The sequence below is a fragment of the Myotis daubentonii genome, chromosome 2 (assembly GCF_963259705.1).
Source record: "Myotis daubentonii chromosome 2, mMyoDau2.1, whole genome shotgun sequence".
Lineage (NCBI taxonomy): Eukaryota > Metazoa > Chordata > Mammalia > Chiroptera > Vespertilionidae > Myotis > Myotis daubentonii.
In genome coordinates, this window is record NC_081841.1 from 35,817,041 (window position 1) to 35,889,129 (window position 72,089).

Consider the following 72,089-nt stretch of genomic DNA (forward strand, 5'->3'; position numbering starts at 1 on the left):
CTGAGAGAGGTGAAGGAACTTGTCCACACCGCACAGCTGGTAAGAATTAGGAGGTTGGAAGTCAGGCAGTCTGAGTCTAGCACTTGCACTTGTATTGAGTAAAAATGAGAGCGAATTCATAGAAGAATGGTTGGAGAAAAGAACCAGGCCTACAAGATTTTGTCTGACGGTCAAAGCTGTCTTTTAATGTGGTAATGACTGTGTATGGAAACAAGTGCAGGGGCTTTTAATTCTATGGAAACTTACATTACAATAAAAATGGTAAAAGATATCAATCTGCTGAGAGTCAGACAATGACTCAGCTATTCAAACTAAGGAGGAAGATTTGTGGTCAAAGTGAAAATCATATAGTTTGCTTACAACACATAGGATTTGAAAAATAACTTTGATGTGTTCTTTAATGTTATTATTTTAAAAACCTGATTATAATTTATCTAAAGTATCCCAGTCGTGTTGTTCCTCAAGATCAGTGGTTCTCAACCTTGGCTGCACATGAGAATCACCTGGGAATCTTTTTAAAATCCTGATTTCTGGGCCTCATCCTCCAGAAATTCTGTTTCTTTGTTACTAATGTTGTGGCCCCACCCCGTAACAAAGAAACAGAATTTCTGGAGGATGAGGCCCAGAAATCAGGATTTTTAAAAAGATTCCCAGGTGATTCTAATGTGCAGCCAAGGCTGAGAACCACTGCTCAAGATGATTCTTAAAACAAAAATTTAAATGTACAGAGAAAATATGAGATTCTAGGATTTTAAAGAAATATTTATATCAGAGAGATCTGAATCCTCATGAATCTTGTATGTAAACTGTTATCAATATTAACACCACACAATGTTATTTGTACTGTGTGTTGGACCAATCATGACTAAGAAAGCCTAGTGTCTACCCTGATGGTGCTTTTATTTTATTTATTTTTTTAAATATATTTTATTGATTTTTTTTACAGAGAGGAAGGGAAAGGGATAGAGAGTCAGAAACATCGATGAGAGAGAAACATTGATCAGCTGCCTCCTGCACACTCTCTACTGGGGATGTGCCCCAACCAAGTACATGCCCTTGACTGGAATCGAACCTGGGACCCTTGAGTCTGCAGGCCAACGCTCTATCCACTGAGCCAAACTGGTTAGGGCTGATGGTGCTTTTAATCTCATGGCGCATTTAAACTAATTACTAAAATTCTGCGGCACACCAAAACATATATTTATTGCTGATCTGACAAAAAGTAGGTATGACTTTGATTCATTCACACCAGATGGCTATTGTGTTGACTGTTGCCATTTTTTTTTTATTTGACAGTCTAGGCCAGTGATGGCGAACCTTTTGAGCTCGGCATGTCAGCATTTTAAAAAAACCTAACTTAACTCTGGTGCCGTGTCACATATAGAATTTTTTTTTTGATATTTGCAACCATAGTAAAACAAAGACATATTTTTGATATTTATTTTATATATTTAAATGCCATTTAACAAAGAAAAATCAGCCAAAAAAATGAGCTCGTGTGTCACCTCTGACACGCGTGTCATAGGTTTGCCATCACTGGTCTAGGGAAAAGACGTCAGTGCTTCTGACTAACTAGTCAGGTACTGCATGTTTTAAACATTCTTGCGGTGCGCCGGTTTCAAATTGCTGCTCTAGACCCTAATCAGCTTCTGTTCTTGCTACCCCGGGCCTTGGCGGGAATATCTGGACTCGGAGCGAGAAGAAAAAATGTCGCCTTGGGCAAGTCACTTAACCACTCTGGAGAAATTTCAACTTCATTTTGGTTAGACTTAAAGATATAATATGTAAGAGTATTTTGTAACTTATAAATATGTGTATTATATATACATATATACATATATCCATATATATATTCTAGACATTATTCTTATTGTAATTCATAGAAAATTGTTTTTGTTCTTTTAGAGAAAATTTTCAGGAAATAAGGTATTTTCATTAAAATTTATCTATACTTATGAGATTTAGCAATAACGTGCTGTGGGATAGGATGTAGAGTTAGAATGGCTCTATATCTAAAATCTGCCTCATTTAGAATAAAAATATTGATTATACACATAGCCTAGAAGATATGAGTTCTCTCAAATGTTTTCCTCCCACTCCTGCAAACTCAACTGCACTTTATCTAGTCTTTTCATTCTTTCCTCCCATCTCAGTCTACACGGGGACTTTCCTTCTGACTAATTCTCCCACCTCAAGGAACTTATCTGATCAACTGTCCAAAAAAGGATATTATCCCTCTAGCTATAGGCTTTTCTCTTTCTTTCCTCTCATAGCTAAGATTTTCCACAGATTTCTTTATACCTCTTTCCCCCCTCTGTCCTCTTAAACTCACTGGAATCTTGAAACTGCTATGTGGGATTGCTCTTGGCAAAGGCAACCAAGGACCATCTTGCCACTAAAGTCTGTGGACACTTTATGTTTATCTTATTTGTTTTCTCTGTTCAAGGACAGAGTGAATTTGAGGTACATTTGGGACATTCAGATGGAAATGTGGGTAGGTAGTTACATTTGCAGATCTAGAGCTAAGGAAAGAAGTCTGGGCTCTTTGGATAGATTTGGGAGTTTTCATTGAAATCATGGAGCGTATCGTGTTAGAAGGAAGAGGACCAAGAAAGGAACCAACCTTCAGGAGATCAGCCAAGGAAGCACAGTTCATGAAGTTATTGAGGGGGAGGTATGGTGGTTTTAAAATATGGTTTTGATTGTTTGATACTCTTTCTTAATTTTCCTCCTCTTGAATGTGGGCTGGACCTAGTGACTCCATTCTACATAACAGAATGAGGGTCAGGTGTTGCTAAGTGACTTCTGAGGCCATGTCATAAAAAGGATGGCTTCACCATGTTTTCTCAATCTCTGAATCTCTCGTTCTGATTGAAGCCAGATACCGTGTTGTGAGGACACACAACAGCCCCGTAGGGAGGCCAATGCCTGGAGAGGCCACACGGAAAGGCACCAACTTGCCGATCAGATTAGTGAGCCTCCTTGAAAGCAGATCTTCCTGCCTCAGTCAAAACTTCAGATGATTCCGAGTCTTTCAGCTGAGACTCCAGAAAATGTGATGAAATAAACCATTCTTGCTTTGCCCTGTTTGACTATTTGACTCATAGAAATCATGGAGAAATAATTATTGTTGTTCCAAACTACTATTTCGGGGTGATTTATTAGACAGGAATAGATAATTAATTCTGAGGAGCCAGAAAGGCAGGAAAGAAAATAATTTGGTAAGGTAATTTAAATTCAAAACAAAACAAAATGCACAAACTTTATTTTTTAAATTGTTAATTCGTTATGGATACACAGTGACTCCTTGTATTTCTCTTGTTATTACGTTTAAAAAATTGAGACATCGTTACATACAATAAACATGCACAGACCTTAAATGCTGTTCAGTGAGTTCTCACAGTTGTTTGCACCCATGTAACCACCACCCAACGCAAGATACAGAAGACTTCCGTCACCCTTGCAAGCCCCCTTCGGCTCCTTTCTAGTCAGCTCTCTCAACCCAAGACCAAATCACTTTTTAAATTCAATGATCACAAGTTAGTTTTGCATTTTTATTTTTATATAAATGGAATTATGCAATGCTATTTTCTGTCTGATTCGTTTCGCTCAGCAAACTATTGGTGAGATTCATTCATGTCATTGCCTATATCAGTAGTTCACTCCTACTTATTAGCAAGTAGTATTCCACTGTATGAATATACCACAATTTACTTTTACATTCTTCTCTTCTTATTTCTTTTGGAAAAAAAAAGTTTGTCTTTTTAAGTTGATTTTAGAGAGAGAGGGAGGGAGAGGGAGAGAGAAACCTCTATTGGCTGCCTCCTGCATTCCCCCGGGATTGAGTCCACAACCAGGGCATGTACCCTGACCAGGAAATTGAAACAGCAACCTTTTGGTGCACAGAACAATGCCCAACCAATGGATTCACCAGCCACAGCTCTCTTTATTTCTTAAATAAAATAAGTATATTTCTTCTTCATTATTCCGGACATGTCAAAATTACACGGACAAAACTTACATGTACAAAGTTATGCGGAAAAAATTGATATCATTATAAATATCATATAAATAGGTAGAATGCATTAGGGAATGATTGATAGTAACCATCTCTACGGACTCTTTATAGAATGAGAGTTATAAACGCTCTGTTGACCATAGTGAGTACACTGCCCCTAAGACATTTAACTTGAAAATACGAACTGTTATGCAAAAAATCATAAATAGGTCAATTATTCTGAGATGAAACTTGAGCCAAAAGACACAGTTAGAATTAATGACACAGAAATAAAAAAAATGGAAAAGAATAGAGAGTTATTTGTTGTACACACACACACACACACACACACACACACACAGATCAGCAATATTGCTAGACTCATGTATGGAGACCAGTGAGACATATGAGCCAATGGTGAGTTCAGTTGTTCTCTGTGGAGTGTCTGATGCTTCTTTAAATCAAATCTGAATGAGCATTTTTGATATATTTAACTACACATTAAAGAGATTTGATATAGACTTTGGAACTGTAATAATTTTTCCATGAAATCTTTATTTTGTTCTTGGTGAGTCAAAGATCATGTGTTCAGAAATATGTGGGTTTGGAGATTATTTTCAGGTGGATTTCCCAAGGCCATTTTGTTAATGACACTAGTTTTATAAAGAGTTACCATCATCCCAGTTCTGAACTTCTAAAGCAGAAACACTTCGAAATAATGTTGAAATTGAGATACAGCAAAGAGAGATACTAAGCTTGATTTTGTTATTTTCCCCAGAGGATCAAAATAATCTCAAATCCTTTATGTTGACTATTCTCCTGCACTTTCTAATTTATAATCTCTGTCATTTTTGAGTTATAGGAGCAGCCAAGAGAGTATCTGAAAAACACTTTGTTTCTACTTTGCCTTTCTTCCCGGTAATATAAATATCTGAAGAGGTTATTGCTTACCCTATCAAAGAGAGACATTAGAATTTATGAATACTAAAGAAGCCATGTTCATTTCTGTTAAACTATGTGAAAAGCTGGAAACGGTGGTTTTTCTCATAGAAAAAGATATATTAAAGGGAGCGCTCTCCCTTCTGTACCCGTAAGGACTTTTTGATCCCATTTTAGCCCTGATTACTCTCTATCAGTAACCTTTGGACAACTTTCCTCACCCTGTTCTTCGTTTTTACTTTCCTGTATGAATTAAGTGGAAATACTGTCCTCTTCAATATCATCTCATGGTATCGCCAAAGATCAAGCCCTCAGGCCCAGATTCCAGCATGCAGCCGGAAATCTGAGCAGGTGGGAAACCCCTATACCGCTGCCTGCTTCCCCGGAAGCTGAACACTGGAGTCAGGATTACAATTTATCTGGGCTGTTGTTCACTGCTACTGGTTTCATTTGTAACTTGTCGCAGCTAGGCAATTAAAAGGAAGGCTTTAGAAAAGAAAGTATGTACAACTGTTGTATAATTGTGAGCCTCACTAGTTCTGAAACTTAAAAGACAAACCTACAGGAGCATCCTATTATTTTGTTTTATTCTAATTTATACCTAACTTAAGGTTTTGAGGAATAGGGATATTTTATTCTTAACTAAATGACAGCCCAGCAGTATGGTTAGCCAATAGAGCCTGTATCTAGTTATATATTTGTAATAGGAATAATGGTCTCCATCAACGATTGTCTATAGGGCTGGGCAACAGTAGGTTTACAGTTGTAATATAAACAAGTAATGCAATAATCAATAAATAATAATACAAGAATAAACTGTTTTTGCGTACACACAAATGTAAGCCTACTGTTGCCCACCCTGTATATTATGGGGGTGAATCAAGATATTTTTGTACAGTTCTCAGGTAGCTATAGGTTCAAGGCCAATAGCTAATTCTATGATAAATGAAATACTACCCATGATCATTAAATTGTTTTAAATCACGAACAATTTAAACAGCCTAACACCCATTTGTTTGCCTATAGGTAATTCACAAGAGTTCACATTTGGTTACCTTCACCTCCATCCCCAAATAGGGTGTGACTTATTAATCTTGTTACTTAATAATTCTGATATTCATTTTGCATCTTTAAAAGTGGAAACTGTAATTATAAGGTGTTTCTAAGGAGTAACAGTAAGGTATGTAAAGCACCTAGCATGTGTTTGTTACAGAATAGAATAGATACTCAGTATTTGGAAGATATATTATTCATACTAACAAATAATTCCAGGTGGTCAGTTAGCTTCCTAAAAATGTTTAGTATATTTAGATAGAAAAAAGTAAGTATTGTTCTGTTTCGTCGTTTGTTTTGTTCTCAGTCATGCCCAAATCAGGTGGGTAGCTTATGCAACACCAGCTTTTGTCTGTTCTCCCTAGAAACCCTAATGGCGTAATGGCCCCAAAGCAGCTGACAGTGACCCTATGTCAGTGCAACTCCTCAGGTTGAGGGCTGCTTCTGCTGCTCTAGGGGGAACAGGGTGGCGCACGGTTTGGATTCTGCTTCCCAATCTACTGCAATGTGTTCCACGGACCTTATTTTTTCTCACTGATCCAGAAGGAAGGTGGAAGGAAAACAATGACATTCATAACATAAGGAATAATATATTTTATGTCTTCAAAGGTACCTTTGTGTGGACTAACTAGGCTGTTTCAAGGAGAGCTGATGACAATTAGGGTATAATTCTGAGGAAACAGAGCAGAGTTAGACTTTAAATGTGCTGAGATAGAACAATCTAGGAGTATCTATTCTAGTATCTTGGCAACATCATTTATTTTTTTAATACAGCTTTCTGATTGTTCACATGACCATACCAATGTGATATATAAATACTCCAAAGTGAAGGGATCATTTCTTAGTGGTTTCACTGAAATTCTAAGTGCTACTGAGAAGTATGTGGGAATAAGAAGAATCAGTTTTATTGATTAGTTCTATGACTTTGGGCAGGGGCCACATTCTGTCTTGAACATCCTTAATATTGTCGCACACTGTAGGTGCTTTTAGAATTTCCTAAATGTAGACTGAGACAAATGCGGGAGTCCTAGGTGCATAATAACCCCCCCTAGGCACGGTTGTGGAAATTAGTGAAGTCTGGCTGGGGACGCCACATAAACAGTTAAGAGAGCTTTTAAAAAGAAGTACATGTGAGAGAGTTCACAATGAGCCCAGCATCTCTATAAACAGTTATTTCAAAAGCAAATACCTCAATGGGAGAAACGCCTTTGTCAGTTGGATTGCAGAACTTAAAAAAGAAAAGGAGCCCGTGCCTTTGTTGGGAAAGAAACAGTTTAGCTCCTGGAAACGATTTCACAGCTTGGAGCCCAGCGATGCCTATTTTAGATTAAATTGTCTATTAATTAAACTGAAATGATTTAAACATTCGTCACCTTGCATTGCACCTCTCAGAAAACAAAAAAAACAAAAACAAAAACCTTGGGGTTTGGAATGATGACAACAGACATTCTCCCCCATCCCCCGCCTGTTTAAAGGATTGAAGAGCCGAGGCACCCGCGCCGGCTCCCACGGGCTTTGGGCAAACCCTGCCCGCGGGCCCAGCCGGCGCTGCGTCCCAGCGCGTTGGCAGTTGGCGACCCCCCTCGACTCCCCCCTGTGCTGCGGGCTCCCTGTGGCCTTTGGAGGCCCGGCCAGTCGGCTCCAAATGTTTTCCATATTTGTTCAGCCTCCGTAATCCGAATACCAGGGCAGGCTCAGCCCGCCCAGCGCCGCTCGGGGCCCAGTGCGCGCCGCACACGCACGGTCCCACCCACGCCGCCGCCATGGGCAAGGACCGGCAGCCCCGCGGCCAGCGGAGGCAGGGGGGGCCGCCGGCCGGGGACGCCGCCGGGCCCGACGACATGGGGCCGAAGAAGGGCACGGGGGCCCCCAAGGAGTGCGGGGAGGAGGAGGCCCGGACGTGCTGCGGCTGCCGGTTCCCGCTGCTGCTCGCCCTGCTGCAGCTGGCCCTGGGCATCGCCGTGACCGTGGTGGGCTTCCTCATGGCGAGCATCAGCCCCTCCCTGCTAGTCAGAGACACTCCATTTTGGGCTGGGATCCTTGTAAGCATCAAGTCTGTTTTGCCTAAGCGCGTTTGCCGAGCAGGAATGCCGAGCCGCATGGTCGAGTCACCACTAACCCAGCTGCATGCGCCCCTCCCCAGCTCCACGCCGCTAACTCGCCCTCCGCGCGGTGCCGGCTGCCTGCCGCGCTGGGTGTGCCGGGGCCAGGCTGGGCGCCCGAGGACTTGCGCCCGCTGTCCTGCTGGTTGCTCCAAACGCCTCCAACCGGCCTGATTCTAGACGCGCTCTGGACCTGGGGAGGCCAAAGGCTGTTTATTTGGATCCAGTTGACCAGTTCTCCCCCGTAACAACAGCAGATTCACTTTGGCTTTTTCCTTATCCTCGTCCCTGGGCCCCACCCCTATCCCTAAATAAGTAACGAACAGAGAAGTAGTTCATCTTAGTAAAAAAAAAAAAAAAGTAGGTTTGGAAAAATTCTGCCCTTGGAGTTGCCCTATTGGTTCGCATTAATTTTATTCTTCCCAGTTGAGGTTCCATTAGTACATCTTTACAAAATAGTGGTCTAAAGCAGGAAACGCGAACGCAGGAGCACAGCCTTAATCTGCTGGAGTCTCCAGTGGGATAAACCCAGGGCTCTGGCCCTGGCCGAGGTTTATTTGGGACTCTGCTAATGGATGTACTGTTCTGAGCAGAACACTGCTCAGCTGTTGTGAGTGTGGAGACGCACGGCATACTTGGCTTAATTAAATGGCTTCTTTGATGTGAAATGGGTGCCATGTATTGAGCACCTACTGTGTGCCTGTCCTGCTAGAGGCCTTACATATATATTTTTTTCTAATTCCCACATCATTCATAATCGGAGACTTCTTATTTCATTTCTCAAATGAGAGAACCGAGGGTCATGAGTTGGCAAAGTTGCCACATCAGCCAAGTAGATTCCCTTTTGCACCAGACTACACGTGCACTTTTCTCATTGAGCCACACTGCCACCACATTTGGTTTGTAATTTTAATATATATATATATATATATAAAGATATAAATGTGTGTGTGTGTGTGTATATATATATATATACATATGTATGTATGTATGTGTATGTGTGTATATATATATATATATATATATATATATATATATATATATATATATTTGCCTGTAGAGTCTGATTTATTTTTTAAAACCTCTTGCAGAATAAGGGACCGGAATTAAGAGAAATGTCCTACGGTGATTAACATGGCATTTTTGTACAGAACACGGTTTTAATACTATGCTATATTATGGTGCCTTGTGGTTTACCGAAATCCCATTGATCCATGAAACAACAGTTTGAGGTGGGAACTGTGTTTCCTCTTTGGACAGGAGGAAACAGATTGAGAGAAGTTAAGTGTCATTCTCAGGATCCAGAGATGAAGAGTGGCAGAGTCAGGCAAGACTGGAATCACACTTCTGGCTCCTCATCTCATATTGCATCATTACTGCTATTACTGACCACGGGAGCTATAACTCATAGAGCAATCCTCAAAATAATTTTGTATCAGGGCAGATGTTAAAAACAACTGATAAATATGCATCAAGGTAGGGCTTTCCTAATTAAGATTATTTGAACTCACAAATTCTTGCAGAGCAATTTAAAACTTTTAATTTGTGTACTAAGAATCCCCATGAAATTACCATGATTGGAGTTTTCTAAATCAAGTGATTTTAAAAATAGCTTTTCACTAAGATATACTGGGTATTTTAGTCACCCCACTGTCAAGTTACGAGAGGACTTTAATGCGAGGCAAATTAAAAGAAAAAAAGGAATGAAACTCCTTCATCAGTGGTTTTGAATATCATCTGTGAATGTGTTTTCTATCTTTTCTTTATTTCAACTTTGAAAAGCCCAGTACCAAAAAAGCAAATTAGATGGGAAGAAATTTTGTTTTGATGTCTAAGGCATGACCATACAAATCATGCAACTCTGAAATTTCAGGAGCTCCTGTTTGGAGTATCCCATGGATACTCCCTGGGTGTGATACAAAGAGTATTATCTATAGCCAGGTCTCTCTTCTTTCCAGTTTTCTAGTTTATAATGTGGGATCTACTTGAAGTTGTGTTTTTTTTGTTTTTTGGTTTTTTTTTTGTAGTGATATCTGTCCCGGTCTTTATAACCTTAAGCTTTCTTTGGAAAACCTAGAGTGTATTTGTAGAGCAGAGCAGTTTGTGGAGATGCCTGAGACAGATGAGGAGTGCCTCTAAGGAGCCAGGCAAGGACAAACTCACCCCAGCCGGGCCAGCGCTGCAGGCAACATGACACTGCCTCCCGCAAACACCGGGCTTGTCGTCCTCATCTCACTGTCTGTGCTTGTGCATGGGGCACTCTTCCAAGCTTTCAGGGGTGGGACAAGGCAGGATGGGGACGGGCAGACGCATAAACACTGCACCTGGTGTTGGCCCTCCCTCGGCCATTATTCACTGAGTAACTTGCAGTGAGTTAGTTAACCTCTCTGGGTTTCCATTTTGTCATTGATGAAATCTATGGTAATAATAATTCCTACCTCTTAGGGTTGTCCTGAGGATTAAATAAATTAAGACATGTTCTAATACTTAGGACAGTGCTGGCTAATGGTGAGTATTCACTGAGTCAGCTCTTTTTTATTAGCAACGAGTGAAACCATCATTGGTAGTGGCACTCTTCAAATTACAAGTGGCTCCATTCTATCTCTGGTCTTGCAGAACAGTCATTTTGGACTTGCTACATTTTTTTCCAGACCAGTTTGAACCCCAAAGGAGATATCAATTTGGCTCTCCCTTTTTCTGTTCTCTACCAAGTTACTATTAGCAATCTTAATGGTATTACATTGGTCCAGTACTTTCTGAATCTCTCTGGAGGTTTATAAAAATTAACTTGGAGGAAAGACCCTCCCCCCCAGATCATTTTGCCTAGAAATATGGGGTGCTTCTGGCTCTGTTTAAGAGAACTGTTAGCCCAAAGCAGGGCAGGTCAATTCCTGGGGCTAAGGCAAAATCGAGCCCCCTTTCAGAATTTAGGCTGAATTCAAGCAGGGACCCCAGACTGATGCACTCAACCATCAATAGCTTTGCATGCTTAATTCATGTTACTTGTTCATTTTTCAATGACCTGGGGATTTGGGCATTGCCATTCCCATAATTGAATCTCGGTATATGGACAAAGCCATTGAGGTGACTTCTTGTTGACCAGTGTTTTAGATGACTTGATGAATATTCAGGAGCTTCCTGGTTATAGATTAAAGAAGCCTTTGGTGATCTCTGACCAGAGAGTTGTGTCCAGTGAAACTTTAGGAAAACAAACAGGTTGTTTCTTGCCTACCCACAAATGTGACTTCCTCATATCAGAGAAATGACTGAAGTAGTTTTACTTCAGTAACAGAAGGTTGCTGTAAAGGAAAAAAATAGAATGGAGTCCAAAGTAACTTGTCAGAGTGCCATTCTTCTCTCAGATTTCTTTATAATGGCTTCAGGATTGTAAGTCATACCACGATGACAATACAAAGTGAGGCAGGGTCTTTGAGGATGAACTTGGCCAGAGGCAGGGGATCCTAAGTAGTAGACGTTTACTCTGCTTTTTATTCTATCAGTGCTTGAGTAGCTGGGTCCAATAGGCATTTGGGGTTGCTCATCATTCCAGAATTCTTACTGATGAAAAGTGAGTATGGATTGAAGGAGTCTGGGAACTTTGGGCCTTTAATTACTTCTTACGCAAATGAATACAGTTTTGGAGTAGGTGAAGCATAACATGTTTGAACATTGGCTTGCTTTTCTTCATTCAGTAACATTTGTTGGGGGTGTCCACTGTGCTAGGTATTGGTTGAAAAATAATGAATTATCTACCAGGAGGAGATCTCCAGAGATCCGGATGGACATGTGCCTTTACCATATCGGACAGTAATGAATACTTCTGATTACAAAACTTAACCCACACAAGCATTTTTAAAGCCCATTTACCTTTCAAAGCATTTCACTTACAGTGATTTATTTGTTTTGGCACCTCTACTCTGAAGTCAATTTAAGAGCAGACTCTTGTCTCTCATCCCCAATGGGGATGCCTAGTAATTTTTGGTCTCTTGGCCCTTACAGGTAATGTTCTCATGAAAAATAGGGGTTTCCTTGCCCTATTGTAGTTTTTAGCTTTCCTCACTCTCCCTCTATTGCTCCCATACCCCACCCAGCTGGAATAAAAATCCTGATATATATATATATATATATATATATATATATATATATATATATATATATAATCACATCAGAAAGTTTAAGGAAAGGGCTTAAAAGGAAGGGAAAAATATTTCCTTTCCTTCATATCATTCATAAAACTCACTGTATGAATCTGTCATGATTAAGAGTCTTGTCAAGAATCTGACATACTCTAAGGAGTTCAAAATGCAGATTTATTCAATTTTAAAAATCTATTTTTAATTTGACTTAATGGAAGGGAAAATTGAGTGGTTATTTATTTTAAAATAGAATATACCCTGAAATTCACAATTAGGTATATGATATATAGCAAGTAATTGTTATTACCCATAATTTATAAGTAGAGAAACTAAGACATGATGATTTAGCTAAATGATTTGATCACAGTTATGAAAAGAAACTGGAAGTGAAGAAGGCTTGGCATTGGGTTATGGACAGATCCTAAAGCAAGTCAGGAACTAAAAATGGTATCAATTTTCTATATAGGTGTATTGACATTTGAGCAATTTAATCTGGAATTATATTTTAGAAATATATTGCATAATAATGCATTACTTTTTATATTGGGACTTTAATGTGCTTCCAAAAATCTAATGTTGCATATATGATACCTCTGGGAAATAATTTTATCATAGCAACTGTCACAGGATTATTGGGAGCTGAGAGGTGATAATTACGTGGCCTAACTTAATTTATTATAATAAGTAATGGTAGGAAAATTATCTTATATGTGAAGGCCTCCTACTAAGTATAAATAAAATATAATTGAATTAATGGGGCAAATAATTAAATGTAAAATGTACATGGAAATAAAAGGGAATATTAATAAATTTAATTACATGTTGCCTGAAAGAATTTTAGGAACACAGAATAAAGAATAAGGCAGGTTAAGAGTGAACAAAATCATTTAAAACTCAGAATATTAGGAGAAATGTATTTTCCCCTTTCGATTAGCCTCATACTAAGCCAGATACACAAAGGTCATGAGGGAGAGTGCTTAAATAAGGAGACAGTGATCCCTGAATCTTCTTTCTCATTTTAAGATAAGGAGGAGAAGGGGAAGGGCCTGATATTTTCCATCCAGAAGTGTGACTAAGTTCAACTCAGAAAGTCAATCTCTGGATACTTTTGAGATGTCAATCATCATTTGGTTTTATTTTTTTTTTTTATCATAGAAATACTAGTATATCGAATTTGAGGGTAAGCCAATCAAAATAGAGAAATTTATTCTCTTTAAATATATGTCCATGGAGATATTATGTATCTCCTGACACATAATGGGTATCTGAAAAGTGTGGAATGGAACTCTATTTATTTGTTTTATACTTGCCATTATCAGAGTTTCTGTTTGAACTTATGGAAAAAAATTTAAACTATGGTTGCAGACAAATTTAAGTTTATTGGTAGCATTTAAAAGAACGCTGAGGTAGTAATAAGAAATCTTGTGGGGTCCTGGGTTCCAGAAATATTCAGAACACATTAGATTAGTATTGTAAAGACATTTATTTCATGTCATAAAATGCCTGTAGTATTTTAAAAAAAAAAAGGAGGAAAAAGATTGTTGGATTTATTTTACATTCCCCTAATTAGAATAAATTAGAGCAAATTAGGATGGATATAACTGAATGCTGGGTGTCTTCCTTCAACAAAGAAAGCAATGGCATAGGTTTTTCCAATATTTGGTCTAACAGTTTCTTAGATTGCCAATATAATGTCTAATTTAAATTTCTTCTGAGGAAATGGATGTTTTCTGGACTGTTTCTTGCCTTTAGCCTTGTCTGTGACATTTCTCTGAAGGGTGTTCTTTAACTGGGTCTCTGCCTGTGTTGTACACTGAAGGGTTAGCATCAGCATTAAAGGTTATACACAAGGGTATGTGAAGAGTTCAGTTGCATATTTCCACGTTGCTGTAGGACAGTTATGGAATCTCATCATTAAACTTTAATCAGATATCATTTCACTGCAAAATACAGTTCATTTTTTAAGGCTCAGATCCTGGCAAACTAGAGAAATGCTGATCAAAAGAGCCCATCAAAATCTATAGCTGGATGGATCTCATGTTGTATTTTAACTCTGTAGTTTTTGCTTCTTGTGAATATTCAAGTCCAGGTTTATTACAGCGAGTTCTTAAGCTGAAGAGGAACTTTTTTTTTTTTTTTAAAGAAGAATGTTGGCAATAGTATTTAAATCATAAACTATACATAAGCCTTTTTCAGAAGAATCTCTTTTAAACGGTTTGGATGCCGCCTCAGATCTCAGTATATTGATATAAAACTTGGCAGGAGTAACTGTCAGATGCCTGAGCGAGGCAGCACACTCGATCACCCTGGTTAATTTTAAAAATCATATGTGTATGCCTACACATGTGGCAACAAGCAGAATACATTTTCCGTTCTTTCCTGGTCTGCTCCAGCAGCGGCAGGTTCTGGCCAGGGTCCCCTTCCTGGCTCGCAGAAGGCTGCTTTCTCACTGTGCGCTCACATGCCTGTCCTCGGCGCATGTGCGTGGAGAAAGGGCGTTCTCTGTTTCTCTCTTCTTCCTATAAGGCCACCAGTCCTGTAGGATCAGGATCAAATCCTTATGACCTCATTTAACTTAATTACCTCTTTTTTTTAATGGTTATATATTGAACATCATATTTTCTTTATTTTTCCATCACCATTTATCCCTCCTATACCTGCCTCTACCCTCCTCCCCTCCACAATCACCACACTGTTGTTCATGTCCATGAGTTCTTTCTCTTTTTTATTCATTTTTGCTGAATCCCCCCCCCTCCCCCCGGCTCCCAACCAGCTCCCACCTCCTTGAGCTGTCAGCCTGCTCTCTCTATATGAACCTTAATTTCCTTTTAAAAGCCCATCTCCAAATTCAGTCACTTTGGGCATTAGGGCTTAAACATATGCAACTGGGTGGGTGGGTGGGTGGGTGGGAGTGGGGCAGGCACAATTCAGTTCATAGCACTTTCAGTGAGGGATATAAGTGCATACGCAGGCCATTCTTAAGCTTGTTTGTCCGCTTATTCACGAAGGCTCTGTGGTTTTCATGGAACAGCTAGAAGGCTGAATGTTTCTGATGAGAATTCTGAACCAGTAACCTGACACATGACGGTGCATCGAGGTGGTGTGGCTCTGTGCTCACATGCAACGTATGGAGGCGGTTGTTTTAACTGTGTTTAGCGATTTTGTCTTTTGTCAAATTTCTGGAAAAGTGGAATACAGTCGCTAGTGAGTACAGTTCTGAGGGCCGCGTAGGCAGTTCTTTGCTGCATTAGCTCTCTAAGGCTGAGGAGCCACCCGTTGGTAAATCTGCCTCCCTTTAGTGCTGGGAGAGGACTTGTCCGGTTCTAGCAGGTGACGCCTTGCCTTCTGGGGCAGGGAATGCGGGGGTTGCTGCGTGGTGCTGTGAGGATGCTCAGATGTCAGCAGTTAGAGGAGCCCTCTGTCCTCTGAGGGGCGGTGATCTCATGCGCGGTGTTTTCAGAGCTCAAGGAAAGCCTCTCAGGCCTTCTTTGCAATATGCAGCCACTGCTTTCATTTTTCATGATGATTCTGAAAATGAGAGTCATACTCTTGGTTTTGTGGAAATGGCCAGAATAACACCCCCCCCCCCCCCCGGGTGTTCCCACCTTGGGCCTCTTGATAAAACATCCTCTTATAGGAAGGAGCCTGCCTCTCCGTGGTAGCCCTTCCCTTGGGCAGGCCTTCAATGGCTGCTGATAGAGCCTGTTTGTCCTGCTTGCAAATTCCCACTGGCCTTTGCTTTACTCTGTCAAGTGCTGCACACACCCCAGCCATCCCAGAGGGAAAGGCAAGATAAGACTGATGAGAGCGGCCCAGTGTGCCCTGTTCCCCAGCTGGTCCAATCCCAGTTCCAAAATGAGTGGCAAATGAAGGCACAGCCGGCGTTCCAGAGGCACCCAGTACTATCTCCGGTTTGATTTTTGAGCATATTGAAGGTCGATACTCTTGATCTAACGTTGCTAGAGCCGCGTGCCCTGCCTAGCACAGTCGTGAATGTACCTCAGTGCTGTGTGTCCCGGGCGCCGGCTAAAGGCCAGCGGGTGATGGACTTTAAAAAGCACAGGGTTTGTCCACTAATAAGCCTTCTCAGATTCTGCCAAAGAAGTGCTACTGGGGCCTGCGTCTGTCGGTGCAGAAATAAGCAACTCCCCGCCTCTGGCTGGGGGTGCCGAGGGGCTGGGAGAGGCTGCAAGGAAGGTGCTGTTTCAGGGGCATCCCACTCAACTGTTGCTTTGAAAGTGTTGGATTCAGCATTCATTGTAATGAGCCATGCAACCTCCCCCCTGTAAGATAGGGGATTATCAAGGCTTTTCTCAGGTGGAAGATAGTGACCGGTGACAGGAGAAGAGGGGGACTGTGAATGTGTTAACCAGACCCCAACTAGGGAGAGAGTTTTAGCTTTATTACTGGTGGGTGGGCGTGGAGGGTGAGGAGAGACAAAATGAACCTTTCCAGCTCCTTCTAAAGGATCAGGTGCGGCACACAGATCAGGCTATTAGGCGCGGGCTGAGCTCTGCCTCACACTCAGCTGCGCCGGGAAAGCTATGAAGAAGCCCCTTTCCAAGAGGAGGGAAGCAGATGCCAGTCGGGATCGGTTCTGTTGGAGGGCGGGGGGGGGGGGGGGCGCGTGCAATTAGGGAGAACACGGGATGACTCTCCCTGGAGCAGCCAAGGCCAGGAGAGCGCAAACTAGGGCTCATACGGTGAACACGTTATAGCCAATCAAAGGCCATCTCCCCGCGACTGCACTCAGCTTCCAGGCAGAAGTACGTGTACACGCGTTACTTGCTCAATAGGGCATTTCTCTCGCGCTTTCAGCTGGTGAGATTCCAAACCAGACGGATCCAGCGCACGCTGGTTGGCTCCATCTCATAATCTGTCCGTGAACAAGTCGTGTGGGGCTCCTGTTCAAGGGCTGCCATCGAAGTTAAGAGCTTCGAGACCAAATGTAATTTTTGAAATGAGCCTAGGGTGACCGTAGCTATTGTGTTACAGAACCCTCGATAAATAATTCTCACTCAGTCACCGAAGCCAGTGCGTCACAAATTTTTCCACCTCGAGACCTCCCTGAAGCCTCGCTCCTCACACACACATCACAAAAAGCTCACAAAAAGCTCAGTGTCTCGCTAACCCACGTTGCCATGGAAGGGAAGAGGAGAAATGTTGGAGAGGCTGCAGGCTGCTTGGGGACACTGACCTCGTCATGCTGAAAAGAACAAAACACTTTTCAAAGGAGAAAGAATATCATATATTCCTTAATGTGCTGTTATATTCTGGTTTCTGTGTGTGTGTGTGTGTGTGTGTGTTTTAAAGTGCTCTCAATTAGAAAGCCACTTGATAATATTTTTTAAAGGTTGAACTGGATGGTTCTGTCACTCATACTCCTGCTACAGTGTTATATAAGTGAATTTATATTGATTTACTATATCACTGCTGTACACTGTGCTATTACCTACATTTTTATTTATTTTCAGATACATGAACCAGGGGTATTAATGTAGAATTATCTCTGCAGTCATTTCTAAAGAGGAACCTAATTTGAGAACCTACTTAATTATGCCTGAGTAATAAAACCCAGCTTATAACTATATTCCTAGAGTAGACAAACCCACATGTACATGATTCTTTTCCCTTCTGAGGACTTGAGAAACCCCACAGTGAAACAAATACACTATAGGTTGTTTTATTTCCTCACAAATATGGAGCAATTATACCCCTCCTGTTGATTCATGAGCAATGTTGGAACACAATCTTCGTTTCCCTTACATTCTTTGAAAATGGATTATTTTGCAAAGTAGATATGTATAAAACTTACTGATGGTTAGCTTTTGATCAGTCATCACAAGAATGAGTTCGGTGGTTGATAAGAAGTAGAACAGAACCCTATGAAAGAAAGAAACTTTTCACATTTTAACTCGCGTCCCTTTGTCTTTCCGTATGTCAATCCAGTGCCCTCAGGGGCTCCGTGTCTGGTAGAAGACACACACCTACAACTAACTCCAATGCAATTTAAAAAACCAAGTGCTGAAGTGGTGCCCTGAAGAAAGTAGCGCAGTGGAGGGTGGAGTTAGTCCTACCTGGGCGGTTCAGAAAAGATAAGGGGAGGGCAGGCTGAGATTGTCGGAGGGGCTCCAGCTCTGCAATAAAGCAAATGTAGGTAGACCTCTGGGTCTACCAATTTGCAACTATTTAAAAAAATTTTTGGTTATACTTTTTATTTTCATTTTTGTGTGGATTTGAATAAGTCTGAGCAATTCTATGATTATTTTTTAATTAGGAGAATTTCTAAGTCTATAGTAGCCTACGTAGAGAATAATAAAACAACCTCCTATTTACATGCAGATTTGTTAAGTTTTATAGGCTGTATTTATTAGTTCTATCATTTGAAATTCAGGTGACTTAATTCTGGGAGAGAGAGAGAGAGAGAGAGAGAGAGAGAGAGAGAGAAGACGTGTGCACATGCTTATATGCTGGCCTTCACTAATGAGTTGCTTCTTCATGGGTCTTCTATAATTGGTTTGTGAATTCATTTTCCAAAAGGCTTAATATGTGATAATTTGGTGTGGCCTATTGGATAGTATAACCCTTCCAGACAGTTTGTCTTGCCAGGTGTCTCCCTGGTATCATGAGCCAAGAGCCACTGTTTTCCCTTAACCTACTTATTACAGAAAATTTCAAGCATACATAAAAGCTGGTAAAATAATTTAATTAACCTAGTCAACCAGCTTCAATAATTATTAACTTATAATCAATCTTGCTTCACTTGTATGTCCCTGTGGTCCATCCATATCCATATACTACACGCTGGATTATTTTGAAGTGAATCCCAAATGTAATATCATCTCATCCATAAATATTTCACTATGTAAGTCAAAAGATGAAGACTAAAAATAAAGTACCAGTTACACCTAACAAGGATCAAATCAGTGTTCAAATATCTATGATTAATTCATGAATATTTCTTCATAGTGTGCCAAAATCAGGGTCTCAATAAGATCTACAAATTGCAATTGGTTCATATATTTCTTTTTTTTTACACTCAAAGATTTACCCTCTCTCTTTCCTTTCTGTCCTCTCTCTCCCTTCCTTCCCTCTCTCTTCCCTACAACTTATTTATTGAAAAAAGCCAGTGTTTTTCTCCCCAGGATTTCTGTCAAATTATTTTCTACTTTCTTACCTGAAGACTTTTCAGGCCATTCAAGTAGTAGGAAACCCTCAAAATCTTCACCCCACCATCAGCTGAGACAGAACAATTTTTGTGATGCTGTTCAGTGCCCCTGGGTTAATTATTTTGTGGTCATGTAAGGGTGTAGCCTACCTTTATGCCATGGTCTTAGCTCCATCTCTGCACCTGTAGAAGCTCAGAACATTTAAAAGTGTTTTATAGGAAGAAGGGTTTCACATCATTTAGTCCTTAAAATTATGCAGAAATAAAATTTCTTGATGCTTTAAAAAATCTTTGAATTAACTTGTAAGTTTCTGAACCCTTCTGAGTCACTATTTTCTGTAGAATGGGTAATATTATTTATTACTTATTGCATTGTTTTAGGGAATAAATGATGTAATGTATACAAAGTGGGTGATGCATAAAAGGTAGCCTTTCTGGGCAGAGGAGGTCCTTGAGCAGGGTTTGAAGAAAGAATATTACTTGATTCAAAATGGTTGAAGGAGGAGTGCATAATTAAAGGATGAAGAAATTAAAGGACATTTTAGGTCAAAGGCACAATTCGTGTCTTATGACTAGTAAGCTCAGTTTTCATTCAAAACCAACTTAATTACTTCACAATTCTGTTGTTTGTGCACAGTGTCTTTTGAGGATATAATTGCAGAAATTCCCAGCAGTTCCCATATAATATGAAACTTAACATGGATATACAAGTCTGTTCTAGTCTTCAAATAAGACCAAACCAAAGGAATTCCACTTGAATGTTTCCATCCGTGATAAGTCATACACTAGCATAGTTGTCAGAGTTCCTCCCAGTTTCCTGTGAGTTGATGAAACACTCAGTTGTGAGTTTCATTGATTTAAAATGATGAGCTATTTGCAGTCATTGTCAAGCAAAGGTTTGGAATTTACAAATTGCAGCAACTTTGCGCTGGTCCATCTCTTGCAGATCTCTTTGGCTTTCCAGCCTCACTTTGGCAGGAACATCAAGGAAAGCACACTCTATCCATAGGATTTGGGGGATTCACATGCCCTGCATCTGACTGATGGTCACAAGTTCCAACTTCTCAGTTCCATCAGGATCGTTTTCTACCTTTCTTTCCCCATCTTTCTATGCTTGTACAACAGATCTTGCTAAACTGCACGGCAATGCAAAGTACAGTACAACACTGGCTAAGAAAATCAAAGATATATGTCATATGTAAAAGGATATAAATATATATAACATGCATATATACATCAAAATTGTATATGTATATGTCAGATCAAAATACTTGAACAAATTTTACAGTGTCGCTGATGTGAACTATGTAATAAGCCCTATGATGGTTGCTTGCGTACTGTACATGTTCTGACCTTTTCTTGTCATTATTCCTGAAACAATACAATGTAACAGCTATTTACATGGAATGTACATTGGCTTAGGAACTGCAAGTAATCTAGAGATGATTTAAAGCAAGCATGTCAAGCTCGCAGCCCGCGGGCCACATGCGGCCCACAACGAATATTTTTGTGGCCCAGCCAATATAAAGGTGTGAGCAGTTATTTACAATTAAGAAAGGAAATAAGTCTCCCGTCAGATCCAGAATTACTGACATTCACCTTGGGTCAGTTTTGAAAGTAATTACTGCGAACCAGATTTCCCCCGAAGTAGGAAAGATAGTAGCAGAGAAGAGATGCCAAGTGTCAGGAAGAAAAATTAATTTTATCATTGCTCTTGTTCTTTTTTTTTTTATACTACACTTTTCGAAATAAACCTACATTTCTATGAAAATTGAAGCTTTTGGTTTTTTTGCGGCCCACATAAACTTAAACCTTGTTCATTTGGCCCGTGTTAGCCTTTGAGTTTGACATGCTTGCTTTAAAGTGCACAGGGGGATGTGTGTAGATTGTGTACAAAACTATGCTGTTTTATATAAGGGTCTTGAGCATCTTCAGATTTTGGTATCTGTGAGGATCCTGGAACCAGTACCTCACAGACACAGAGGAAATCTGTATATTTTTGGTTATGGGATATTTTAAAATCAGGATAAAATCTGCCACTTTGAATTAGAAAGGATGTGACTTACAAAGAATGTCAGCCTCATTCGTAAGTGCTCCTTAACTTCTTGGCCAACCAAGTAGAGCTTTTACCACAACAGAGCAGGCGAATGTACTCTCATCGCTGGCAATTACATGAGCAATCATGTCCTTAAGAATTGCCTCATTAAAAAAAAAAAAAGATTGCCTCATAAATTCATAGAAATTTTATGTTTACCATTTATTTTCCAAAGAGATCTAGCTTTAGCAACGTTCTAAGTAAGAGTAGGCCTGCTTTTGTTTTTCAATTCAATTAATAGCACATAAATCATTTATTTTGAATCAGTTTGAATGTCTTTGCATACTCACAGGTGAAAAGTCCCGTGCATTTACAGTAATTCAGACATAAAACCTGTCAGGTATGTACCCCTCAGGCAAAAGGATAATTATAATAATAAAAGGGGAAAATGACTGAATGGAGATGGCTGACCAAGTGTTTTTCTCTTTAGACCCTGAAAATAAATAATTTTCTAGGACATATTTTCACCTAGATCTCTATCAGCTTAAAAAAAAATCTCTGAAGTGTCTTTGCAAAGTAAATATTACAAATTTTTCTCTCCAACCCCTACAGAAAGATGTGGAAATGCACAGATGGGATGTATGTTAAACCCAACCTCTTCCTGGGCCGGGTGGAACTTCGTCCTTGCATGAAGACAGCATTTCTGCACTAGAACTCCTTGTAGGCAATTTTCACTCTAAAGAAAAATAAGAGCAAAACAGTGAAGCTCTAGGCAAATGGAATATCTTCCTGATATATGTTAGGCCAAGTAAAACAATTCTAAGCAAAAGGTGCTAGCTATAGCTTTGTTTGTAGTGGAAAATAAGCGACTACTTTGAGCTTGGTTTAATAAAAACCAATAATAAACATTTTTTGGTAAGTTATACTGTGTTCTGGGTTCTAATGCCTGAACATTAATATTCTGTAATGTTTAGAGGCAGATGGTTAGTCTGCTCCCTCAGAGCGATGGTCGACTCTGCCATAGATTCATGAGTTTGAATCTTACATGGCTATTACTTTTGGAATTTCCCATTAATATCAGTGCACTAAGTTTGGCTGAAACAATTGTTTTTTTTTTCTTCAAATTTAAAAAAGTAATATTAATTTTGGATCTGTTATGGAGAGAAAAATTTTTAGCTGAACAGCATTTTTTTCAGAAATTAAATGCTTATCTTTGTAAAACCACAACAGTAACCAGAGAAATATATACAGTGTGGCACGGTTACCAAGATTGGCATTTCCTGGGTAGTAGATAATAAAGAGGCTTGTGGCAGAAAGGAAAGAAGTTGTATAATGCTAAGTGTTTGCAAACTGTGTATGTCAACACTACTGGAAAGATTTGAGTAAAATGGGTCCTTGCTATGAAAGCGAAAGTAGCCCAAGTCACTAAATGAAAGCATTCATTTATTTGACAAATATGTATTGACTTCATGCGTGCTGGGTATTTGTTAAGCCCTTTCCATATGCTGTCTTATGTAATCCTCACAGCGATTTATTGTTTTCATGCTACTGATGATGAAAGTGAGTCTCAGAGAGTTTAACTTGTCCAAAGCCAAAAGCTGAAAGTGGTAGAGGTGGGTTTTGAACCCAGGTCTGTCAGATCGAGAGCTAAGATATATTGCTTCAGTCTCTGTCTTTTGGGATGCGGCCCATTGTGCTGTAAAACTTTATATAGTTACTCTCTTTTGCCCCTTCTCCGGGGCAGGTATGTTATCTTTTATGGCACCTCTGAGATCGTAGATAACTTATAGTGGATATGTGTTGTTAAAATAACAGAACCAGCAAGGCTCTCCTAAGAAACAATCATGAGTCCACCATCTTATTTTTTTAATATATTTTTATTAATTTCAGAGAGGAAAAGAGAGCGAGAGAGAGAAAGAAACATCAATGATGAGAGAGTATCATTGATTGGCTGCTTCCTGCATGTCTCCTACTGAGGATCGAGCCAGCAACCTGGGCATGTGCTCTGACTGGAATCAAACCTGGGACACTTCAGTCCACAGGCTGACACTCTATCCACTGAGCAAAACTGGCTAGGGCTACCATATTTTTTTTAAGGTGTTGCTGGGCATTACCAATCCAATTCTTAAGAGAAATATATCACTTTAAAGACTTATTGTTTGTAGTTTCCTAATTACTATATATCATATTTATGGGGAAAAAGAAGCTACGATGATAAATGCCATGTTCTCCATAGCCCTTCTCAACAACTGACATACATAGACTTATATGTTTACTAGAGGCCCGATGCACAAAATTCATGCAGGAGTAGGCCTTCCTTCCCCTGGCTGCCGGCAGGCACCTGGGACCCGGGCTTCCCTCACAGCCCCAGCTTTGTCCAGAAGGTCATCCAGAAGGACATCTGGTCTAATTAGCATAGTATGCTTTTATTATTATAGATGATCTGCCTCTCCACTTTAAAGCATTGGCCCTCTGGAGGTAGTGATTTTTGTCTCTTCTCTTCACTGTAGTATCTCCAGAGCTGCAAAGAGTACCTGGCATGTTGTGGTAGTTACATAATGAATATTTGTTAAGTGAACAGAATGAGGTTATTTCTAAGATGTGATAGAGGCCTACATTTATATGTATTATTTATTTCAGCTGAAACTTCAGAGTAAGTTATAGTAGCACAGTTTGAGGTTATATGAGATGGAAAAATAATGCCCACTATAATTCCAGGCACATTATTTATGATCTTTAAAACAAATTATAAGCTAAGTATTATTTTCTCCATTTTATATGTGAAGAGACTGGGTCTCCAAGACTGTGTCCACCTTCATGCAGCTTAGACACTTGTTTGGACCTCAAGGACTGTTCCTTCCACTCTGTCTCAGGAGTGGGCTTCAAGCCACTCAGCACAGGAGAGGAGCAGATGATGGAAAGTTCTCCAAGCCTCTGCAGTTCTCACTTCACTCACAGTGCTGTCGGAATCCCACCAGGGAAGCAGCCAGGCCATGCAATGGTTAGGAGGTAGGCTCTGTGCTTTGATAGGTACAGCTATCAGCTCTGTATTTGCTGTGAGATTTTAAGAGCATGAAACCTTTCTGAGTTTTAGTTTCCTCACCTACAAAATGTGGTGAATAATAGCAACTACCTTATAGGATTTATGTGAATGCCAAATGGGATACTCTGCAGAGTGCTTAGATTAATTCCTGGCATATACAGCAGTCCCCCTTGTCTGTGGTTTCATTTGCCATGGTTCCAGTTACCCACGGGCAATGCCATTCTGAAAATATTCTGTGTAAAATCCCCCAAATAAACAATTCATACGTTTTAAATTGGGTGCTGTGCTGAAGAGAATGATGAAATCTCGTGCTGTTGTACTCCATTCTGCCTGGGACGTGAATCATCCCTTTGTCCAGCGTTTCCATGCTGCGGACACTCCCCACCCATTAGTCACTTAGGAGCTGTCTGGGTTATCAGATTGACTGTTGTGGTATTGCATTACTTGTGTGCCAGTGACCCTTATTTTACTTAATAATGGCCCCAAAACACAAGAGTAGTGATGCTGGCAGTTCAAATATGCCAAAGAGAAGCTATAATTCCTTTAAAGTGAAAACATGAAAGTTCTTAATAAGGGAAGAAAAAAATCATATGCTGAGGTTGCTGTGATCTACAGTAAGAACAAATCTATCCGTGAAATTGTGAAGGAAAGAGAAATTCATGCTAGTTGGCTGAGAGAGAGGGAGAGAGAGAGAGAGAGAGAGAGAGAGAGAGAGAGAGAGAGAGAAGGGAGAGAGAGACCACATTCACAGAACTATTATTACAGTATATTGTTTAATTGTTCTATTGTATTATTAGTTATTATTGTTCATTTCTTACTGTGCCTAATTTACAAATTAAACTTTACAAAGTATGCATGTACAGTGGGGCCTTGACTTACGAGTGTCCGGACTAACGAGTTTTTTGAGATACCAGCTGTCTCTCCGCCCATTTTTTGCATTGAGTTGATAGAGTAATTTGAGTTAACGAGCTCCTTAATGAACTCCTTAACAAGCTCGGTCTTGGAACGAATTAAACTCGTAAGTCAAGGCCCCACTGTATAGGAAAAGACATGGTATATATAGGGCATGGTGCTATCCACAGTTTCAGGCATTCAATGGGGGTCTTGGAAGGAATCCCCTATGGACACAAATTACAAACTATAATTTGTAATTACAAATTAATCTCACGTGGCAACCAGATGCTTCTGTAAGAGAAGGGCCCCAGAGGAGGCAGAAAATGTGGTGGAGGTGCAGAAGTGTGCTAGAATATCTCTGATGAGTTTGTGAAAGCCGATTGTGCACATCTCTTCCTGACTCTGTGAGCAGTGACTTCACGTTGGTAGCTTAAAATCAGCCACAACACAGATATCATCCCCTGCCCCTGCAGCTGCTGGTTAAACATTTCCCAGCATGCCTCTGTAGAGGCGGTGCCGTTTTGGAGGTATTGCTTTGCTTTGACTCCGGGTGGAGTGAGCCATGCCTGTCAGCTATAGCAGAGTGTCACATCACACACACCAACTGATGACGAGAGAGGCTTCCCAAAAACCAGCAACCAGACACATGGAGGCTACAGGCTCTGAAACGAGGTCATATTTAAGTAGCAATGAAGACACAGAGTTCCCCTCCATTTTAAGGACTCCCACAATGGCAAAGACTAAATTTCTTGATGGGGAAACTATTATTGTTTCATCTTGTTATTATAATCAACTCTTCCATAGGAAACTCCACTAGTCAGTGAATCACTCTAGCCCGTGGTCGGCAAACTGCGGCTCGCCAGCCACATGCGGCTCTTTGGCCCCTTGAGTGTGGCTCTTCCTAAGCCTTAGGAGTACCCTAATTAAGTTAATAACAATGTACCTAAACTAAAACATATAGTTTACGTTTAAAAAATTTGGCTCTCAAAAGAAATTTCAATCGTTGTACTGTTGATATTTGGTTCTGTTGACTAATGAGTTTGCCGACCACTGCTCTAGACTCCTAACCATTCCGATAGACCTCACGCCAGGTGTCAGCGTTTAGGAGACTGTTTTTCGCTTAGACTAGTGGTTCTCAGAGCGTGGCCTCGTGACCAGCAGCATCAGCATTACCCAAGAATTTGTTAGAAATGCAAATTCTAGGTGCCCAGCCCAGACCTACTGGATCAGAAATCCTGGGGACAGGGCCAGTTTGTACCAGGCCTTTCAAGTGTTTCCTAATCAGGGGTCTAGACTTCGTCTTGCCATCAGGCAGTGGCAATGAGAATCCAGTAAAAAATGCTTAAGTTATGCTAAAATATTCTCTCCCAGCCTTCTGAAATCTTGATCCAATATGCATCCTTTAATAGATCCTCATGAAATGTTCTTTTGTACATTGTTTAAATCTCTAACACACTGTGTGCTAATCAGCAGTTCTCCTGAGTGAGCCTGCATTCAGTTGACAGCTTGCAATAGAGGTATGGTTTCTTGAAAATGATTTCTAATATTCTAGCTTAAATTTTATTGAACAGATGAAAATCCAGAGGAATGCTCTTGAGAAATATCCAGAGGAACATTTACAGTTCCGCTGTATCTCTGTTCATCAGTGGGCCGTGCAAACATGAGAAGAGAGTTCATCTTGTTAGTATAGTGACTGAGTGAAAACACTTTAAATAAAAAGATGAAAAGTTCATTAACTTACAGAAATAGAGTCACATTTCAGGTACACGCATGGCAGGGAGGGGGGTGGTGAAGAAAAAAAGGAGAGAAACCTTCAAAGGCGTTTGACCAGGGAAGGTTGTATTCCCCAGATAGCCCTGTCAAGCAGCTCTGTCGACAATGAAAAGGAGAAAACAAATAAATTGGAGGTTGTGTGAATGTCACAAGACCAGAATATAAATACATAAGACACCGAGAGAAGTAAATACCACAAAATATCACATAGTGTTTTAGGGTGATACCTTCTAGCTTGGCCAAAATGAGAAAGAAAAAATAATATGTAGGTAAATCTCCATCACACTGGTCCAGCGTTCACCTATTGCTCATAGTGCCAACCTTCAAAAAGACACCGCTGTATAACAAAAACAGACAAGATCCGGTGTGTGACAAGACTCAGGACTCAGACATCTAGAGATGGGTTTAACATTCAGAGAACATTTCAGCCCTGTTAACTTTCTAACTCGCAAGAGAGAATGCAGTCTTCCCTCTGAGCAAAGAATATCTTTAGACAGGAAGCAGAATTCAAGACTTAGTTCTTCTTTTCACCCTAAACAAATTGTAGAAACGTACATCCAAAAATGGGTTGAAAATGATGGCGATTGTCATTTTCTCTTTCCTATTAAAAGGCACGTCAAGCTTTTCTTAGTAACATAATTATCCATCTGATCAGGAACTAAATCTCAGCGAGCTCTTGAAGGCTAGTGGCCCTTCCTTCAGCACTGGTTTTCCTGATGTCACCCAGTTCATATATGGCTTTGCGGTCAGTGACACCACCTGTCTGCCCCAGGCCTGGCCCAACAAATGCCTTCTTGAAAACCTTACATAACTGCCTTTTTCCTGTTCTACGGGCCTCACGCACCATATCGAATGGAAGCCCTGGCCCAGAATCCAGGAATGTCATTCCAGATAGGGCTGGCGAGTCTCACTACTCATTACCGTGAGCTCCCCCTCCCCTGCCTGGGAAGCCAGAACACTCTGTCTCCCTGGTGCGCCCACGTCCTGCCAGCTCAGGAAACAAGACGCTTAGTGTGGCGCGAGAAATCTGGTTTCCTCCTCACGGCCATAAAGACTTCATTTTTAAGTATTTAATAAATAAAGAGGTGTTGTTTTATCATGCAAAGCTGTAGGTAAGAAAGTGAAATACCACCTCCTATATCAGTGATGGCGAACCTATGATATGCGTGTCAGAGGTGACACGCGAACTCATTTTTTTTTTGGTTGATTTTTCTTTGTTAAATGGCATTTAAATATATAAAATAAATATCAAAAATATAAATCTTTGTTTTACTATGGTTGCAAATATCAAAAAATTTCTATATGTGACACAGCACCAGAGTTAAGTTAGGGTTTTTCAAAATGCTGACACGCCGAGCTCAAAAGGTTCGCCATCACTGTCCTATATCCTATTGAGCCCTATCAGAAGGCCAAGAAATTCTAGTATGTTGAATTAATCAGGCTTTATGGCAAATATCATATACAAAGACCTAAAAGTGAAACTTTAAAAAATCCAAAAGGAGCCTTGGCTGGTGTGGCTCAGTTGGTTGAGCATCATCCCATGTACAGAAAAGTCAGCTGGTTCAATTCCTAGTCAGGGCACATGCCCAGATTACAGGTGTGGGAGGCAACCTATCTATGTTTCTCTCTCAATTGATGTTTCTCTCCCTCTCCCTCTCTATCACTAAAATTGATACATAACATATTTTAAAATAATAAAATAAAAATACAAAAGGATGATCAGTTTCATAATATTTAGACATGTCATGATGTACAACCATGATTATAAGACATGTATTTGAGGTGCTTTCTGTGCAAAAGAGTTAAAGGTCCTCCATAACTCGGTAACTCCCTTGGCCCTTTCTGTTTTCACTGGACTCTCTCTGGATGGTGCAGCATTTCTGATGATTTCTGCTGCTTTCCGAATGCCGATGACTAACAAATGCTTGTCTCCAGCACACATGGGTCCACAGTTCTGGACCCATGTGGCTGAGCTTTGAGTCCATGTGGCATCATCATTTCCCACTCCCAGTCTGCTCCTCCGCTTGTATCTCATGACTTATTAAATTTCAACACCAGCCACGTGGCAGCTCAAGTCAGGTAGCCAGCACCCGCCTGACCCCTCCCTGTCCTTCAACCCTCACATCTAGTCAGTCCTTAGAGCCTATGTATTCTGCTTCCTGCCTGTCACTCAAGCACACCCACTCTCTATCCCCATTGCTACCCGAGCTCAGGAACTCATCATTTCTCCAGAGATGAACAGCCTCTTAGCAGGTCTTCTTCTCCCAATCCGTTCTTCTCAGCCAGAAGGACCATTTTAAAAGTGAGAGTTGATCATATCCTTTCTCTGCTTCAAATGAACTAACAGTCCTTTGTGTCCTACTTCCTGTCCATCTCTGTGAGCACATTTTTGCTGTCTCTTCTCTTATCCTCTGAACTGGAGCTGTCGGAGTCTTTGCATGTTTGTTCTGTGTTTCTCCATGCTTTTGCATCTGTAACTACTCCCTCTACTCTTCCTCACCTCCTTCTCCCAGCTAATTTCTTCTTAGCCTTCAAAACCCATCTTCCTCCTGGGAGCTTCCCCAAGTTATCCTTGGGTTAATCACCCCTTCGGTATCTTCCAGCAGACAGGGTCCTAGCACTCACACAGTATTGTGACTTTATTCTCCTCTCTTTTCCCACGGGGCTGAAAGCTCATCGAAGGCTGAGACTGTCTTTTCACCTCAGGTCCCAGAGCTGTGCACAGGGCCTGGCTACTGCACGTCCTCAAAAAAACTTCAGTCTATCGACTAAGTGAAGTCTTCTGCAATGAGGTCACATGCTCCTGTGCAACCTCTTGCTGGAAACCAGCCTAGGTTAAGGCTATGAAGTAGATCCTACTGAAGTGGGAAAATGTGTTCAAACAAGGAACAGAGTCAGACTTCTAAGATGCTACTCACTGAGACTGATTATCGGAATGTGTCTCTCGTAAACACAAAGAAGAAATCTTGGCAATTGCCAACTTTCATACAGCAGCCTCGAGGGACAAAGTCAGATGTGTGGGAGAGAGCCTGACCATGTGCACCTACAGACAAACACTAACAGGGAGCGTAGGCTCGTGCTTAGGGATTTAACAATCCCCATAGAAGTGGGTTTAGAAGCCTCCATCTTGTTTGTTGCTAATAAACAAAAAGGGGATCTTTTCCCCATTGTTTCTGTTCTGTAAATTCTTAATGTGAGAATACATAGTAGGCCTTTCCAGTCCTTATCAAATGTATACCTCATTTAGATATATGTTTAAGATGAGTTTTGAGAAAGAACTTCATCCCTGACTTGTAAGCATCACCCACGATGTGGGCTACACAAACAACTTCACTTATAATTTCCAAATCTTCCAGTCCTCTGCTGGAAACCTGCCTCTGTGGTCCTGTCTGTTTTGCTTTCTACCTGGACTTCTCCAGTCCATACCATGCTCACATATTTTAAGTCTGAGTCTCTCCACTAGGCATGTTATCTACCGCTGTTAAGCCATGCAGCTAGTCCTAATGATGGAAAACCTTGCCAATGCCTCTACTACAGAGGCTTGGCTTTTGGCCTCACAGCCCAGTAGAAACTCAAACAACTCTCAACTTGGGAACCCATGAGGGCACAGCAACTTAATGAGTTTGTAATCCAAGGGTGAATAGGATAGAGGTGTTACCTTAAAATGCTATGTTGGCTTGTAAGTCAACAGCTCTGCCTCCCTAGCAGGAATGGTCCAGGGTTTGAGGAGGCCCTAGGGGCAGGGATTATGAATATCATCGAACTAGTTATTTGATGACTTGCTAGGTGACTCTCAGTCACCCTTCCAACATCTGTCTCTAGGAAAATTGTACTTACCAGAAAATGCAGTACTGCTGCTTATATTTTCCATCTTAAAGTAAAACTTAGCAACATTTTAGGGTTTCCAAAATTGAGTGTGAAGAGATATGCATTGATTAGAAACTCTAAAATATAGTTTCAAAAGCTCCAGTAACAAGAAAATCTGGTTTGACTAACCAGTCGAGTATCTTTTTTTTCCTCAAAATTGCCATTTCTCCTGCCAACCATCTTCCATCCAGGCACATCCCCTCTCTTTCCATCACTGACACTCAAGAGCTTGGAAGTCGCCTCGTTTCTCCCTCTCCAGGGTCCTCCCTGACATGCGATAGCCAAGATGTATAGCTTCTGCTTTTGCTACATTTTTCCTTTCCACCTCTTTCTCTGACTTTGCCTGCCACCCTCTGAGCCCTGGCCCACCTGGCATATTAATCTTGCTTCGATTAGTAAAATAATATCCTGATGTTCTCACTGCTAACCCACCTGACATGACACCACTGCTTATTTTCCTAAAACATGTCTTGAATCATGTCATTCTCCTGCTCAAACGTTTTCAAGGGAGCCCCACTGCTTACTAAATTAATCTTACAACACCAGATTTTTAACCTACCTTTTCTGATGGTTCCATGTTTTAGTCTTTTATTTTTTCTAGGGAGCTCTATATATTTGTTATTTCAACTTTGGGTACATATTGGCTGTTCTTTCCGCATAATTTGTGAGATCCCGCCTCTGTACTATTGCTCATGCTGTTTCGCTCCAGCTACCTGGAGTAGTGTTGGTTCCATTATTGACTAGCTTTGTGCTTCTGTTTCTTTGTTTATGATAGGACGATTAGCACCTACTTAAGAGGGGATTGTGATAATGCTGTGAAGAAACCCATACCCAGCACAAAGTCAGTATTCAGTAAATGCTAGTGATCATGATTATGATCACCCCTTTCAAGGCCCATTTCAAATCTACCTCTTTAGTGAAGCCTTTTCGAATTGCCCAACTCAATGTTTTTTTTTTCCTCCTTTTGTCCATCTCTGGACAAAAAGCATCTGACATATAATGCCCTGCTCCAGAATAGTGTGTCACTTATCTTGGGCTGGATTGGACTGGACACTTATTGAGGTTGAGGAACTTGTATTCATCATTGGATACTCTGAAGGACTTTGTATAGCACCAGACACATCAAAAGGACTTAATAAATCCTGGCTAAACTGATTTTACTATTTTAAAAACTCAATTCCACAAGCTGAGAAAAATAGCAAGTTAAGATAAGTAAATGAAATGCACACCTGGCTCAGAAGGACATTTCTGGTGGAAGACACTGCGATGGATGCTGTTAGAACGCACGGTTCGCCCTGATAACATCCTTTCTCCCCGTTTTCCATTGCAGGTCTGCTTGGTGGCCTACCTTGGTTTGTTTATGCTTTGTGTCTCATATCAAGTTGACGAACAGACATGTATCCAGTTTGTTATGAAAGTAAGTTGTCATTTTTCTTTTCCTTTTATTGTCACATAGAAAGAAACCCAAGTACAAAATAAAGGAGTGCTTTTTAAGGGGTTGCATATCTGATTATCCCAGAAATTGCATTTTTAGGCAGGCCAAAAAATGTTTTAGGAGGGCATTGATCCAGACTCCAAATGTAATGCTAATTTTTTTTAAGTCGTAATTTCCATGAACTGGGTTGGCATGTGAAGTCTGCCTTTCAGTGCCCTTAAAAGGAATATTGAAAATTCACCAGTTCCACAAGACGCTTTTGCCAGGGAAAAGATGCCCATATCAGTGCCCGCTTCCATATCTTGGGGGTTATTTCAAATGTTTTAATAACAAAGCCGTCTAAGTGTATTCCTCTTGTAGGCAGGGCCACTAAAATAGGAAAAGTACATTGGGTGGATCCAAATGATCTGTGCCAGGAGTCTGGGGGCATAGGAGACAGGGAGTTGGGATGTGCATGGTTTAGCAAGTATGTGTGTGTCTTACATGTGCATGTAGTTTTTCTCTGTTAGAGACAGTGTGCTCGGTTGGAGCCGGTTCAAATACCCGGCATTTCCACTGCACATAGAATCTACTCTAAAAGGAATTATACACACACTCTTTCAGAGTTGAGGAAGATAAACACCCAACTCAGCAACCAGAGTGAGTAGAAATCCAATCCCTACATTTTCTTTCAACTGCTATAGCAGAGCACAAAAAAGCTTTCTGTAATTTTTTTGGTCCACTCACATCGCGTTTACTTTTCTTCTACAAGAAAATACATAAAAACGGGATACTCCTTTGTCCACTAAAACAAGAAAGCATAAGGCATAAGAGTAAGTTAACGATGTTATGTGGAAATTACAAAGGTGCAGAAAATAAGATGATAGTATATTCTAGTATAATTGGTGCTGTTGGCATAAAAAAAGCAGTGTGTTGATATATATGTACATATATAATGTTGAAAAGAGTAGTTATTTGAATAAAAAAGTTCACATCATTAACTGCAAAAACAGGCCACACAAATTGTACAGCATGATCCTACAGAAAGAAATGAGCTCTTATGTGCTTTAAAAAATTGTCTGTGAGTGGTAGGGTGATAGCTGCATTTTTGTAGTTTTTTTTCTCTAATTTTGAAATGTCCTCCAGTTAGACATCACTTTTCTAATTAAAAAATTTAATGGATGCTATTTAAAAATAATCTTGGTGGATATGCCTACAATTAGAAATTTTACTCTTTCTGAGGGTGTTCCTTAAAAGAAGGCCAGATAAAGCAGGCATTAATCCATGTTTATTTTTTTGTAAGGCAAGGCTTGGTGATGATTTAAAAAAAAAAAAAAAGCAAAAAGCCAGACAGCCTCGTAAGAAATGGCCTGTTAAATTACAGGCACTTCATCCACCAGGTAAAAAATGCTCTAACCTGGATTCATCATAGTGTGTGAAAGGCCCTCATTCCTCCCCAGATGATCCTAGAAACAGCAGAGGCAAAAGCATCAGCTTCACACAGTCCTCCAAAGCCTTCTCAACATCTGCAGGTAAAATAAGGAGCAAGGGCAAAATATGTCACTGCCAATGTCAGCCAGGTTGAGAATTCCCCACTAGGAACCTCTCATTAGCTGTCTTTTTCCCCCACCTGTGACAGACACTGACAAACACTGAGGCCCTTTTCTCCTGCAGGTGACCTTTAGTGATGCTTCCTGCCAGCTCTCTAAGATGCCCGCTATCTTATCTTCAGTTAGAAAACGAACTTCAGTCAATCTCAAGGTTTTCCAAAGCCTCAACAGGTTACAGCAGACTTCCCTTGTGCTTCTCTGCCATTTGGTGGGGGGTGGGGGAAGGAATGACATACATCTTTCCTGTGGTGCTTCTCACTGGCATAACCACATTTTAGTGCCCCCCACCCCCCCCCCCCCCGCATTGAAAACCGGGCCTTAGCTTTGAGGATTTATTTCCTCCTGTTGAAGACCCTGGTGCCTTGGTATAGCCTGCACACACGCGCACACACACACACACACACACACACACTTTTTTAAAAGATACAATAGCCACGGAGCTTGTTTTTTCGTCTCAAGCTGGTACAGTCTTCTCCAGAGGCCCTTTGGCACACCCTGGATGCCACCATCATGTTCTTTCTCTCTCCCACGGGCCCCTGGGCTTGGCAGGCCACTCCCTCATGGACTGGGCCCCCTGCGGCTCCTGGTGGCCGGCTTTCTAGGGGCTCGCCTTGAGGATTTTCAGAAACATGTCTGATTCATGTGCTTGCAGGAGCTCGGCGGGCCACATTCCCACAAGGGCGTTTAAGGCGCAATTGCCTCCTGCGCTCATCCAGGAGGCCCCTGGGCTGCAGCTGCCGCCTCCTGCGCAGCATGCTGTAGAGGGGCCTTCCCATGCCTGCCACCCGGGAAGCTAATTAAAACGAAGCCCAAACTCCCTCTTCCTGTAGTCCCCAAACGTTGAAGCTGCAGCCGGGTACCAATTAGAGGCAGCAGCGCGAGGAGCGAGGAGCGGCGGCGCAGGGGGCTGGGTTACATAAGCGCCCAGGGCCACCGCGCCTCCATCCCGCCGCTGCCCAGCGCCAGACGCACACCCGCAGACTAATGCGTCCCCAGCCGGGGGCTTTTAGCAAAAGGTATTTGCTCGCATTCCCGAGGTCATCGTAAACACTTTCATTGGTAGTTGATTCCTGCTGGGTAGGTAAAACAAGCCACTTGATTTTAAACTACAGATTCCAACCCAGAAACTTGTTACTGTCAGATGAGCTAAAGCCACGAAGGAAAAATGCCACAGCGCTGCAGATGTAGCCCGCAGGCTTTGGGGATCAAGTACACATTCATGTGTTAAGATGGATAAGAAACTTGATGCTGTGGCTCACTCCTGTTTGTTTACTTGGCCGGTGCTTTCACGGAGTGGGAGAAGCAGAATTCCAATGTGTGAGGTGTGCACCGCTGCCCAGGGTTTGTGCTCTCCCAGGCTGCGAGCACATTTGAGATGCTCAGTTAAAACTGAGCAATCTCCGTGTTTAAATGTTTACAATATTTCTATAAGCTCAGTTTGCACTGTTCCTCCCACACGGCAGAGAATAGGGCAAAGCCAGTAGAGTTGATGGCCCAAGAGTCCTGAGATCTGACAGCTGTTTACATCTCTACTAATTTGTTTATTTCTTTCACAAATACTTAAAGAGTGCTACTATGTGTTAGGTTAGGTGGCTCAGGAGGCGGCGCAAGAAATAGAGTCCAGTGAATCAGAAAAGAAAGGAAAGGAAAAGGTTTATTCTGCGTCCCGGGAGACCCACGTACCCCCAGGACAGGGCACGTGGATTCACGCCAACAGGGAGGGGGGCGCTTTTTTTTATACTGCAGTTGGGTGAGGGGCGGGGACATGAGCTGAGGAATTCTCTGCCACAGGGGATGGGCGGGGGTATTCAGAAGAAGTCCCTATCTGTGTGGGGGTATGTGGATTCAGGGAGAAGAAGCAGGTATCTGTGTCTGGCACGTTGATCTGTGAGAAATCCCAGGGGAAGTCCACTGTCTCATCACATGTCTGCATGTATCCGATCCTGGGCTCTCTCCGCCCTAACACTATGCAGCAGACACTGTTCTAAGCCCTTTACAGATACCAGCTCTTTTGATCCTTATAATAATCCTGTGACGTTATTATGATCATCACTCCAAGTTTACAAAGGAAGAAACCGAGGTACACCTGGGATTGTTTAATGTGCCCAAGGTCCATAGCCAGTGAGGGGAGAACCGGGGTTTGAACTCAGGCAGTCTGGTGTCCTGGTCCATGCTCCTAGCCATCCCTAAGTATTGCTGTACATGTATTAAATGTCTTGGGCAAATCTTTTGATCTCTGTGCCAAAGGTCATCTTTAAAAAAATAGACACAATTCTCATTTTAACAAATGAATTTTTGTGATGATTATGAAGACAATATTTTTGCAATTATTTCAATTATTTATAGATTGAGAATGAGGGATTATCATCGTTAATTCTAGATATTGCCCCAATAAATGCTGTAGAAATCTGCTAAGGATGTGTGTGTGTGTGTGTGTGTGTGTGTGTGTGTGTTGGAGGTAGAAAGGCTATTATAAGACGACCCTCCCTCCTCCAGTTCCATCCATTAATGGCAATAAAATATGTAGAGACAACTCAATTTGGGGCCATTCTACTAAGTATATGACCCTCAGGTGGAAGATTATCTCTTTAATCTGAGCCTTCCCTGCTGGTAAAGTCGTAGATGTATCCATGTTCCCAGAGCAAATAATTCCAAGTTCTGTGTTGGCTGCATTGGAAAGGCAGCCACAATGGGCGCGCGCACACACACAACATGGACAGCACAGTTTAATTTGGCTCTTGGCACCAAGAATTTGAAGTCAGTCATCAAGCCTGAATATTTTAGAACAACCCAGAATATTTCAAATATTCTGCCCCAATGATCCCTCAAAATAAACCTGCACTTTTTAGCCTAAGTGTGCCAGTAATGGGAGGAAATATGGCCACTGAAAATCTTGGGGATAGGACCAAGGCAATGGCATTTAATAACACAAATTAACTATTTCCTTCTTAAATTTTGTGAGGTGCCATTTTGTATTTATCTGGCTCCCTTTCTCCAAGGGAGAATAAATGTGTTGAGTATAAATTACTCTTGTTATATGCCTAAGATGTAAGATGTTTCAATAAACTGTTTCACAGGTGAAGAAACATGGATTATTTTTGATAATCCTTCAAATATTTGAAAACTAGAAATAGTGTGCATGGTTAAGATAGCTTTGATGAGAGGATCCAACGAATTCATGCAATCTTTGGCTGTCCATTTTAAGACAAAATGGTATTAACCAGTTCCACTGTCTTCCTGTTCAAGTGTACAATCAAGGCAAACTAGATGTACAGTCAAGCTGCCAGGCAAACCAGATACATGCTTAGGGCACCAGCAACTACATGTGCATCCATGCATATACACACGCACACCACTCAGAGTAAAAATAACATTTTAAATAGTCTATCTTTAAAAAAAATATGTTTTTATTGATTTTAGAGAGAGAGAAAGGGAGAGGGGGGAGAGAAAAAGAAACATCGATGTGAGAGAGAAACTTCTATCGGCTGCCTCCTGCATGCCTTGTAATGGGGACAGATCCCACAACCTGGGCATGTGCCTTGATTGGGGAATCAAACCAGCAACCTTTTGGTACATGGGATGATGTTCAACCAACTGAGACACACTGGCCAGGGCTAAATATTCTGTCTTTAAGACTTAGAAACGTTTGAAATTGTCAATGTGTGGAAAATCACTCATTTGGAGAACTTTTGTACACATATTTTATAATCATACTAGAGGCCCAGTGCATGAAATTCGTGCACTGGGGGGGGGGGGTCCCTCAGCCCGACCTGTGCCCTCTTGCAGTCCAGGACCCCTCACTCCTTACCGCCCGCCTGCTTGCTGCTTGGCTTGCTCCTCCTTAGCGCTGCCACGGAGGTGGGGGAGGCTCCCGCCACTGCCACTGCACTTGCTAGCTGTGAGCCTGGCTTCTGGCTGAGTGGTACTCCCCCTGTGTGAGCTCACTGACCACCAGGGAGCAGCTCCTGTGTTGAGTGTCGGCCCCCTGGTGGTCAGTGCACCACCATAGCAACTGGTTGTTCTGGTTGTTCCACCATAATGGTCACTTAGGCTTTTATTATATAGATATATATGTTTTTATTTGAATTACATATAGTTGGAGGTGGGGGGAGGGCATAATCTTTTCAGAGCTACTTTATTCTGAAACTAGACATGATTGGAACTAACTTTACTTTGGGGAGTTCACATTCACCAGAACTGCTCCTTGTAAGGAGCAACTTTTGACTATCTACACTAATAAAAGAGAAAAAATGGTAATTGGCGTACGACGCTACCCTTTTCATTGGCTAATCAGGGCTATATGCAAATTAACTGCCAACTAAGATTGGCAGTTAACTGCCAACAAGATGGTGGTTAATTTGCATATGTAGGCACAATGCAGGGAGGCGAAAGGGAAAGCAGGAAGAAGCCCCCTGCCACTGACAGTGATCGGAAACCCAGGGGGGAGCTAAGAGCTGGGGGCCGCCTTTGCCCTGCCCCCCAGCCATGATCGGAGAATCAGGCGCCTTTGCCGCCCTGGCCAGTGATAGCAGGAAGTAGGGGTGGAGCCAGCGATGGGAGCTGGGCACGGTCGAAGCTGGCAGTCCCAGGAGCTAGGGGTCCCTTGCCTGGGCCTAAAGCGAAGCCCATGATCGCGGGGCCACTGCAGCTGCGGGTCCCCGCTGCCCGAGCCGGACGCCTAGGCCAGAGGAGTTAGGCCTGGGCAGGGGCGGAGCCTGCAACCGCGGGGAGCTGGGGGTCCCCTGCCCAGGCCTGACACCTCTGCCAGAGGCCTCAGGCCTGGTCAAGGGGCCGATTCGGTGATTGGTGATCGGAGGGTGATGAGCGTCAACTCCTCTGGCCGAGGCATCAGGCCTGGGCGGGGGGCTGGGGGTCCCCTGCCCAGGCCTGATGCCTGGGCCAGAGGCATCAGGCCTGGGTGGGGGGCGAAGCCAGGGATTGGTGGGATATGATGGTCCCCTTGCCCAGGCCTGAAGCCTGGGTCAGAGGCGTCAGGCTTGGTTGGGGGGTGGAGCAAGCGATCAGAGGGAGATGGGGGTCCCCTGCCCAGGCACGATTCCTGGGCCAGAGGCCTCAGGCCTGGGCGGGGGTCAGAGCCAGTGATCGGGGGGAGATGGGGGTCCCCTGTCCAAGCCTGACACCTCTGGCGGAGGCATCAGGCCTGGGCAAGGGGCTGATCAGGCGATCGGAGGGTGATGGGGGTCTACGCCTCTGTCAGAGGTGTCAGGCCTGGGCAAGGGGCTGATCCTGCGATTGGAGGGTGATGGGGGTCAATGCCTGAGGGCTCCCAGTATGTGAGAGGGGGCAGGCTGGGCTGAGGGACACTCCCCCCCCACACACACCCAGTGCACGAATTTCATGCACTGGGCCCCTAGTCCTATATAATAAAAGCCTAGGTGGCATCGCACAAAGTCGTCGCAAGATGGTCACCACAAGATGGCTGGCAGGGGAGGGCAGTTGGGGGCGATCAGGCAGGCAGGGGAGGGCAGTTGGGGGCAAACAGGTCAGCAGGGGAGGGCAGTTGCGGGGGACCAAGCCTGCAGGGGAGGGCAGTAAGGGGCAACCAGGCTGGCAGGGGAGAGCAGTTGGTGGTGACCAGGCTGGCAGGGGAGGGCAGTTGGGGATGATCAGGCTGGCAGGAGAGGGCAGTTGGTGGTGACCAGGCTGGCAGGGGAGGGCAGTTGGGGATGATCAGGCTGGCAGGGGAGGGCAGTTGGGGGTGACCAGGCCAGCAGGCGAGGGCAGTTGAGGGTGAGATCAAGGCCGCATGGGAGGGCAGTTGGGGGCAAGATCAGGCCGGCAGCAGAGGGCAGCTGGGGGTGAGATCAGGCTGGCAGGTGAGGGCAGTTGGAGGCCATCAGGCCTGCAGGGGAGGGCAGTTTGGGGCGAGATCAGGCCAGCAGGGGAGAGCAGTTGGGAGTGACTAGGCCTGCAAGGCATGGCAGTTGGGGGCAATCGGGCCAGCAGGGGAGGGCAGTTGGGGGTGATCAGGCCAGCAGGGGAGCAGTTAGGCGTCAATCAGGCTGGCAGGGGAGCGGTTAGGGGGTGATCAGGTTTGCAGGCAAAAGTGGTTAGGGGCAAGCAGGCAGGCAGGAAGGCAAGAGGTTAGGAGCCAGCAGTCCTGGATTGTGAGAGGGGTATCCAACTGCAGGTTTAGGCCCGTGTGGGATCAGGCCTAAACCAGCAGTTGGACATCCCCCGATTGGAGAGGGTGCAGGCCGGGCTGAGGGACACCCTCCCATGCATGAATTTCTTGCACCGGGCTGCTAGTCTATATATATAAAAGTCTAAGTGACCATCTGACGGTTTGACTGTCCAATGGGCCAGTACCTATGATGCGCAATGACCGCCAGGGGGCAGACGCTCAATGCAGGAGCTGCCTAGCTGTGGTGACTTGGCAGCTGCGGTTCTCTGGTGACGCACCCAGAACTAGAGAGGAGGGAGCCTGATTCTGGGGTGTGTCACCCAAGAACTGCCCTCTTGCAATCTGGGACCCCTCAGGGGATGCCGGAGAGCGGGTTTTGGCCCGATCCCCACAGGCCAGGCTGAGGGACCTCACCAGTGATGAATCCGCGCACCGGGCCTCTAGTAGTAATATAAATCGTGCACTCTGTTGAATGTACTAGTCCCAAAGGCTAGGGATTCTTTTCCTTATTTAGAACCTTGATAGACAGGACCATTTAGAGAAATGTGTCCAGTTAATGAGATCAATCACGAGAACATTTCTTGTTCTGTAAAATGGTTTCTATTGTGGCCCTGTCAATGAGCACTCACGGTTTTGACCAAAATACTTTAGGTGTAAGCTAAATGTTTGAATTGTTCAGACATTCCAGGTTTCTTTAGCAGCAGAGTTAGAGCTTTAACCTGACGTTTCTATTCCAAGGCTGACATGTAGGTCGACAATGTTCAACCTTGGTGACGGAGGGAACATTTAGAGTTTATTTTCATGCTCAGGAACTACATAGCTGGATCTGGGATGAGACTTGTAGGTGATGAAGCTGACACCAAGTCACCTGCCATATTTTTTTTTTCTCCCAGCAACTGCTTATTGGGGATCCTGCTATTCCTGGACACAGTTTGGCAATTACTGCATCAAGCATAATCTTTTTTGTTAACCTGTGTTGCTAGTTCACCAATTATTGCCAATTTTGGCCAACACAGAATTTACATTGCAGAAAATTGTTCTTTACTTTCTTGAGTTGTTTCAATTGTCACATCTGCAGTTCTTGAGGTCAAAACAAGCACAGCACGCCGTTTAGAGATGCCTCTTGTGTTTGGGATTCATCGAAGCTGCTTGCTACACCCACACCCAAACATCCACAGTCAAGCTAATATCCTCAGCTCCGTTCATGGATAGCGCCCAACATCTGTATGACAAATGAAAATACGATGAGCATTTAAGGATTGCTCACTGACAAATGTGGCGCCACTTCCATGCCTTGGGTACTAGTTTCTGAGGAGCGATAGTTCCTCCATCAGAGACCTTCCTGGGAGAAAAGAAAAAAAACAATGGCTTTTATTCATTAGCTTTCTCAAGAGCCATTCAATGTACTTTGTAATCAGAAAGGTTTTCTTCTGCTTCCTTGCAGCTACTGTACTTTTTGCTGAGCGCCCTGGGCTTGATGGTCTGTGTGCTGGCCGCGGCGTTTGCTGCCCACCACTATTCACTGCTCAACCGGGTTACCTGTGGGCCCGCACTCGACGCCTGCCACTGCAAAGCGCCCACCTCCGAGCCGCTCAGCAGGACCTTTGTGTACCGGGATGTGACTGACTGTACCAGCATCACCTTCACTTTCAAAGTGTTCTTACTCACCCAGATGATTCTTAACTTGGTGTGTGGCCTTGTGTGCCTACTGGCCTGCTTTGTGATGTGGAAGCACAGGTACCAGGTCTTTTATGTGGGTGACAGGATGTACTCCCTCACAACTTCCCAAGGCCAGCAGCAAAAGGTCTAACACTCTTTCTCAAAGGTGGGAGAGAAAAACAGCACACTGACTAGCTGAGGTTAAAAGAGAAACAAAAGAAAAAGAAGAGAGAGTAAAAACTCTGACAAAAATTAGTATTCACGGTTCTAAATGAATATTTTTATATTTTTCAGAAAATGAAAGCGCATTTCTTCAAGTTTTCTATAGTATTTTTTACAAATTCTTATGAGAAAAAATGAGATCCAAATTGACGTTGGGACAGTAAAAGGACACTGAATGGGGAAAGGCTAGCATAGATTTATCTTCACAGTCTGGAGTTTATTCCTTATATTCATTTTATCCATTACTTGTATACTATTCTTTCCTGTTAGTCTAGTTTGGAGGTGCAAATTGCCATTTCAGGCCCACATGCTCAATTTTGTAGAGTCTTTTCCAGGCCTCCTTCCTCCCACCTGGACGTCCTCACTATGCCTTGGAGAAAGGCAGGGGCCAGGGAAAGAGCTGATCGGCTATCTCTATTTTCCATGGCAGAGATGTCTTCGAGGCGTGAAACAAGTTAGAGGAGCAGAATAGAAAAGGAAGAGACTTTTGCAAAAGGCTCAATAATTATGAACACCTGGGCTGGGGCAGCAGCCTTTTCTCCCCAGCTGCCTGTGTTCGGCTCTGTAAGTAGATCACTTACTAAATGCTTCAGGTGATTGTCTGCGTCTCCATAATTGAAAGTTGGTAGTAGTTGTATTCTTAATGATGTAGAAGGCTTACAATAATCACATTATGCTTCTATTCTATCATCTAAAACAAATCATTAAAACCAATTTCAAGCTAATTGTTCATTATAATTATGCTCAGAAGTCTATTTAACAAGCCCTAGCTGAACTTAGGCAGCACAGTCGGTGTTAGGAGATGTGACTCTCACAGAGAAGAGGCTTAAAGATGGTTTCTCCTGAAAGCCACGCTTTATAAGGGAGAAAACAATTTTAATTAATAGCGCAGGTTAAATATACTCATTTAAACAAACACAAGAGCATTTGTAACAGGAATGGTTATACAAATAGCACATTTGTGATAGGTTGTGAAGTGTCTCTCTTGGCAGCTAAGTACTTTTGAGGAAGATTGGGTAATGCCCATGTGTTTCATTCATGAAACTGTATTTGATATGCAATCCTATTATTGATTTGTATGCACAGTGAAACCTAGAGATTAAAACGTTTGGAAGGCCTTATTTGATTGAGCATTTGCACATTGACTTGAAGGGTAGTTTTTGTTTTTAAGTAACTGACATAAAAAAGCACAAATTCCCTATGTAGGGAGACTTTTCTCTCTTATTATTGCTATTATTAAATTTGGAACAATGTCAGTGTTTTAAGGAAGGAGCTCAGAATGCAAATTCATGCACCATGAATGTCACCAAGAACTTTTTCTCTTATTATGCTCTGTTGAAATTCAAGATAATAATTGAGTTCAAGTTGCTTTTCCACGTTGCTTATAAACTTTACTAATTATAAAATTCTACCCTAAAAGAAAAACATTTTCTTGTTTGCCTTACAATATAGATGAATATTTCTACTGATGGTGATAATAGTGTTGATTTCTACACAATGTAAATACCCTGATAAGCCTGGCAGGTGTGGCTCAGTGGTTGAGCATTGACCTATGAACCAGGAGGTCACAGTTCAGATTCCCAGTCAGGGTTCATGCCTGGTTACGGGCTAGATCCCCAGTGGGGAGCGCACAGGAGGCAGCCGATCAATGATTCTTTCTCATCATTGATGCTTCTCTCTTTCTCTCTCCCTTCCTCTCTGAAATCAATAACAAATATATTTGAAAAAAATAGCCAAATAAAAAGAAAAACTTTAAGTCAATTAGGTGGAGGATTATAACGATCTTTTATGTCCTCCAGATAAAACACCCGATTAACAGATGTTAAAACTTTTTTATGTATTGACTTGCTATTTGAAAATGGCCTTCTTATACACTAGCTCAGGCCAAGAAGGCACATTGGAGGGGTTAGAAGATAAGACTCCGGAGCAGGTGTTTGATCGCACACAAGAATTGCATGAACAGAACACCAGGCATCCTGATGATGACCTGAAAAATACTTTGTGTCTTGATTTTAAAAATCTCAATAATTGAATCCATTTTGATTTTGACAGTATTCTATATAAAGAAGAAAATGACTGAGAATCTGAAATGTTGTAGGCTGTTCTTTAAAGAGTGAAAAACTAGTGCTTTAAAGTTAATTCCTAAGAATTCAGCACCACTGGAAGCACACACTGAATACCTTTAACAATGTTTTATAGCAAACACTACAGATTTTTATATTCAAAAATTAGAATTCTACACATTACTAAGGTGCTCTATGTTTTACAAGAGATTCACAGGGTATTTCAAATAGCAAAATACTTTAGCTGATGGGCTTGCTTTTTCTAAATAATGCAACCAGTAAGAACTGACATGGCAATAAGCTTGATAATAATCAGAATAATATATATATATATATATATATATATATATATATAATGGGGATTTTGCTATTGTGTAATCGAATCATTCTTAAATGACCAAAGAAATGAAAGTTGTAAGTTAAAAAAGGAACAAAAGGAAAAGAAAAGAAAGAAGCAAAGAAAAGATTCCTGTTCTGTGAGCTCACTGTGTATTGATATGTGTAAGAACTGTGTTACGTGAATAACAAACTGCTTTGGGCTTGATTTGAAGTATTTTGAGTTTCTGTTTTGCAAATATTGAAGTTCCGATAACGGCAACAGAAAAGGAACAGACACACAGCTTTACACTTAGCAAAATGTTACATTTAAAATCTGACAGGAAGCCAAGATGGTGACTGTCTCCTCTAAACCATAAAACACTCAGATTTGTGCAATCCTCCTCCTCTTCCACCTCCTTCAGGAGAATTAAATGAATCAAGACTTTGGAAAGAGGGGAAACAGCCTGGACTTGGCAGTACTTGAAATAGGAGGAATACAGCAGCCTAAATGTACCGACTTTGTAACCGAGCCCACTCGATCAGTCTGTGCCTTCACATGACCACCATCTGTGCCTCCCCCGCTCCATCCAAATTTGTGTAGGCGGCTCCTTGGAGCCAGGCCTAAAAATATAGTTACACTAGGCCCTAGAAACTGTAGTCAAGTCACAGGCCTAACTTTTCTCCTTCTTTGGATTAAAAGTCTATATTCTTTCTTGAGGGATTGGTTCCCAGCTGTGCACGTCAATGTGTTTGTTCTGATGGCCAGTGCCCATTATATGTGAGTTCTCTGTTCATGTCCAGGACATCAGAATCTTTTATTATTCTTACTAGAGGCCTGGTGCATGAATTCATGTACTGGGGGGGGTGTCCCTCAGCCTGGCCTGTACCCTCTTGCAGTCAGGGACCCCAGGGGTCCTTAGCGCAGCTGTGAAGGGGGGAGAAGCTCCCACCACCTCCACTGCACTCGCCAGCTGTGAGCCCAGCTTCTGGCTGAGCGGTGCTCCCCCAGTGGGAGCACACTAACCACCAGGGGGCAGCTCCTGCTTTGAGCATCTGCCCCCTGGTGGTTGGTGCGCACCATAGTGACCAGTCCTTCAGCCGTTTGGTTGATTTGCATATTAAGGTTTTATTATATAGGATACTTCCCTTTTTGCATGCAGTGTATCTTGAATATGTTTATAGGTCTTTAGTAAAGGGTTGGGTAGAGGGTATACAAAGGAAATTCTGAGGGACAATGGTGAGCAGTATTTAAAGAAAATCATGCCCCAGCTGGTTTGGCTCAGGGGATAGACCATTGGCCTATGTACTGAAGGGTCCTGGATTTGATTCTGGTCAAGGGCACATGCCAGGGTTGTGGGTTTGATCCCCAGTAGGGACGTGCAGGAGGCAGGTGATTAATGATTCTCTCTCATCATTGATGTTTCTATCTCTTTCCCTCTCCCTTCCTCTCTGAAATCAATTAAACACACACACACACACACACACAAACATATAATAAAGAAAGAAAAAAGGAAAATCAGAAAAGAATTTCAATGGATCATACCCTATCGGGAAGTATACCTTGACCTTTTGTAGGGATTATCTTGGCCTATTGTTATGTAGCCATACATTTCTATGCCATGTTGGCTCTCAGTTCTGACTATCCTCAAATAACTCTATCATTTTTAGATGTACACTGTATATTCAGGATACTTTTAAAAAGAGCGGATAGCCCTAACTGGTTTGGCTCAGTGGATAGAGCGTCGGCCTGCGGACTCAAGGGTCTCAGGTTTGATTCCGGTCAAGGGCATGTACCTTGGTTGCGGGCACATACCCAGTAGGGGGTGTGCAGGAGGCAGCTGATCGATGTTTCTCTCTCATCGATGTCTCTAAATCTCTATCCCTCTCCTTTCCTCTCTGTAAAAACATCAATAAAATATATTTAAAAAAAAAAAGAGCGGATGGCCAAGTACATTTAGCCACAGTGGAAACATTATTTGGATAAAGACTCAGTGGTCCACCCTATAAAATGAATATCCTGATTTGTTTCTTCTGATTTTCTAGTAATTTATTATCTCAAATGATTATCCCCTTCAAAAATATCGGTCTGTGCTTTGGTGCTGTGGTTTCATTCTTCCGGCAATGATGAAATAGTGATTAGAAAACAGTTCTTACCTCTGTGTCTGAGGTGGTTGTTTTTAAAGGGGATGTGTATCATGTGGATTTTCTTTGTTAATAAAATTTTCATAATCCCTGAAGACACTGTGTTTGGATGTGCTTTTAAGTGCGGGAACATTGCATATGAACTGGTATATGTACAATCTCTCAGATTCATGTTTACTTTACAAATCTGGCTTTGGGATATACCAGAACTAATATTCATTTTGACCCCATTGTTTCAGGGACTATCTTTACTTTGGTACACTACACCTATCATAGCAGTTAAGGTGGTAAACGCTCCCCAGGCAAAGGGAGCCGGGGCTGGAAAATATCTTGCCAACGGTACTTAGAACGCTGATCTTCATTTATATCCATTAATGCCAAGTAAAGCTTGGTCTAAAGAAAGGCATCCATGCTGAGTGTCACATGTTCCATCACAGTATACATTTAATTACATAGAAAATCAGCTGGCCTGGCCCATTTCAAATCTGAACACAAGGAGTCCTTTTTACCAACTCTGAGGCTATTTAAATAGTTGATTATGCTATAAAATGCAGGGGTCCTTTTTGTTTAATTTAGTTAGAAAAGCTTGTAGAATGCAAAAGGAAAGAGAGACTAACTTAGGGCACACACTCTGAGCTGGATTTCCTATCCTGATTGTCAGGGCTGTAGGTCTTAGGGCTGGACATCTGTCACTTTCTGGCTCTGTGATTTTGGATAAACCATTTAGTCTTTCACTTCCTCTTCTGTAAAGTGGAGAAAAACATCACTGCCTCACAGCATCATGGGAAAGTTCAATGAAATGGCACTTAGCAAAGTGCCTGGCTCATGGAGGGAGCTTAATACACATTTGGTTTCTTCCTTCCTTAGCTGAGTTTTACGTGCCTTGTGACATTTCTCATTGGTGCAAGCTCTTGTCCCCACATCCAACTAGCAAAGTAGCTCTGTTTTGCTCTTCCCTCTGTGATTTCCTTTTTATAAGCCAGAAACATTAGCAAATGGGCCTCAAACAGAAATTCTGCTTTTACTGTAAGATAGCACCAGGTCTTACTGATGCTAGCTCATGGGATGGTGTGCTGGCTGGGTTTGTTGCTTTATACATCTAGATGTTTCTTGAATGCAGCTGTCTTCTCTCGGTTCTTCTCCCAGGCAGAAGTAGGAGCTGAGACCTTTCTCCTTATTTTCATATTACTTCTCATTTAATGTAACAGAAGCATGTGTAACCCCAACTTTTAAAAAACAAAACTTTTGAAATAAGCCAATCAGAGAAAGATAAATATCATATGATCTCACTCATACTGGAATCTAATGAACAAAATAAACTGATGAACAAAATAGATCCAGAGACATAGAAGCATGGGACAGACTGTGGAATCTCAGAGGGAAGGCAGGGAAGGGTGGGTGGGAAGAAATCAACCAAAGAACTTGTATGCGTATATGCATAACCCATGGACATGGACAACAGGGTAGTGACTGCCTGGGGTGGGGGTAGGGGTGGACTAGAGGAGGTAAATGAGGGGGAAAAGAGGACATATGTAATACTTTCAACAATAAAGATTTTTAAAAAGAGAAAAAAGAGAAGTAAACAGAAAAAATATGAAAATGTTGATTTCCTGTAAAAAAACAACAACACTGTATTGAGCTTTGATACATTATCCGTTCACTATATATATATATATATATATATATATATATATATATATATATATATATATATATACCCTTATTTATTTAAAAACCAATCATCAAATACCTTCAGTATGCTTGACCCTGTGGGTCACTGATTCTCATTCAAGAATCATAAAAACATTTATGTTTGAGCATAATTGGGAAATATCAACTGGAGCTTCATTCTCTAGGCTAGATATGGAAATACATGAATCTTTACATTTGTAGCAAGTTTTATAACCAGGAATCTACTTTTTTCTCTTAATAAAGTCCATCTTTATAGTTTATAATAAATTATTGTAAATTATTTTTTTATTTGACACATTTATATCTTTTATAAGTTAGTCTTTATGAAGTGCAGGACTAATATTGGTTATGGTATTTAAAAAAAAAATCAGATTATAAGCAAATGAACATAAAACTAATGATAGACATGCCAGCTTGGAGACCATTCATTCTGTCATTTCTTTCCAACAAATATTTATATATGTTTATTCCAAAGCATGGGTTCTTAGAGCAAGCCTTTTTGTTGTTGTTTGGGAAAATCCTTTAACCAGAAGGCGTGGGACACACACTCCTCTGTTATTCTTGGGAAAGAGCAGATACAAGGACAATAGTCCAAGTACAAAGATTTCAACTGAGGCATGAAGTCTTCTGTTTAACAAGGTTCTCTGCCTGGGGGTGAGGTGGTGGGGAGGAGGCCTGGAGATTCCTCTGTGGGACCTTGGCTTGTCCTTCCTCTTCCATGTGGAAGCCTGTGGGAGGAGGCAGAGGTTTCTGAGATGGGGTCCGGGCCCACCTGCTGCGGCCAGGAACTGTGGAGGAGGCTTGGATCGTACCTGATGAGGGGGCTGAACAATGAGATGTCAGCGGGCACTTTGGAGTCCCTAAACCTAGAGACTTTGGCCTCTGTGTGGGGAGTTCCATTTACTCTGTGTGCATTCCTACTCAGACCCCTCTCTCCAGAAACTCTCCCTGGGCAGTCATTGCCGGACCAGGTGTGATTGTAAAGAGTAAGAGGATGACTCTCAGGGACCACAGGGAGCAGTGGCACTTGGGACCAGAGAAGATGACTGTAATCTCATGAAGTCCACCGCAAATTGGTCTCCCTACATCTCCTCAGGCATGTGTTTATTAGGCCATTGGTTACAAAGGGAATGCCTGAAAGTGACGTGCTGGCCACAGTGAGCTGTCAGAAATAGAGGAACCAGAGTCTGAAAAATAGGTGACTAAGGTTGGCACTAATCTCAATGCAAGTTTTCTTTCTCTTCCATTCAGGATCGAATTCGTGGGCTCTTACAGAATAGACAATGTTCCCTTAGGGACCTTTATCGGCAAAAGCAAGCTTTTAATTTTTTATTAATATTTTTTTCTAGGTTGCAATAAAGGTGACCCTAGGATGGTGATGCAACTGAAAAAGAAGAGAGAGCTTACTTTATTTTAATATAGAGAAGGCTGAGACATGGGACATTGAGCTTGGCTATTTAACCATAGCTGGGTATGGGCACCTAGGCAAATGTAGGGAGGAGTGGCTTCATGAGTATATTTGGGGCCTGTACAAGGTGACCACCAGTGAAACCCTGGATGCCATCTGGCCTAGCTGGGGTTAGAGAAAGAGCAATCAGCCCTCACACTCACTGACACCGAGATTTTAAAGTTGCCCTGGACAGCTCTGGGTAAAATGACCAAGAAGGCCACGTCCCCTTCTGGGATTTATATACCTCTCTCCTGGGCTCTCTTGACTCTTCCAGAGAAGAGACTGCTAGTCCCCCTCCTTGCCCCAACCTCATTCCACAGCAAAATCTGCCCCTCCTTTATCTCCTGTCCCCTTTATATGAGACTTGACTGTGGTATTGTTAGCTCAAATGCTGGGGGTTAAGGCTTTAAATACAGAGAGCTCTATAAATATTGTTTTCATTGTAATAGCATATTCCTAAAGATCAGAAGACGTTTCAGGCCCAGAGAAATGAGGCATGATGCCGGGGAGGAGACACCTGCCACTCGTCCTCCAAACCCAACCATGTAGGTGGCCACCTACTCTGTCTGGTCAGAAGAACCAGTTTCAGAGCTGGTGGAACTTGGAGAGCATTTCCCAGCAGCCCCTGCTCCCACCGACACTTGGGACCCCTTGTGGGTCTGTAGCTGAGCAAATCTCTGCTCAAACTGGTTGAAGAGAAGCACCCAGAAGTCTGAGGGAAGGGTTTTTTCCTCCTACTATTTCAGAAGAGGGCATTTTATTGTTGAAGGTAGAAAGTAAGAAAAGGGAGAAATTCATGCAGAATCTCTTTGCCCCAAGTGTCGGGCTCCCTGAGCATTACTTGTGACAACTCACCAAGGTTGACTAACTTTGCTCAGACCCGGCTTCTCTATTCATCCCACACAGAACACCCTCAGAGACTGGCTTGGCTTCCCACTGCTGCCCAGAGGAGGACGTGTCAGGCAATAAGCAGGAAAAATGCTCATTTCTTGTTGAAAAAGTCCCAAATTGTAACTTAACAGTGTAATCTTTTTTTTTTTTAATTTTCAAAATGTGCTTTTCCCCCAGAGTCCTTGAGCACAGACCTGCGGTTTTCTCTCTCCTGGGTTTTACAGTCTATCTGCCTCAAGCCAAGAGACTTGGCTCTGCTCCTCCTGAGTCAGAGTCTCGGCTGGTAGCTGAACCCAGGAAGCCCTGGCCCCACGTCTCTCCCTGGAACCACCAGACCACACAGCCTCCTGTACTCAATCCTTTGGCTGGATGTCCTGCCTCCTCTTTGTTTGGAAAGAGATGTCTTACGTAACCACACAACCTACTAAATGCTCCATTGTCTTCCACTTGGGAGAGCTCAAAATAACCCATTAGTGACTTATGACTTATCAGAAAGATAGACTCTATTACCATGTATCCACAGCCCCAATGAGGCGAGCCTTGCCTATCTTGCTTAGATCAATAATCAGCAACAGCTCAACGACTGTGGTCTTTGCAAAATTCTGAGTTCAGGACAAGGTGCAGGAAATACGAAGCCTAGTTCATCTATAGGTCACAGTCCTTTGCCCAAGCACCACATGAAAGTCATTTGTAATTCAAGAGGAAGACAGGCATAAACAATTCTGATCTGATTATTCTGTCATTAATCTGGTTTTGATAAACAGCTGATGAAAATGGAAGGTGTCTGGTCACCAGAGGAGAGATACCCAGGCAGTGCAATCAGTTTCTCTTATCTCCCTGGGCAGGGATTTATTTTGAGGCTCCTATTAATAGCCCGCAATGCCAAGGACTGTGATCGTGGCCCTGGACTGCAAGAGCCTTCTGAGCAGAATGAAAGAAACCCTTTGGGTAAGGTCTTCTTCTCCATCTTTATTTTCAATGAATCTCTGATTAGCCCTATTGGGAGTTCTAGCAATTACTTTGAGCTGGCATGTCTAGAAAAAAATATATACCTCTTAGGATTCAATTAAAAATGAAAAGAACCTCTGTGTGGTGTTGCCAAGGAGCTTTCAGTGTATAAGGCAGGGTGTAGACCAGGAGGAATAAAACACTCTGCATTAGGTGACATTTCCATCTGGTTCTGCTGCCAGAGCAGCCCTGGAGAGAGAAGCTGGAGAGAGAGACGGGACAGCCTGCTCTAGCCCGGTCTCTCTTCCCCAGAGACCTCAGAGTCTTTCAGGGATCCCCCACGGCTCTTACTTCTTTCTTTCTGCAGCAGACGTCTTCTCATCTGGGATCAGCTACGTGCTTAGTTTCAGGTAGAGGAACACATTTCTCTCCCTGCTCTGTGGCCTGTGAGCCCTCCGCCAAGCTTTCAGAAAGGGCCCCTCCCTGAACTTGGTGAAGTGCAGCCATTTCCAGCAGCCTTGTGAAGCATACCTGGGCCGCAAAGAGGAAAGAGGTGAGGGTTCTCTCCCCCTCCTACAGCTGCCCCTGCCTAACACCTCTGTTTCATGTACCAATCCACCAAGTTCAGTGCATGAATCTCTGGACAGCAGCAGCCCAAACTGAGCATGTAAGGAATCTTGCTGTGCTGAGTTTTGTGTGCAAATGTGACTCAGGTCTCATTATATTTAGCTCACTGAATTAGAGAGTGCTGAGAGTAAGAGGGGACTTCCATTCTAGTTTTAAAAGAGTGATTTCCACCAGGGTCTCTGAAGCCCAAGCTACTTGCTTAGGTGATAGGGCAAACTTTTATGCCACGTAATTGGAAAACCCCACCAATTTTGAAATATTAAAACAAATCTACTTCTTTTTTTTTTATTTCCATGACACAAGGTGGAATTCAAGTCCATCTCAAATGAGAAAATGGGATAGTTTCCATTTTATTTGAATACAAGCTGCATCCAAAAATGGGTGGGGACTGCTTGTACAGCAAGAACAACTCAAAAGGCAGTGCTCAGGGTAGCTCATGGAAATGTCATTATAAGTCCATTTTCCTTTATAATGCTAACTTGCTGTGTAAGAACGATTTCAAATACACAGTAGGAAGAAATTCCCAAGTACAAATGTATAATATATGGAAGAAGTCATCAAGGGAACTTGTGGAAACCCTATCCCTGCATAATAATCTTATCTGAAGATTATTAATAATATAGCAACACACTCTTTTTTAAAGAATAGCTTCATTCAAATTCTACCCAAAAGCTACAAGAAAAATTTCTTCCAACTGGACAACATGGAAATTTACCAAACCAACAGACTTCTAATTGTGTCGTGATCTCTTCTCATGTGTCTACTGGCCTCTTCCATGTTTAAACATACTTCTGGCATAGGGAATTTTGGAGACAAGATTAAAAAAAAAAAACAACAGGAAAATTAAGGGATAATAGAAAGGACTAGAATTGAAATATCAATAAACTATCAGTTCAAGGTAGCAATAAAAATAAAATTTATAGCAAAAAAATCCTTAAGTACAGACTACATATTTTGAGCACATACATAAAAATAATATACAAAAATATGGCCCTCTTTAGCTAGACTTGGGAAATCCCAGAATGTTATATTAAGGGCCCTTTGAATTAAGTGTCTGTAAGTCTTTGAGAGGCCATATATTATGCTCATTAAGAGTGTGGTTCTGGAATTAGACTGCCTGGATTTAAATCCCAGTGTGTGGTCTCGTGCAAGCCACCCACCCTCTCTGTGTCTCCCTGCCTCAGTTTCTTCATCTGAAAAATAATAATTGGGTTGTGAAGAGTAAATAAATAAATGAATGAATGATTATCTGTACTAGATTTAGACAGTACTATGGTCGATGCTATGTAAGTGCTTAATGATTGATGATTGCGATGATGAGTATAAACTGTCAACAAATTAAAATTCAGGGGTACATCAGGAAACCAAGAGAACAGTGCTAACACCTAAAATTTCTATAGCAAAGCACTCTGCAAAAACACACAAATTAATAGATTTTATCTTCTATAATCCCTTTTCCCTAGCAAACATGGAAAGGGCAATACACATGATTTCCTTGTGTTTCTTTCCTAGCCATGATCTTTCTTCAGTGGGAAAAGTGGATTAGGGCTTCAAAGGTCTGGTACCTGAGAGCCCTGGCACACTGACCTGGGGGGATGCTATGCCAGGGCCAGAATAAGACTTTTAGAACCTAGAGCCATCCTGTGGGCCGTTCTCCCATTCCCATAGATACAGGTGACTCTAGGTTATAATAAATAGTTCATGTGCCTTTAAGGGGGTAAACAAGTCACAGAGCTTCAAGCAAGGGGCTGAATACACTGAGACAAGAAAAACTTCCACCCCTCCTTTGGAGACACTGGTGGATTTATGAATTCAGTGTTTGCACAGATACATATGACTTCTTCCTTCGATCCTAGCTGGATGAGTATTCTCTTCCTACCCAGGCATCAGTTCTGAGTCCCTGCCTAGTACCAGCGACTCAGCTCCATGCAGGGGCAGAACCTTAGGAAATTCCTGGCAGAGACCACTGTGTGACAATAATAAAAGGAGTTTTAGGGGTAAAATAGGAGTTTTAGGGGTGAAATAGGCAGGTCTAGGAAATTTTAGAAATTAAGGGGTCCATGGAAAAAGCACAGGGCTACAGAGCTGCAAAGGGTACATTTCCATAAGACAAGGGAACTGAGAGTAGCAAAAGGCACACATTACAGAATAAAGGGCAGGAAGCCCCTCATTCAAAGAGGGAGGAAGAAAGCCCAGAGGAAATAGGAGAACAATAAGGGAAAAGAAGGAGGGAACCTCAGTACTTCACATGAGGCTTTAGCTTAGGAGTTGCTAAAGTGACCAAATCAAAGGGGGACAGTGACCAGTCAGAGGGGATATCGAGGCACAAAATAATCGCAGCCTTTATACACTGTAGGAAAAGGAACTCAGTGGGACTCTTCCCCCTCCCCACGTGGGAGCCTGTGCTTATTTCTCAGTAAATTCCCACCTTTGCTATACCATTCTCCGTCCCTGGTTTCATTCTTACTCCAATGGACCAGGAGCCCGGGAACCATCCTGCCCAGGGGAACACTGCGCATTTCCAATCCAAATTTCCCATTTCAATAAGATGGCTCATAGCAAACTGGTATTCTTGAACTTTATGGATCTATGTCCAGATAGATCAGCACTAGAGGTCAACACTAGAATCCAAGAGAGGACTTTCCAAAACTGTCCTTAACAGGACATGTTGACTGCCCTCAAAACCCCTTGTGCTGGTGCCAGAAGTGGGCTTCAAATGCAAGCCTCCTTTGTCCAATCCTAAAAGGAGAGGGCTCTAAATGGACAAATTGGGTACTCTGAAGCTCTAAGATAAATGAGATTTAGATTCACTGCATGCCTGTGAATTAAAAATGAAAATTAAATACAGACATTAGCAAACTAACCTGTTGGGGGAAGGGTGCCTTCCCTACCTTTAGGATACATGTAATAGGATCTGATCTGACCACCAGCAGACATTCCAAGCCACATCCATTGGTCTGAAAGTAGAACTATGACGTCAAAAAAATAGACATGGAGCACAAAACTCCACCTCAAGCCACCTCCCGCACGCCCCATGTTTACTCTCTTTCTCTGCTTGTCTTTCATTCAGAGGAAGAACCACAACCAGGGAGAAGGACCAGGGAGACATTAGCACAAATGCCCTTGGCTATCTACCTGCAGAGTATTGTACTCTTTCCTTTTATAACTCAAAAGCAGCTCTGGATGAAAAGGGGGTGGACTCTCAGAGTGAATAAAATGTGGGGTACTTAAAATGTATCAGGGTTTTCATACTGTGTTCTGTAGAAACTTAGGATTCACTGAAGGTCCATGTACTCTTTTGTAAGAGGAATTAGGCTTCAGGTGGGCTTTTTAAAAAATAAAATTATCATATTTTAAAATGTTTTTTAGAAACATCATTTATCCTATACCTCCTGATTATATTCCCATACACACTCTACATCTGTGCATGTCTCCAAGCTCAGTCATGGCCCTCAACATAAAGAAATAGGGAGAAATATTTTTCTGCTTGTAAGTTTTAAACTCTGAGTTGTGTTATTTACAATCAAAGTCATTTATTACATTTATATTACTATAATAAGGCAACATATAAAAAGGGAATAATGTTTTACAATCTCTCTTAGTTTACTGCCAAAGCTTTCTCTTTAACATGTGTTTCTTGTGTTCAAACCATGGTGTTAGAGCTGCAAGGGATCCTTCTTGTCCAACTTGCTCATTTTACAGAAGTGCAAACTGAGGCCAATAAGAGTAAGTGACACGTTCAAAGTTATTTGGTTCAATCTCTCTCTCTCTTTTTCCTTTTTAACATAAACATTTGGCATAAATTCTTCTTTCACTTTTTTCTTTATTCTTTGCCATATAAATTAAAATAGTTTACTGTTTGATTGGGATCTGTATTTATGCAACCCTCCAATTTCAGCAAGTTGGAAACCCCTGCTCAATATTCTCAGGTAGGCTAAGCAAGGTTTTGTTTATTTCTGGAATGGGGAGAAAACTTTACATTCATTTTGCTAATATATTCCAGGATATTTCTTTTACTCTTTTTAAAGAATATAATAAAATTTACTCATCTGCATCCAACCGCAATGACCCTGAGAGAGTAGAGAAACAGAAGGTGATTCAAGGGGACCCAAGACCCTGTTGAAGAGAAGTAGCTCTAAGTGTGACTGGGAAATACCAAGGAGCAGACCAAAGCCACCTCTTTGAGAACGTGTTCCTGGTGGTGATTAGATGGCGTTAGTAACTGAAATTCCCAGGGGAGCTTCCTCTCGGCCTTGGTTAAAAATTGACTCTAGCCGAAACCGGTTTGGCTCAGTAGATGGAGCGTCGGCCTGTGGACTGAGAGGTCCCGGGTTCGATTCCGGTCAAGGGCATGTACCTGGGTTGCGGGCACATCCCCGGTGGGAGATGTGCAGGAGGCAACTGATCGATGTTTCTTTCTCATCGATGTTTCTAACTCTCTATCTCTCTCCCTTCCTCTCTGTAAAAAATCAATAAATATATGTTTAAAAAAAAATTGACTCTAGAAACAGGCAGATTACTATCGGTCCAAGTCTAGGTTTTGCTACCATTTACTAGCTATAGACACTTGGACAAATTCCCTAACTACTCTATACCTAAGTTCCTACATCCTCAAGTTGGAATAAGAGCACCCACCTCATAGGGTCATTGTGAAGATCACATGAGTTAATATCTGTAATGTGCTTGAAATAGTGCCTGTAACATTCGAAAGGCTCAATCTATGCTCATCATTAACATTACCTATTATCAACCTTGTGTCCCAATTCATCTTTGAATCTGAAAATGTGGGCCCAAGATGAAAGAGGAAAGAATTGTTTTATTATGTTTGACTTGGTGCTCAGGAAAACTACAGTTATGGCTTGACTTGACAACGAGGAACCTTTTTTTTCTATCCCTAAACCCAGCTTTAGCTATCAAGGCATATTTGCTCATAATTAACATTCAAAATAGAGAGCAGTTTTCAGACTATGCTTTCTTAGAGGACTCTCCGGTAGACCTCAGACTTTTAGATTAAAGTCTAGTCTTTGGTTAATGTAATGACCCTCTCTGTAACTAATATGCACCAGGTTTTCTCACTGTGGCACTAGATATGCAATAAGGGATGATAATCCCATCAACTCCAAATCTTCATTGTCTGTTTCTCCCATGTGAATGTAAACTGCATTGATCTCTATACATCCAGTTCCTAGAATGATGACTGACACAGCATAGGCACTCAAACATGTATTGGAGTATTGTATCTTTTACATTTCCTTTCCCTCATTTTTTATCCTGTGACCAAGAGGTACAGGCATTCTGAAGAAGCTCAGATAATTCAAAGATCTATGGATCCAATTCTAATAAAATGCACCTCAGGGCAGAAAATCAGAGAAGGGAATGGAGTGCTGGGATCGAGAATACTTGGGGGATTTGGAGATGAAAGCGAATACCTATTTCTATACCCATCACATTCCCATCCACAGATCCTAATCTCAGCTGGCCTAGCACAGCCAAGAAACATCTTCTGGTCACCTCTTCCCCAAATTACACTTGGAATATGGAGTACATAAATAATTTAATAATCCAGGTGTTGCTGGCTATTTCTAACAGGTGTGTTTTGGGGCAGCGTGAATAAGCAAGCTGGAAAGATGGCACACACTCCTACAGCCATGTCACCAACGCACTGCCCTGGCCCCACGCTGGAGGGGGCTGCTTTGCGGACTCACTTTGGGTTCAAGGTAAGGACTAGCAGAGGAGGCAGCTTCAGGGATAGCCTCCTTCTGGAGCTGGATTTCTTGCCTCAGAGGAGGAGAGCTGAAACGGAAACTTCTAACTGAAATGGAATAGAATTGGAAGGCCGGGAGCAGGGAAAGAGGCGGGCCTGTCTTTCTGCCCCAGGCTGAATTACTTTCATTATTGCTCATTTTGAGTTAAGTTAAAAACAGGCAGATTGTCTTCTTTCTCCTTTCAGTAGTTATCCAAAACTCCATAAATTGCTATAATTTAAAGTTAATGAAAAGAAAGCTCAGCAGCTGCATCATATTTCATGCCATTCTTTTCTGTTCCTCGGTCCGGCCTCACCCGACCCCGCCAGCCTTGGTGGTGTTGCCAGGGCACCTCGGAGCCTGTGCTGAGGCCATGTCAGGCTTCCCCATGGCTGATTTCACATTAGTCACTTGCTGGGCAGGAGATAAGCAGGAGTCTGGCCCTTTTATCAAGTTGAGCAGGTGAAGAATGGTTCTAACTATTCTGGAGGCATGACCAATGATGCTGCTTATTTCTGCTTTACCTACTGACTTCGAAGTCCAGTGTTTTTAGCTTGAGGTTGAATATTCAATCCCTCCCTCTAATGCAGCAAGGAGGAACAAGACCTGATTGCTTTGGAAGAAGTTATGCAATCCACCTACCAGATTCTCCAGTTATTGCCCGTTTTGTGTGTTTACATTAGTGGTTGTACACAAAACACAGGTTAAAAAAATCAGAAACAGTGGAAGGTTTTTCTGCAGCGTGATTCCATGAACAGCATCAGTGACTCCCAGATCAACGTGTTCCTTCCCAGCATAAAATGGACTTCAGAATGTATTAGTGTCAGGTCATTTCATTGCCACTAGAAATTTTCTTTAGATCCCCTTCCCCACTTTTTTTCTTGTGGGCTGGTAATTGTGTGATATCTCCTGAGAGGTCCATTGCAACCCCATTAAAGGCAAAAGGATTGACACAACATTGTATAGAGATCAATGCAGTTTACATTCACGTGGGAGAAACAGACAATGAAAGTATAAGCAAATAAATAGAACATTTTAGATAGTGTCAGTATTATGAGGAACAAAGTCTTATGGGAGAAAATGAAGGGGCAGGGCCACCCTGGGATAACAAGAAAAGGCCTCTTTCAGAACATGCCATTGATCTAGGAAGAAGTCATTCCATGCAGAAGGAACAGCAAGAGCCCATGCTCAGGAAGGGGTTTGGGCAATCAGAGCAACAGAAAGAAAACCAAAGAAACTTGATCAGTGTCAGAGGGATAAGCTGTTACCAGACAGGGATGAGGGGGTAAGTTGGGGTCAGATCACAGAGGGGCTTGGAGGCCATGGGAAGCGGTTTGGGAGCCATTGAAGTATTTATAAGCAGTGGAGAAACATAAAGTTTATCCCATCTGCTCCCCATTCCCACATGTGATACACACTTACGTATACACACAAGCATAGGCACACGCAAATAGGAAAGATATCTGATTAGGGTGGAAACTGAGTTTGGATTCTGAAAATATTTTATGTTTTTATAATTGAATATTACTTTAAATTTTAAATTCAGAAGGATGAACAATTTCTGAGAAATTCAAGAGGAAGGGCTAGGTTGGAAAATAAGGCAAACACTTCCTTGAAGCCATTTTGTAAAATCATGAAATTTGTGCACAGGGAGTGGGGGGGAGGAGGGAGCAGTCCCTCAGCCCCGCCTGCACCCCCTTACAATCCAGGACCCCTAGGGGGAAGTCCAACGGCTGGTTTAGACCCTTCCTTCCCTGGCTGCTGGCTGCCAGCTGTCGGCTGGGGCCTTCCTTCGTTCCGCACCACCCCTTCGTGGTCAGCGCACATCATAGTGAGTGATTGAACCTCCGGTCTCCCAGTCGAACTCTTGAGGGGACACTTTGCGTATTAGCCTTTTAATATATAGATACCTGAAATGTAACAGCATCATTCACACACAAGTCATGCAAGACATGAATATTTCAAAGTCAACTTTTAAGATATTTCATCATGGCTAAGAACAGGGACACAACAGGGAAGAGATGGGCCATGGCTTTCTCACTAAGTCCCCAGGACTTAATATCCATTAACACATTAAGTGCGCTATCAGTCACTGGTGACTGACACTATACTTTCCGTCCAGAAGACAAAACAGGCTGGGCACTTAACGTGTTAAGAAAAGGCACCATTTGGTTTAAGAAACCAATAACCAGTGATTTACCAGTGGCCTGGTCTATCCATATTTGCACAGAGTTCCAGGTCTCCCTCTGAGAGCCAGATGAGAACCTTCAGCTTTAGCCACTTGTTTAACCACAATGGTCTCTCTTTGTTCCAGGATTGGCACCACTCTGGAAGATCCAGTCAGTGAAAGGACTTAGACAAGTAAATATTTTGGGGTGTTGACCTCTGAAACGCCTTCAACTATCTCTTTTCTATGTGACTTTGTTTCTCTCTTTCCTTCCTTATTTCCTTACTTCCTTACTTTTCCTTTCTTTCTTCCTTTCTAGAATTTTAAGAAAAAGAAAGGAAAATCCGAGAGAAAAGGAAGATGATTTTTGTTATGAACTCTGTGATTACGTCTACTATGGCTAAAATTACATAATATTTTTCTTGTAAAAGGATGGAGTTTTAAACACCTAGTGATTAGAGGCGTTCTTGCAGACTACAAATAAACAGGAGACTGTGTATCCACAGAATTTCTTGTTGTTTAAAGCAAATATGTACAAAAGTCAAACAAACACTTTTGAAAAAACAAAGTTAACGTCTGAAGAAAACTATGATGGCCTTGAGCTGAGTAGTTATTAACAGAGAATAAATAAAAACATGAATTACTTGTGGATATATTTTTATTCAGTTCATCATATTTATCCTCTGCCAACTTAAAGAAATAATACAAGATAAAATATTGTTTAAAAGTAAAAAAAACAGAAGTCAAATATCAAATAAGATAGGGAGAGCAAAGGTAAAATAGTAAGAGAAGCTACTATAATTGAGCAAAATTCTTAACTCTGAAAAATGTGGACACTTTCTGCCATTATTTATATATATATTAGAGGCCTGATGCATGAAATTCATGCAAGAGTACAAGAGTAGGCCTTTGCAGCTCCAGGTTCATACGGAAGGTTGTCCGGACGGTTGTTCTGCTGTTTGGCCGTTTGGTCAATTTGCATATTATGCTTTTATTATTATGGGTCACTTTCACAGTGATTTTATCATTAGAAGCGGCTTAATGATAAAAAATTCAAAGAATAGAAGTATGGGAGATTGAATATTGACCTCCAAAGGTCCACGTTTTAATCCCTGGATCTTATGAATGTTTTCTTATATGGAAAAAAAATGACTTTGAGATGTGATTAAGTTAAAGATCTTGGGATAGGGAGATTATTCTGGATTATTCTGGTGGGCTCTAAATGTAATCACATGAGTTCTTATGCGAGGCTAAGGGAAATCTGTCATAGAAGAGAAGGCAGTGTGACCATTGAGACAGAGATTGATGTGATGTGGCCACAAGCCAAGGAATGCTGATAGCCACTAGAACTGAAAGAGGCAAGAAATGGATTCTTCCTTAGAGCCCCTGGAGGGGAACTTTTCTAACATCTTAGTTTGGGTGTGGTGAAACTTATTACAGATTTTTGGACACCTAAGCCACTCAGTGGTAACTTGTTACAATAGCCCTAGGAAACAAATAGAGAAAGCTATTCTGAATTAACACACACTGTCATCTTAAAAGGAGGAAAAGATAGTTGAAAGGGGGCAGGAGAACTTTTTTAATGAGGCAGCATTGAAAATGATCTGTATTTCTATATCAAAGGAGTAAAGCACAGGATTAATTCATTGTGTATTACACATGACTTTAAGAAAAACAGATACTATCCAGCTCATATTGGCTGGTGAAGTTTTAGTACTATCCATATAGGAAGCATTAATTCTTCACCTGTGAAGAAACTATAAACTTTTAAACATTTCTATAAGTCAACATAATACATGCACATAGTAAAAAAAACAAAAAGAAAAGAAAAAAAAGAAAAAGAAAGAAAGAAAAGAAAAGAAAAAAAGAAAATTAAATAATACAGAGGGGTTAGACTGAGAGCTAATTCTCCTTCCTCAGTCTTCCCCACTCTTCCCCAGAGGTAGCCACATTAACCCTTTCTGACTTCATTGCTTCTGACGTCATGCCCACAACTCTGAATAACATGGTTATGCCTCTATTATTTCATTTGATCAACTTTAGGGAAAAAACAAAAATACTACAAACTCTCCACTAAGGGTCAACTCCAAGGTTGGGACTCTGAATATGCAAAGGACTTACTGTAGTTATACATGGATTTTTGACTGGTTGATACCCCTGATGCCCACCTTGTTTAAGTGTAAACTGTACAGAAAGAGTATCAGCCCTTCACAAAATCTTTCAGAAAGTACAGGAGGGAACAATTCCAAATTCATTTTATGAGGCCAGTATTACCTACTGCCAAAGTCAGAAAGAGACATTGCAAGAAAAAAAACTACAGACCAATAACTCATGAGTGCAGACACAATAATCATTAACACAATTTTAGCAATTTGAATCCAGCAACATATAAAATGAAGTCAAAGATTGTGATTTATGCCAAGAATGTAAAGTTGGCTTAAGACCTGAAAATCCATATCCTATATAATAAAAGGCTAATATGCAAATCAACCAAACAGCAGAACAACCAGTCGTTATGACATGCACTGACCACCAGGGGGCAGACGCTCAACACAGGAGCTTCCCCTGTTGGTCATTGTGCTCCCACAGGGGGAGCGCCTCTCAGCCAGAAGCCATGGTGAGTGCAGCGGGCCTAAGCCATCGGTAGGATGTCCCTTGAGGGCTCCCAGATTGTGAGAGAGTGCAGGCCAGGCTGAGGGATCCCCCCACCCCGCTGAGTGCAGAGTGCATGAATCTCATGCACCAGGCCTCTAGTAAAATATTAAGGACAAACACCACATAATCATCTCAATGGATACAGAAAAAGCATTTAACAAAACATACATCCATTTATGATTAAAACTCTCAACAAACTAAGAATAGAAGAGAACTTCTTCAACCCTGGATGTTGTGCTTGAGCAACACCCTAAATTCACTACAACCATTAATTGCATATATACAATAGGTACATTTTATTATATATATACCTTAGAATAGCTATTATAAAAAAATAAAAAAGATCTAAAGTGGTTAATTCTTATCAGAAGTTGCTATAGACAAGAAGTGTATCTTTATTATCTTTAGAGTACAGTTCACTAAGATTGCTCAATCAATTTTTAGAATGTATTTTAATCATGCTTTTAAAAATTAACCATGTTCCATAGACTATACAACCTATAGCCTGGCATTCAAGTTGCTATATATCCTTGGCACGACTTATTCTCTTTTATCTACTCTATTTTCCTCAAAGCAGCTTTTTGTACCCACTTTTTATCTCTGTGCCTTTACTCGCGTTGTACACTTCATCTACTAGGTGGCACGTTGGGCACTTGTAGCCTTGTTGCTCTCCAGAAGACCTGGAGTGGGTTGAGAGAGGGAGACACAATGTGTAAACAGGCCATTTCTTAGTTGAGTAGCCATAAGCAGAAGAGGGCCTTTATCAGATATAATTAGACAACTTTAACTCAGATTCATAGAATAACTCTTTTTCTTTTCCTCAGCAAAAGTTGAGCATGAAGAAACTCATGTTTCAGAGTTTTTCCAAAATGTGGGTTCCTTGGATCATGTACACACAAAGCCAATCATAAGAGGGAGCAAGTGAGCAGTTGCACAAATAATGGGGCTTCCATATTTACTACTCTTCAACCAATATTTATTGAGCGTCTGCTCTGTGTCAAGCACTATTCTAAGTATGAACAGTACAGCAGAATACAAGAAAACAAGGTTTCTGTCCTCATGGGGTTTACATTATAGTTGGGGAAGATAACCAATAAACAAATAATTGCTGATGTTTATTCTGTAAGTCCTTTGGAAAGCCCTGAAAAGCAGGAAAGGGAAAATGGGAATAGTGAAGGTGGCAGTCACCATCGTATGTGGAGTGGAGGGCCACAGCTTTCTAACTAGGTAACATTTTAGTACAGCTGAAGGCAATGAAGGAGGAAATCATGCAACTAACTTGAGAAAAAGCAACCCAAGCATGGAGAAAACGGCATATTCAAGAAATGGTAGGCAGGAGCCTCTTGGTATATTCATGTCAGAGCAAGAGGGGGAAATATGTGGATGTAGCACAGAGTGTTAGGGGGTCTGTCATAGAAATAAGCTTGAGAGGTAGATGGTGCAGCTTATAGAGCATGAAGGGCCTTGTGGAGCACTTGAAGGCCTGTTTATTTTACTCTGAGTAAAATGCGACCTATTGAAGGATTTTGAACAAAAACAGTGGCATAATCTGACTTCTGTTTTAAAGGGATTACTCTGGCTGCTGTGTTGAGATTGACTATAGTAGGTCAGAGGCAGGGAGACCAGTTAAGATGCTATTGCAACAAACCAGGCAAGAGGTGATGGTGGCTTAGATTGGGGTGTCAGCAATGGAGGAGATGAGAAGTGCCATATTTTGTATATATTTCTAAAAATGAGCCAATAAGATAAGCTGATGATTAGACAGAGGGTGTGAGAGAAGGAAGAGCCAAAGATGATTATTTATCTTAATCATTTAACAGAAGTTTATGTCGTACTAATTATATGCTAGGCACTGTTCCAAGTTCTTGACAAATATTGACTCATTTCATCTTTGTAATAGCCCTATGAGATGAGTACTATTTTTGTCCTCATTTTCCTGCTTTCAAGGTTTTGGCTCTGAGAAGCTGGGAGGATGGAATTGTTATCTGCTGAGAGAGGGAAGAGTATGTGAAGAGCAGGTTCAAGTTAATATGTTAAGGTCGAGAGGACTGAAACAACTGTGTAAAGATGTCAGGCAAGTGGTTGGTTATGCAAGTCTGAAGCTAAGGATAGTGATCTGGGCTGGGGATATACATTCAGTGGTCCTCCCTGTAAAGAGGGTATGTAAAACCATGGGGGTGACAGGGGTGGGGTGGAGGGGATCAATTGGGGACAGAGAGGGGACATCTGTAATACTTTCAACAATAAAGATAGTTTCTTTAAAAAAAAAAAAAGATAAATTAAATAAATAAATAAAACCAGGAAACTGATGAGATCTCCAAAAGAATATTAACAAAAAAGAAGAGGACCAAGGACCATGCTGGAGGCCATCCAGCATTTAAATATGAAAACATGAAGACAAACTATCCAAAAAGATAGAAGGATGGCCAACGGGCTCGGCTTCCTGGAACCAAGTGAAGAAACTACTTGAAATCATTTGAAACCACTTGTCTTGATTTTTCCCTTCTAGAAAAAAGATGTAAGTGCCAACCCTTGGCAAGAATTGAGGATGTGGGGTAAGGAAAGATACCTGTGCTTAGGAGGAAAGGGGCTTCCCACAGGGATAAGAAGTTTCTTCAGATCAATAATACATTACAATTAGAAGGGTGTCTCTATGTCTATCAAACCCAAGTATATGTTGTTTCAGTAAAAACCCCTCCCAAATTAATAAATGCTGAGTAGCAACATACTTATTTGTTCTCTCCTCTACTATTATGGCCAATGAATTTATAGAGAATTTTCTTTTTTAAGAAGGCACAGATTTGGGCCACTTATGGGATGGCAAGAGAAAGCCAATGATAAAACCCATGGGCTCTGGAACGTCCCTTATGCTTGAGTTAGAATCCCAGTCCTACCACATCCTCAAAAGGTCTGATCCTCACTGAGAAGGTTTCTCTTTTATAAATCACTAGTGGCCCTGCGCACGAATCCATGGGCAAGTAGCTTGCTGCCATTTGCCTCAGCTGACCGCCCCACCCATCACTGCTCATAGCTCGCTGCCCCGCCCTCCTGCTGATTGGTTGTTACTGTCATGGCATAAGGACCATTTGCATATTACCTCTTTATTATATAGGATGGGCTACTGATGAAACCTGTTGTAAAATTAAATGAAACAATGTGCCACAGTAAATGTGCAGCACAGCGCCTGGCACACAAAAGGCTATTGCTTTCATTTGTATGTTGCTGGACTCTTAGGTGTTATCTTCCCTTTTACCTGGAGAAACAGCTAGAGAATTTCTGTTTATACTCAATCCAAATAACTAAATCCCACTAACCAGAGGGAAATAAATGGATAAGAGTTACAAAGTGAAAAATGTATAGGCTATGTATTTGTGTGTGTGTGTGTGTTTTCTTAGAAATAACTTCAATACATGTGTTCCTTTCTTTTTTTCTTTTAGGGATGGATCTGGAACTAGACCTCACTTTTTTAAAAAGTTGAGATAAATTACAGATGACATTATGTTTCAGGTGTGCAACACAATGATTCAATATAAAGATCTATTGAAAAATGATCAACACAATAAGTCTAATTATCAGGTTAACATCCATCATCACACATAGTTACAAAATTTTTTTCCTGTGATAAAAACTTTTAAGATCTACTCTCTTACCAATTTTCAAATATACAGTACAGTATTATTAACTATAGACACTATGGTTCACATTACATCCCCAGGGTTTATATATTTTACAACTGGAAGTTTGTGCATTTTGACCCCCTTACCCATTTTTCCCACCAACCACTAATGAGTGAGATTGTCTTTCTCTGTCTGACTTATTTCACTTAGCACAATGCCTTCAAGGTCCATCCATGCTCTCACAAATGGCAGGATTTTCTTCTTATTTTATGGCTGAATAATATTTCTCTGTATATGTATATATCACATTTTTAAATCCAACTATCTGTCAATGGACACTTAGATTGTTTCCATTTCTTAGCTAGCATAAATAATGCTGCAGTGAACACAGGGATGCAGATATCTTTCAAGTTAGTGTTTTCATTTCCTTCGGATAAATATCTAGAAGTAGAATTGTTGGATCATCTGGTAGTTCTACTTCTAATCAGTGAAAAATAGCCTTTCTAGGCTTTGCTTTTAATTGTTTCCTTGGTCATGTAAACTTGTCAAGGACCACTATATATTCTGTTCATCTCTAGCTTTCCTAACTCTGGAATCCTTAGGCAACAGCTGAGGAGGACATCTTTATTTTACCATAATATTTAAGAAGTTCCAGAAGGGTGGGGACCATGTGTCTCACTAAATTTAGTGGGGCTACTTACCAACTCATTAAATGAAGAAAAATAATCTAACAAAAATGTGTAAATTTCCTGAGCAGTTGGGTTTCAAAAGACTGCAGCCATGAGCTCCATCCCAGATTGGCTTGGCCCTAGGAAGTGTGTGGGTGTGCTGGCTGCTGGAATTGAAGCTGGATTTAATGATATTCTCCAACACTGAATCCTTTGCTGATATAGCTGTTTGAATTTTGCAGCTGTTTTGCTGTTGGATTTTCTTATATGTTACAGTTCAAAATAAAGAGAGCAGGGAAAATCCTTGGAGTCACATGGGGCTCCCCCATGAGCAGAGTGTCTGCAAGCTAGGATGCTTAGGGAGCAAGAGAGACAACATTCTGTGTTCTGCAGTAAGCTCGTCCTATTACCTCTGTGTATGAATCAGCCCAGATTCTAGACACTCTGACCGATGGAAAAGGTTGGGGCCCCAGGACAGCCCTGCCAGACACAGCTCCAGCCCATAACTGAAACTGTTATCCATTAACCTGGCCAGGTGGGAGGGAGTTAGTCTGTACCTCACATACTAGTTTACAGGCCACAGCCATGGGGCCATACGTCTTTTACAACCAGCTGGAGTGTGGGGCCACTTCCACGCTTGGCACCTGGCCCTTTTCTTTCTTGGCAGGTAACTATTTACTCTTCTTTCTGTCTCCAGAAGCTGGGCTGGGGCTCTCAGCGCAACTTGCAGGTTATGCTGTGCAAAGGTTTTTAGCTTCTTTATTTAGCTATGGAATTTCTTCTCCCAACGATATCTCGCGCCAGAGTCCAATACTTAAAACAGTTAACTCTGGAAGTATTTGGCATGAAGTGGAAGTATACGATCCAAAGCTGGCCATCTCTACCTCTCACAAATTCATCGCACACACATACTTTCAGAGGCACGTTTGAAGAATTTCTAGGACTCTAAACAGAAACAATTAGATATAGTAGCCACTAGTCACATGTGGCCAATTAATATGTTGAATAGCTAGTTTGATTTGAGGTCTGCTGTGGGTATAGCACACCCAAAACTTCAGAGTTGGTACCAAAAAAAAAAAAAAGAATGTAAAATATCTCATTAGTGTATTTCTCATTGATGACAGGTTGAAATGATAATATTTCAGATAGACTAGGTCAGTGATGGGGAACCTTTTGAGCTCGGCGTGTCAGCATTTTGAAAAACCCTAACTTAACTCTGGTGCTGTGTCACATATAGAAATTTTTTTGTATTTGCAACCATAGTAAAACAAAGACTTATATTTTTGATATTTATTTTATATACTAGGGGCCCGGTGCACGAAATTCGTGCACTGGGTGTGTGTGTGGGGGGGAGTGTTCCTCAGCCCAGCCTGCCCCCTCTTGCCGGGGTCCAACCCCAGCAGGTCCAGGGGTCCCCAAAGGTGTGGACGGAGTCAGCGAAGAAGGAAGGACACGGAGACAGCGTTCAGTTGATCAGCAGCCTAGCCAGGATCTCCAGCCAAGTTCTGGTCTCGATCTCCAGAGAGGTTCTGCTTAGGATCTCCAGCCAGGTTCTGTAGCCATATTTCCTCGCTAGGTTCTCCAGCCAGGTTCTGTCTGAGATCTCCAGCCAGGTTCGGTCACCAGGTTCTAGTCAGGTTCTCTTGCCGTATTTCTGTAGTCAGGTTCAGTCCAGGATCTTTTGCCATGTTCTCTCCAGCGAAGTTCTTCTGTCTGTAGGTTCTCTGTAGGTTCTGTCTTCTGAGTTCTGACTTCTAAGTTCTGTGTCTTGCTGTCTTGTTACATCTGTATTTATACCAGTTGATTCAATCCTATCAATCTCTATTACAAAGGTTAGGGCGTTTCTTATCTCCATTCCAGGGAGTAAAGATTATGTAGCTTAAGCATGATTGTTCATAGTTAAAGTGATTAATTACCCGCCTGGCACTTAGTTGAGGGGTTTTATTCCCTCCCTAACTTCAGGGGAAAATCCCTACCTGGGGATTCAACCTTTCTCAGAGAGGTGACCTTGGTTAAAACACATAGTGCCAAGAAGGTGAGCAAACACTTTAAGAACAGTATGCCATATATGCCAGGTCCTTTGAAACAGCAAGGATGGACCGGCTCCCGGCACCCTCTCACATACTGGGAGCCCTCAGGCATTGACCCCCATCACCCTCCAATCGCAAGATCGGCCCCTTGCCCAGGTCTGACGCCTCTGGCCTAGGCCTCCGGCCCAGGCAGCGGGGACCTGCAGTGGCAGTGGGGGGTGCCGCGATCGCGCGGGCTCCGCCCCTGCCCCTGCAGGACGCCTCTAGCTGAGGCGTCCGGCCTGGGCAGCGGGGACCCACAGCTGCAGCGGCCCCACGATCGTGGGCTTCACTTTAGGCCTAGGCAAGGGACCCCTAGCTCCTGGGACTGCCAGCTTCGACCATGCCCAGCTCCCATCACTGGATCCACCCCTACTTCCTGCTATCACTGGCCAGGGCGGCAAAGGCACCTGATTCTCTGATCATGGCTGGGGGGCAGGGCAAAGGCGGCCCCAGGGCCGCCTTTGCCCTGCCCCCCAGCTCTTAGATCCCCCCTGGGTTTCCAATCACTGTAAGTGGCAGGGGGCTTCTTCCTGCTTTCCCTTTCGCCTTCCTGCATTGTGCCTACATATGCAAATTAACCGCCATCTTGTTGGCAGTTAACTGCCAATCTTAGTTGGCAGTTAATTTGCATATAGCCCTGATTAGCCAATGAAAAGGGTAGCTCGTACGCCAATTACCATTTTTCTCTTTTATTAGTGTTGATTTAAATGCCATTTAACAAAGAAAAATCAACCAAAAAAATGAGTTCGCGTGTCACCTCTGACACGCGTGTCATAGGTTCGCCATCACTGGACTAGGTTAATGAAGAGATATTAAAATCAATCCCAACTCTTTCATTTTACTTTTTTAAATGTGACCACTAGAAAATTCACTATTATGCAAGTGGCTCATGTTAGTGGTATGTGTCAAAATTCTATTCAATGGCGCTGGTCTAGATTATCCTGCTAAATGTATTGTTATTGTTCAAGGCTGCCCAGATCACTGGGGGCAGGTCAGGATTCCCAACTCAATGCTCTCCACATTCCTCCATTCTCACAGGTAACAGCTGACAGTGACATCCCTGGGCAATTTAATTGTATGTGATGGGCTAAGAGGAAAGAACTTGGAAGCAAAGGTGAAGGTAGGGTAATATTAGGCCCATGGATGGTTATTTCAATCACATCTGTTGGTTTGGCATCTAGGAGGAAATCTACCCAGGGAAGGAGCATTGACTTAGAAACCGGAAGGCCTGAATCTTAGACACTTGGATTATTATGCTCTCTCTTTGTGTAAATTGCTAATCTTCCTAGGTATCATTTTCTTTATCTGTAAAGTAAGGGAGTAGGTTCCCAAGCGTCCAAAGTCCTCTTCCATCTCTGAAATCCTGTAATTTGTGTGTTATGTACCCTTGAATCAGCTCTGGCTCCTGGTGAACCTATGAGTGATACCCACAATGTCCTGTACTCAAAAGCCCTGCTCAGCTCTTGTAGACGGGTGACTTTGGCATCTTTTATGGAGTCAATCCATCTCCTGTTTGGTCTTCCTATTTTCCTGCTGCCTTCTATTTTCCCAGCATTATTGTCTTTTCCAAAGAACCCTGCTTTCTCAAGATATCTCCAAAACAGGAGAGCTCCAGTTTTGTCATTCTTGCCTCCAAAAATGTTTCAGACTTAAATTGCTCTAGGACTCACTTGTTCCTCCTTCTGGTGGTCCAGGGTACCCATAGAACTCTCCTCCAACACAATATTGCAGATGAATCAATATTTTTCCTATCAGCCTTCTTCACTGTAATTTACCATTTGTGTACTCTCCTCTATCCCCCCTGCTAGCCAATATTTTTTGACAAGGTGCTCCTATGTCCACTTCTTCTTCCTCCTCCATATTCCATGCCTCCTAAAAGCAAAGAGAAGTTGGGTTAGGAATGGAAGATTACTTCAAAGACAACTTCGCCAGCACTTGTTGATTTGTTGATGATAGCCATGGCAAGTGATGATAGATAAGTGCTGGCGAGGATGTGGAGAAAAGGGAACCTTGGTGCACTGCTGGTGGGAATGCAGACTGGTGCAGCCACTGTGGAAAATAGTATGGGGTTTCCTCAAAAAATTAAAAATGGAACTCCCATTTGACCCAGTGTTTCCACTTCTAGGAATATATCCTAAGAAATCTGAAACACCAATCAGAAAGAATATGCACTCCTATGTTCATAGCAGCACAATTTACAATAGCTAAGATCTGGAAACAGCCCATGTGCCTGCCTATCAGTAGATAAGTGAACAAAAAAGAGGTGTTACATTTACACCATAGAATACTATGAAGCTATAAAAAAGAAGGATCTTTTACCATTTGAGACAGTATGGAAGGACTTGGAGAGTATTATGCTAAACAAAATAAGTCAGTCAGAGAAAGACAAGTATCACATGATCTCACTCATATGTGGAATCTAATTAACAAAATAAATTGATGAACAAAATAGATCCAGAAACATAGAAGCATGGAACAGTCTGATGAATCTCAGAAGGAAGGCTGGGGTGGAGGGAGGATAGGAGTGATTAATTGGGGAACTTATATACATACTATATGCATAGCCCAAGGACATAATAGTGTGGTGAAGGCCTGGAAGAAGTGGGTGTGGAGTGGAGGAGGTCAATGGGAAAAAAAGAAGGGGGGGACATCTGAATTCTAATAGTAAAGATAAATTAAAAAACAAAACAAAACACAAAGACAACTTCAAGTGCTTCCTTTTACCTTTGACCCTGACAGCAATGAAAGATTAGCTGTGTGCTCTAACGTCTAGCCCAGTAGAAGAGGACCTGGAGAAGGAAGAAGGCAAGTAGAGGAAGGGCTGGGGAAAGTGAAAGGATTAGGGAGAGAAGAGGAAGAAGTTGAAGAAAAGATAATGGGTTTTTAGAAACACATATCTGAAGAAATGATTAATCTATCTGGACTCCTTGATTTATAAACTCCTAGAAAGCAGGGACTATGTCCTATGTTTTAGAGGG

At 41.9% G+C, this 72,089-nt stretch overlaps 1 protein-coding gene across 2 annotated transcripts; it reads left to right on the forward strand.

Moving 5' to 3' along the window:
• Positions 1-7,579: 7,579 nt before the first annotated feature.
• SSPN (sarcospan) lies at positions 7,580-46,675 on the forward strand. 2 transcript variants are annotated; one of them, XM_059682411.1, is made up of 3 exons: positions 7,580-7,959; positions 32,338-32,424; positions 41,621-46,675. In XM_059682411.1, exons 1-3 carry the CDS (start codon positions 7,753-7,755, stop codon positions 41,984-41,986), a joined length of 660 nt encoding a protein of 219 aa, XP_059538394.1. In that variant the 5' UTR covers positions 7,580-7,752; the 3' UTR covers positions 41,987-46,675. The 2 variants fall into 2 exon arrangements, with proteins under 2 accessions (XP_059538394.1, XP_059538393.1); XM_059682410.1 differs by having other exon boundaries at positions 7,591-8,031.
• Positions 46,676-72,089: the final 25,414 nt, after the last annotated feature.

Bases quoted from the DNA above. Each gene is read 5' to 3' on its own strand.
- SSPN (XM_059682410.1), top strand. From the start codon at position 7,753: ATGGGCAAGGACCGGCAGCCCCGCGGCCAGCGGAGGCAGGGGGGGCCG. The intron at 8,032-32,337 runs GTAAGCATCAAG...TTTCCATTGCAG, and splicing joins CATTTTGGGCTGGGATCCTT to GTCTGCTTGGTGGCCTACCT. The intron at 32,425-41,620 runs GTAAGTTGTCAT...GCTTCCTTGCAG, and splicing joins GTATCCAGTTTGTTATGAAA to CTACTGTACTTTTTGCTGAG.